This window comes from Capra hircus, chromosome 3 (assembly GCF_001704415.2).
Source record: "Capra hircus breed San Clemente chromosome 3, ASM170441v1, whole genome shotgun sequence".
Taxonomy (NCBI): Eukaryota; Metazoa; Chordata; class Mammalia; order Artiodactyla; family Bovidae; genus Capra; species Capra hircus.
The window spans coordinates 80,708,362-80,780,450 of NC_030810.1; the positions used below are offsets into that span (position 1 = coordinate 80,708,362).

The 72,089-nt window shown below is 37.2% G+C and overlaps 1 protein-coding gene across 1 annotated transcript; it reads left to right on the forward strand.

The window, feature by feature from the left end:
* LOC102169641 (alpha-amylase 2B) lies at positions 24,051–49,576 on the forward strand. Its single transcript, XM_005678020.3, has 11 exons — positions 24,051–24,442; positions 38,301–38,514; positions 38,848–38,994; positions 40,057–40,254; positions 40,644–40,874; positions 41,705–41,838; positions 44,638–44,760; positions 44,854–44,953; positions 47,674–47,792; positions 47,899–48,024; positions 49,320–49,576. The coding sequence occupies exons 2-11, from the start codon at positions 38,347–38,349 to the stop codon at positions 49,507–49,509; spliced, it is 1,536 nt and encodes a 511-aa protein (XP_005678077.1). The 5' UTR covers positions 24,051–24,442; positions 38,301–38,346; the 3' UTR covers positions 49,510–49,576.

The following is a 72,089-nucleotide window of genomic DNA, read 5'->3' on the forward strand; positions in this document are numbered from 1 at the left end:
ACACCACCCTTATGGCAGAAAGTGAAGAGGAACGAAAAAGCCTCTTGATGAAAGTGAAAGAGGAGAGCGAAAAAGTTGTCTTAAAGCTCAACATTCAGAAAACGAAGATCATGGCATCCAGTCCCATCACTTCATGGGAAATAGGTGGGGAAACAGTGGAAACAGTGTCAGACTTTATTTTTTGGGGCTCCCAAATCACTGCATGGTGATTACAGCCATGAAATTAAAAGACACTTACTCCTTGGAAGAAATGTTATGAGCAACCTAGATAACATATTCAAAAGCAGAGACATTACTTTGCCGACTGAGGTCCGTCTAGTCAAGACTATAGTTTTTCCAGTAGTCATGTATGGATGTGAGAGTTGGACTGTGAAGAAGGCTGAGCGCCGAAGAATTGATGCTTTTGAACTATGGTGTTGGAGGAGACTCTTGAGAGTCCCTTGGACTGCAAGGAGATCCAACCAGTCCATTCTGAAGGAGATCAGCCCTGGGATTTCTTTGGAAGGAATGATGCTAAAGCTGAAGCTCCAGTACTTTGCCCACTTCATGAGAAGAGTTGACTCACTGGAAAAGACTCTGATGCTGGGAGGGATTGGGGGCAAGAGGAGAAGGGGACAACAGAGGATGAGATGGCTGGATGGCATCACCAACTCTATGGACGTGAGTCTGAGTGAACTCTGGGAGTTGGTGATGGACAGGGAGGCCTAGCGTGCTGCGATTCATGGGTTTGTAAAGAGTCAGACACGACTGAGAGACTGAAATGAACAGAACTGAACTGAACTGAAGCAGATGTGATTAATAAGAGATGGCAAAAATACACAGAAGAACTATACCAAAAAAGGTCTTAATGATCTGGAAAACCACAATGGTGTGGTCACTCACCTAGACATCCTGTAATGTGAAGTCAAGTGAACCTTAAGAATCATTACTAAAAACAAAGATAGTGAAGGTGACAAAACTCCAGCTGAGCTATTTCAAATCCTAAAAGATGATGCTGTTAAAGTACTGCACTCAGTTCAGTTCAGTTCATTCGCTCAGTCGTGTCCAACTCTTTGCAACCCCATGAATCGCAGCATGCCAGTCCTCCCTGCCCATCATCAACTCCTGGAGTTCACCCAAACTCATGTGCATCCAGTCGGTGATGCCATCCAGCCTTCTCATTCTCTGTCATCCCCTTTTCCTCCTGCCCCTAATCGCTCCCAGCATCAGAGTCTTTTCCAATGAGTCAACTCTTCGCATGAGGTGGCCAAAGTATTGGAGTTTCAGTCTCAGCATCAGTCCTTCCAATGAACACCCAGGACTGGTCTCCTTTAGGATGGACTGGTTGGATCTCCTTGCAGTCCAAGGGACTCACAAGAGTCTTTTCCAACACCACAGTTTGAAAGCATCAATTCTGTGGCACTCAATATGCCAGCAAATTTTGAAAACTCAGCCATAGTCACAGGACTGGAAGAGGGCGGTTTTTATCCCAGTCCCTAAGAAGGGAAATGCCAAAGAATGTTCAAACAACCGTACAGTTGTGCTCATTTCACATGCTTTCCCATTATAGCAAGGTTATAGACTTCCTTGGTGACTAAGTAGTAAAGAATCTGCCTACAGTGCAGGAGATATGGGTTCAATCCCTAGGTCAAGAAAATCACCTGGAAAAGTAAATGGCAGCCTAATGCAGTATTCTTGCTTTGAAAATCCCATGGGCAGAGGAGCCTCCCAGGCTACAGTCCTTTGGGTCACAAGAGTCAGACATGATTTAGCAAGTAAACCACCAACCACAACCTCAGCACAGTTATGCTCAAAATCCTTCAAGCTAGGCTTTGACAGTGCATGAACTGGGAACTTCCAGATGAACAAGGCAGGGTGCGAAGAGGTAAAGGAACCAGAGAGCAAATTGCCAACATTCTTTGGATCATGGAGAAAGCAAGGGAGTTAACAGAAAAATATCTATTTCAGTTTCATTGACTACCCTAAAGCCTTTGACTGTGTGGATTGCAACAAATTGGGAAAATTCTTCAAGAGATGGGAGTAGCAGACCACCTTACCTGTTTCCTGAAAAATCTGTATGTGGGTCAAGAAAAAACAGAACCCAACATGGAACAACTGACTGGTTCAAAATTAGGAAAGAATTATAAGACTGTATAATGTCACCATGCTTATTTAACTTGTATGTGCAGTAAATCATGCAAAATGCTGGGCTGGATGAATCACAAGCTGGAATCAAGATTGCCAGGAGAAATGGCAATAACCTCAGATATGCAGATGATATCATTCTAATGGTAGACAGTGAAGATGAACTAAAGGCCTTCTTGATGAAGATGAAAGTGAAGAGTGAAAAAGTTTGCTTGAAACTCAATAGTTAAAAAAATAATAATAAGAAAATGGCATCTGGCCACATCAGTTCATGGAAAGTAGAAGGGGGAAAAGTGGAAGCAGTGACAGATTTTATATTCTTGGTTTCCAAAATCACTGTGGACTATGACTGCAGCTATGAAATAAAAAGTCACTTCTTCCTTGGAAGGAAAGCTATGACAGAGTATAGAAAAGCAGAGGCATCACTTTGCCAACAAGAGTCCATATAGTCATAACTATAGTTTTTTCCAATTATCATGTCCAGATGTGAAATTAGTCCATAAAGAAGGCTGAGAGCTGAAGAATTTATGCTTTTTAATTGTGGTATTGGAGAAGACTCTTAAGAGTCCCTTTGACTGCAAGGAGAGCAAACCAGTCAATCCTAAAGGAAATCACCCCGAGTACTTATTGGAAGGATTATTGCTGAAGCTGAAGTCCCAATACTTTGGCTACCTGATGCAAAGAGCTGACTCATTGAAAAGTACTCTGATGCTGGGAAAGACTGTAGACTAAAGGAGAAGGTGACTGTAGAGTATGTGATGGTTAGATAGCATCACCAACTCACTGGACATGAATCTGAGCAAACTCCAGGAGACAGTGGAGGTGAGGAGCCTGACATGCTGCAGTCCATGGGGTCACAAAGAGCTGGACACAAGGATGGAGGAATGGGGAGTTGAATTGGTACAGAATTTCAATTTTACAAGATAAAAAGAGTTATGTAAATCAGTGGTGGCAATGGTTGTACAACGTTATGTTTGAATTTAATACCAATGAACTATGCTTAAAAATTAATGGTAAATTTTTATGTATGTGCTTATAACAATTAAAAAAACCTGCCTATAAATAAATAGCCTGCTTTATTCATCATCCTCCAAATTGGAAACAACCTGAAAGTTTTTCAATTGTTTTTCTACATCTATATAAAATATTGACAACTGATCATGGAATTGTATGGATTTATCTCAAGTTCATCATGTTTGGTAAAGTAAACCAGACTCAGAAAATCACATACTACGTGGCTACATCTTTATATAATAATATAAAATTAAAATTATAGAACAGCTAATGAATTGGATAACCTGGTGAATGGTTGCCAAGGGGCCAGGTCTGGGTAGATGAGTTGACTATGAAGAGAATTATGAGGTGTGATAGAAATATCTATTGTAATCTTTTCAAAAGTTCCATAAATCTTTATTGAGCTCCCATGGGTTGCAACATAGAGATATAATTTTATTGTTCTCTGTGTGTTTATCCAGTTTTCCAATACCAGATGTTGCAGAGACTATCCTTCCTCCTTGGGTGTTCTTTGTTCTCCTCTGAAATAATAGTCTACTGTATATTTAGAGGTTTAAATTTTGGGCTTTCTGATCCGCTCCACTAGTCTATTTTTGTGCCATTCTCTACTTTTTTTTGTTTTTATTACTATAGATTTATAGCTAATTTAAAATCAGGAAATGTGATACCTTCAGTTTTGTTCTTTTTCCTCAGTACTGTTTTTGTTATTTAGGGTTTCTTGGGGATCCATACCGGAGAAGGCAATGGCACCCCACTCCAGTACTCTTGGCTGGAAAATCCCATGGACGGAGGAGCCTCGTAGGCTGCAGTCCATGGGGTCGAGAAGAGTCGGACACGACTGGGCGACTTCACTTTGACTTTTCACTTTCATGCATTGGAGAAGGAAATGGCAACCCACTCCAGTGTTCTTGCCTGGAGAATCCCAGGGACGGGAGGGCCTGGTGGGCTGCCGTCTATGGGGTCGCACAGAGTCGGATACGACTGAAGCGACTTAGCAGCAGCAGGGGATCCATACAGATTTTAAGATTGCTTTCTTCTGTTTCTATACAGAAAGTCATTGACATTTGATGGGAATTGTGTTGAATCTATAGGTGGATTTGGGTAGTATGGGTATTTTAGTAACATTAATTCTTCCGATCCATGAACACAGGATATTTTTTCATGTGTTTGTGTCTTCTTAGGTTTCTTTCAGTAAACTGATGATTTTTATTGTACCGATGTTTCACTTTTTTGGTTAAAATTATTCCTAAATATTTTGTTATTTTGAATGAGATAGATTTCTTTATTTTTTAGATGTTACATGATTAAATCAGTGTATAGAAATATGATTGATTTCTGTATGTTGATTTTATATCTTGCAACTTTACTGAAATTGCTGACTAGTTACAATACTTTCTTTGGCTGAGTCTTTGAGCTTTTCAATGTACAAGCCTATATTATTTGCAAAAAACTACAGTTTTACTTATTCTTTTTGGATGTGAATACCTTTTGTTTCTTTGTCTCACCAAATTGCTCCAGTTAGAACTTCTGCTGTATTAAATAAGAGTGATAAAAGAGGACCTCTTTGTCTTGTTACTGATCTTAGATGAAAAGCTTTCAATTTTTTTCCTTTGAGTATAATGTTAGTTGTGTGTTTCTTGTATAGGGCCTTTATTATGTTGAGGTATATTCCTTCTACGCCTAATCTGTGGAGTATTTTTATCATGAAAGGATGTTGTCTTTTGTCAAATGATTCTTCTATATCCAGTGAGATGATTGAGATATTTGTCTTTAATTTTCTTAAAAAGTTACATTTATTGTATATGTTGAACCATTCTTGCATCCCAGGGATAAATCTTACTTGATCATGATGTATATGCATTTTAACATATTCTTTAATTGAATTTGCTAATATTTTGTTGAGAATTTTCACATCTATATACACCAGAGATACTGTCCTCTAGTTTTCGTTTCTTGTGGTGTTCTTGGGTGACTTTGATATCAGGATAAAGTGGGCCTCGTGGGATAAGTTGAAGGTATTCCTTCTCAATTTTCTGGAAGAGTTTCAAGAAGGGATGGTGTTAATTCTTCTAAAAATGTTAAGTAGAATTTGCCAGTGAACTTGTCTGGTCCTGGGGTTTGGGTTTTAGAAGGGCTTTGATTACTGATTCACTTTCTTTACTTGCTATTAGTCTGTTCAGATTTTCTATTTCTTCCTGATTCAGTCTTAATAGGTTGTGTGTTTCTAGAAATGTTTCTACTTCTTCTACATGATTTAATTCGTTAGTATCTAACTGTTTTTAATATTTTCTTATGACTTTCTGTGGACTTCCCTGGTGGCTCAGACGGTTAAGCGTCTGTCTACAATGCAGGAGACCTGGGTTCGATCCCTGCATTGGGAAGATCCCCTGGAGAAGGAAATGGCAATCCACTCCAGGACTATTGCCTGGAAAATCCCATGGACAGAAGAGCCTGGTAGACTACAGTCCATGGAGTCTCAAAGAGTTGGACACGACTGAGAAACTTCACTTCACTTCAGTTATGACTTTCTGTATTTCTTCAGCACTGTCATCTTCTTTTTTTCTTTCTAGTTTTATTTTTCTTTTCTTCATAGTTAGTCCAGCTAAAGATTTGTAATTTTAAAAAATCTTTATAAAGAACCAGCTTAATTTTGTTGAACCTTTCTATTTTTCTGATCTATATTCATATATTTTCTCTCTAATCCTTACTATTTTCTTCCTTATGCTAACGTTGGGCTTACTTTGTTCTTTTTTTCTAGTTCCTTGAGATATAAAATAAGACTTTTTTGGTCATTTTTCTAATTTCTTAATATCTACATTTAACACAATGAACATATCTCTCAAAATTGTTTTTGCTTTATAACACGCATTTGGGTATGTTGTGTTTTGATTTTCATTCAAGATAGTTTTTTTTTTTTAATTTACCTTTTTTTATTGATTTACACAATTTTACATTTTCTGTCAAACCTCAACATGAATTAACCATAGGTACATATATCCCCTCCCTTTCGAACCTCCCTCCTATCTCCCACCCCAGCCCACCCCTCTAGATTGATACAAAGCTCCTGTTTGACTTTCCTGAGCAACACAGCAGATTCCCATTGGCTATCTATTTTACATATGGTAATAAAGAAATGCAAAAAAGCCAAATGGCTGTCTGAGGAGTCCTTACAAATAGCTGTGAAAAGAAGAGAAGTGAAAAACAAAGGAGAAAAAGAAAGATATAAGCATCTGAATGCAGAGTTCCAAAGAATAGCAAGAAGAGATAAGAAAGCCTTCCTCAGCGATCCATGCAAAGAAATAGAGGAAAACAACAGAATGGGAAAGACTAGAGATCTCTTCAAGAAAATTAGAGATACCAAGGGGACATTTCCTGCAAAGATGGGCTCAATAAAGGACAGAAATGGTATGGACCTAACAGAAGCAGAAGATATTAAGAAAAGGTGGCAAGAATACACAGAAGAACTGTACAGAAAAGATCTTCACGACCCGGATAATCATGATGGTGTGATCACTCACCTAGATACAGACATCCTGGAATGTGAAGTCAAGTGGGCCTTAGAAAGCATCACTACAAACAAGGCTAGTGGAGGTGATGGAATTCCAGTGGAGCTATTTCAAATCCTGAAAGATGATGCTGGGAAAGTGCTACACTCAATATGCCAGCAAATTTGGAAAACTCAGCAGTGGCCACAGGACTGGAAAAGGTCAGTTTTCATTCCAATCCCAAAGAAAGGCAATGCCAAAGAATGCTCAAACTACCACACAATTGCACTCATCTCACATGCTAGTAAAGTAATGCTCAAAATTCTCAAAGCCAGGCTTAAGCAATACATGAACCGTGAACTCCCTGATATTCAAGCTGGTTTTAGAAAAGGCAGAGGAACCAGAGATCAAATTGCTAACATCCACTGGATCATGGAAAAAGAGAGAGAGTTCCAGGAAAACATCTATTTCTGCCTATTTATTGACTGTGTCAAAGCATTTGACTGTGTGGATCACAATAAGCTGTGGAAAATTCTGAAAGAGATGGGAATACCAGACCATCTGACCTGCCTCTTGAGAAACCCATATGCAGAAACAGTTAGAACTGAACATGGAACAGCAGACTGGTTCCAAATAGGAAAATGAGTACATCAAGGCATATATTGTCACCCTGCTTATTTGACTTCTATGCAGAGTACATCATGAGAAATGCTGGGCTGGAAGAAACACAAGCTGGAATCAAGATTGCCAAGAAATATCAATCACCTCAGATATGTAGATGATACCACCCTTAAGGCAGAAAGTGAAGAACTAAAAAGCCTCTTGATGAAAGTGAAAAAGGAGAGTGAAATAGTTGGCTTAAAGCTCAACATTCAGAAAACAAACATCATGGCATCTGGCCCCATCATTTCATGGTAAATAGATGGGGAAACAATGTCAGACTTTATTTTTGAGGGGGCTCCAAAATCACTGCAGGTGGTGATTCCAGCCATGAAATTGAAAGACACTTACTACTTGGAAGGAAAGTTATGACCTACCTAGAGAGCATATTAAAAAGCAGAGACATTACTCTGCCAACAAAGTTCCGTCTAGTCAAGACTTTGGTTTTTCCAGTGGTCATGTATGGATGTGAGAGTTGGACCGTGAAGATAGCTGAGCGCCGAAGAATTGATGCTTTTGAACTGTGGTGTTGGAGAAGACTCTTGAGAGTCCCTTGGACCTCAAGGAGATCCAACCAGTCCATTCTAAAGAAGATCAGTCCTGGGTGTTCTTTGGAAGGACTGAGGCTAAAGCTGAAACTCCAGTACTTTGGCCACCTCATGCGAAGAGTTGACTCATTGGAAAAGACTAATGCTGGGAGAGAATGGGGGCAGGAGCAGAAGGGGACGACAGAGGATGATATGGCTGGATGGCATCACTGACTCGATAGACGTGAGTCTGAGTGAACTCTGGGAGTTGGTGATAGAGAGGGAGGTCTGGCGTGCTTCGATTCATGGAGTCACAAAGAGTCGGACACGACTGAGCGACTAAACTGAACTGAACTAATTGTAAGTTTCCATGTTACTTTTTCCATACATTTCCCCTTTCCTCCCCTCTCCCCATGTCCATAAGCCTAATCTCTATGTCTGTTTCTCCATTACTGCCCTGGAAATAAATTCTTCACTACTGAATTTCTAGATTCCTTATATATGCATTAAAATATGATATTTCTCTTTCTCTTTTTTGACTCACTTACTCTGTATAATAGGTTCTAGGTTCATCCACCTCATCAGAACTGACTCAAATGTGTTCATTTTTATGGCTGAGAAATATTCCATTGTGTATATGTACCACAATTTCTTTATCCATTTATCTGTCAATGAACATCTATTTTGCTTCCATGTTCTAGCTATTGTAAATAGTGCTGCAGTGAACAATGGGATACATGTGTCTTTTTCAATTTGGTTTCCTCAGGGTATATGCTTAGCAGTGGGATTGCTGGGTCTATGGTGGTTTTATTCCTACTTTTTTAAAGAAATATCCTTACCATTTTCCATAGTGGCTGTATCAATTTACATTCCCACCAACAGTGAAAGAGCATTCCCTTTTCTCCACATCCTCTCCAGCATTCATTTTTTATAGACTTTTTGATGATGTCCATTCTGACTGGTGTGAGCTGATATATCACTGTAGTTTTAATTTGCCTTTCTCTAATAATGAGCAGTGTTGAGCATCTTTTCATGTGTTTGTTAGCCATCTGTGTGTCTTCTTTGGAGAAATGTCTTTTTAAGTCTTTTTCCCACTTTTTGATTGAGTTGTTTGTTTTTCTGGCATTGAGTTGTGTGAGCTGCTTGTATATTTTGGAAATTGATCCTTTGTCAATTGTTTAATTTGCTATTATTTTCTCCCATTCTGAGGGTTGTCTTTTCACCTTGCTTATAGTTTCCTTTGCTGTGCAAAAGCTTTTAAGTTTAATCAGGTCCCACCTGTTTACTTTTGTTTTTATGTCCATTACTTTAGGAGGTGGGTCATAGAGCATCTTGCTTTGATTTATTCATTGAGTGTTCGGCATATGTTTTCCTCTAGAGTTTTATATTTTCTGGTATTACATTTAGGTCTTTAATCCATTTCAAGTTTATCTTTGTGTGTGGTGTTAGGAAGTGTTCTACTTTCATTCTTTTACATGTAGCTGTCTGGTTTTCCCAGCACTATTTACTGAAAAGGCTGTCTTTTCCCCATTGTATAGTCTTGCCTTCTTTGTCAAAAATAACGTACCCATAGGTGCATGGGTTTATTTCTGGACTTTCTATCTTGTTCCATTGGTCTATATTTCTGTTTTTGTGCCAGTACCATACTGTCTTGATGACTGTAGCTTTGTAGTATAATCTAAAGTCAGGAGGGTTGATTCCTCTGGCTCCATTCTTCTTTCTCAGGACTGCTTTGGCTATTCAGGGTCTTTTGTGTTTGCATATGAATTGTGAGATTTTTTGGTTCTAGTTCTGTAAAAAATACCATCGGTAATTCGATAGGGATTGCCTTGCATCTGTGGATTGCATTTGCTAGTGTACTCATTTTCAGAATATTGATTCTTCCTACCCAGGAATATGGAATATCTCTCCATCTGTTTATGTCATCGTTGATTTCTTTCACTAGTGTCTTATAATTTTCTGTATACAGTTCTTTTGTCTCCTTCAGTTCAGTTCAGTCACTCAGTCGTGTCCGACTGTTTGCGACCACATGAACCGCAGCGCAACAGGCCTCCCTGTCCATCACCAACTCCCGGAGTTCACCCAGACTCATGTCCATCGAGTCAGTGATGCCATCCAGCCATCTCATCCTCTGTCATCCCCTTCTCTTCCTGCCCCTAATCCCTCCAAACATCAAGTCTTTTCCAATGAGTCAACTCTTCACATGAGGTGGCCAAAGTACTGGAGCTTCAGCTTTAGCATCATTCCTTCCAAAGAAATCCCAGGGTTGATCTCCTTCAGAATGGACTGGTTGGATCTCCTCGTAGTCCAAGGGACTCTCAAGAGTCTTCTCCAGTACCATAGTTCAAAAGCATCAATTCGTGGGTGCTCTGCCTTCTTCACAGTCCAACTCACACATCCACACATGACCACAGAAATAACCATTGCCTTGACTAGCCGGACCTTAGTCGGGAAAGTAATGTCTCTGCTTTTGTATATACTATTCAGTTTGGTCATAGCTTTTCTTCCAAGAGGTAAGCATCTTTTAATTTCATGGCTACAATCATCATCTGCAGTGATTTTGGAGCCCCCAAAAATAAAGTCTGACACTGTTTCCACTGTTTCCCCATCTATTTCCCATGAAGTGATGGGACTGGATGCCATGATCTTCGTTTTCTGCATGTTGAGCTTAATGCCAACTTTCTCACTTTCCTCTTTCACCTTGATCAGGAGGCTTTTTAGTTCCTCTTCACTTTCTGCCATAAGGGTAGTGTCATCTGCATATCTGAGGTTATTGATGTTCTCCTGGCAATCTTGATTCCAGCTTGTGTTTCTTCCAGCCCAGCATTTCTCATGATGTACTCTGCATAGAAGTTAAATAAGCAGGGTGACAATATACAGCCTTGACGTATGCCTTTTCCTATTTGGAGCCAGTCTGTTGTTCCATGTTCAGTTCTAACTGTTGCTTCCTGACCTGCATACAGACTTCTCAAGAGGCAGGTCAGATGGTCTGGTATTCCCATCTCTTTCAGAATTTTCCACAGCTTATTGTGATCCACACAGTGAAAGGCTTTGACACAGTCAATAAGTAGGCAGAAATAGATGTTTTCCTAGAACTCTCTTGCTTTTTCCATGATCCAGCAGATGTTGGCAATTTGATCTCTGGTTCCTCTGCCTTTTCTAAAACCAGCTTAAACATCAGGGAGTTCATGGTTTACATATTGCTGAAGCCTGGCTTGGAGAATTATGAGCATTACTTTACTAGCATGTGAGATGAGTGCAATTGTGTGGTAGTTTAAGCATTCTTTGGCATTGCCTTTCTTTGGGATTGGAATGAAAACTGACCTTTTCCAGTCCTGTGGCCACTGCTGAGTTTTCCAAATTTGCTGGCATATTGAGTGTAGCGCTTTCACAGCATCATCTTTCAGGATTTGAAATAGCTCCACTGGAATTCCATCACCTCCATAAGCTTTGTTCATAGTGATGCTTTCTAAGGCCCATCTGACTTCACATTCCAGGATGTCTGGCTCTAGATTAGTTATCACACCATCATGATTATCCAGGTCATGAAAATCTTTTTTGTACAGTTCTTCTGTGTATTTGCCACCTCTTCTTAGTATCTTCTGCTTCTGTTAGGCCCAGACCATTTCTGTCCTTTATCGAGCCCATCTTTGCATGAAATGTTCCCTTGGTATCTCTAATTTTCTTGAAGAGATCTCTAGTCTTTCCCATTCTGTTCTTTTCCTCTATTTCTTTGCATTGATCTCTAAAGAAGGCTTTCTTATCTCTTCTTGCTATTCTCTGGAACTCTGCATTCAGATGGTTATATCTTTCCTTTTCTCCTTTGCTTTTTGCCTCTCTTCTTTTCACAGCTATTTATAAGGCCTCCCCAGACAGCCATTTTGCTTTTTTGCATTTCTTTTCCATGGGGATCGTCTTGATCCCTGTCTCCTGTACAATGTCACGAACCTCATTCCATAGTTCATCAGGCACTCTATCTATTAGATCTAGACCCTTAAATCTATTTCTCACTTCCACTGTATAATCATAAGGGATTTGATTTAGGTCATACCTGAATGGTCTAGCAGTTTTCCCTACTTTCTTCAATTTGAGTCTGAATTTGGCAGTAAGGAGTTCATAATCTGAGCCTCAGTCTGCTCCTGGTCTTGTTTTTGTTGACTGTATAGAGCTTCTCCATTTTGGCTGCACAGAATATAATCAGTCTGATTTCAGTGTTGGCCATCTGGTGATGTCCATGTGTAGAGTCTTCTCTTGTGTTGTTTGAAGAGGGTGTTTGCTATGACCAGTGCATTTTCTTGGCAAACTCTATTAGTCTTTGCCCTGTTTCATTCCACATTCCAAGGCCAAATTTGCCTGTTACTCCAGGTGTTTCTTGACTTCCTACTTTTGCATTCCAGTCCCCTATAATGAAAAGGACATATTTTTTGGGTGTTAGTTCTAAAAGGTCTTGTAGGTCTTCATAAAACCATTCAACTTCAGCTTCACAGCATTACTGGTTGGGGCATAGACTTGGATAACTGTGATATTGAATGGTTTGCCTTGGAGACAAACAGAGATCATTCTGTCGTTTTTGAGATTGCATCCAAGTACTGCATTTCGGACTCTTTTGTTGACCATGATGGCTACTCCATTTCTTCTGAGGGATACCTGCCCACAGCAGTAGATATAACGGTCATCTGAGTTAAATTCACCCATTCTAGTCCATTTTAGTTCACTGATTCCTAGAATGTGGACGTTTACTCTTGCCATCTCTTGTTTGACCACTTCCAATTTGCCTTGATTCATGGACCTGACGTTCCAGGTTCCTATGCAATATTGCTCTTACAGCGTCACACCTTGCTTCTATCACCAGTCACATCCACAGCTGGGTATTGTTTTTGCTTTGGCTCCATCCCTTCATTCTTTTTGGAGTTATTTCTCCACTGATCTCCAGTAGCATATTGGGCACCTACTGACCTGGGGAGTTCCTCTTTTAGTATCCTATCATTTTGCCTTTTCATACTGTTCATGTCTCCTTAGGTAAGTTTATTCCTGAATATTTAATTCTTTTTATTGCATTGGTGAGTGGGATTGACTCCTTAGTTTCTGTTTCTTATTTTTTATTATTAGTGAAAATGCAAGTGATTTCTGGGTATTGATTTTGTATCCTGCAACCTTGCCAAATTCACTGATTAGCTCTAGTAATTTTCTAATACTATCTTTTACTGTTTTCTATGTACAGTATCATGTCATCTGCACACAGTGAGAGATTTACTTCTTCTTTTCTGATCTGAATTCCTTTTATTTCTTTTCCTTCCACGATTGATATAGCTAGGACTTTCAGAACTGTGTTGAATAATAGTGGTGAGAGTGGACACCCTTGTTTTGTTCCTGATTTTAGGGGGAATGCTTTCAGGTTTTCACCATTGAGAACAATTTTTGGTGTAGGCTTATCATATATGACCTTTACTATGTTGAGGTAGGTTCCTTCTATGCCCATTTTGTGAAGGTTTTAATCACAAATGGGTGCCTACTTTTGTCAAAAGCTTTTTCTGCATCTATTGAGATGATCATATGGTTTTTATCTTTCAATTTGTTAATATGGTGTATCATATTGATTGATTTGCATATATTGAAGAATCCTTGCATTCTTGAAATAAACCCAACTTGATCATGATGTATGAGCTTTTTGATGTGTTGCTGAATTTTATTGCTAAAATTTTGTTGAGGATTTTTGTACCTATGTTCATCAGTGATATTGGCCTGTAGTTTTCTTTTTTGTGTTATCTCTGTCTGGTTTTCGTATCAGGGTGATGGTGGCCTCATAGAATGAGTTTGGAAGTATCACTTCTCTGCAATTTTTTGAGTTTTAGAAGGATAGGCATTAACTTTTCTCTAAATGTTTGATAGAATTCTCCTGTGAAGCTATCTGCCTGGGCTTTTGTTTTCTGGGAGATTTTTGATCATAGCTTCAATTTCAGTGCTTGTAATTGTGTTGTTCATAATTTCTATTTCTTCTTGGTTCAGTCTTAGAAGATTGAACTTTTCTAAGAATCTGTCCATTTCTTCCAGGTTATCCATTTATTGCCATATAGTTGTTCATAATAGTCTCTTATAATCCATTGTATTTCTGCATTGTCATTGTAACCTCTCCTTTCTTCATTTCTAATTTTGTTGATTTGATTCTTCTTTTTTTCTTGATGAGTCTGGCTAAAGGTTTGTCAATTTTGTTTATCTTCTTGAAGAACCAGCTTTTAGTTTTATTAATCTTTGCTATTGTTTCTTTCATTTCTTTTTCATTTATTTCTGCTCCAATCTTTATGATTTCTTTCCTTCTAATAATTTTGGAGTATTGTTGTTCTTCATTTTCTAGTTGTTTTAGGTGTGAAGTTAGGTTGTCTGTTTGATGTTTTTCTTATTTCTTGAGGTAGGATTGTATTGCTATAAACTTCCCCATTAGAACTGCTTTTGCTGCATCCCATAGGTTTTGAGTTGCTGTGTTTTCATTGTCATTTGTTTCTAGAAATTTTCTGATTTCTCTTTTGATTTCTTCAGTAACCTTTTGGTTATTTAGAAATGTGTTGTTTAGTCTCCATGTCTTTCTGCTTTTTGCAGTTTTTTCCTTGTAATTGATATTTAGTCTCATAGCATTCTTGTCAGAGAAGATTCTTGATATAATTTCAGTTTTCTTAAATTTACTGAGGTTTGATTTGTGACCTAAGATGTGGTCTATCCTGGAGAATATTTCTTGTGCACTTGAGAAGAAGATGTATTCTTCTGCATTTGGATGGAATTTCCTGAAAATATCAATGAGATCCATCTCATCTAATGTATCATTTTAGACTTGTGTTTCCTTATTAATTTTCTGTTTTGATGATCTGTCCATTGGTGTGAGTGGGATGTTAAAGTCTCCTATTATTATTCTGTTACTGTCAATTTTTCGTTTTTATGTCTGTTATGTATTGAGTGCTCCTCTGTTGGGTGCATAGATATTTACAATTGTTATGTTTTCCTCTTGGATTGATCCCTTGATCATTATGCAGTGTCTTTCCTTATTTCTTGTAATATTCTTTATTGTAAGGTCTATTTTGTCTAATATGAGGATTGCTACTCCAGCTTTCTTTTGCTTCCCATTTTCATAGAAAATATTTTTCCATACTCACTTTCAGTCTATATGTGTCTTTAGGTCTGAAGAGGGTTTCCTGTAGACAGAATATATATGGGTCTTGTTTTTGTATCCATTCAGCCAGTCTGTGTCTTTTGGCTGGAGCATTTAATCCATTTATATTCATAGTAATTATTGATATATATGTTCCTACTGCCATTTTCTTAATTGTTTTGGGTTCATTATGTAGATCTTTTTTCTTCACTTGTATTTCTTAGCTATATAAGTCCCTTTTACATTTTTTGTAAAGCTGGTTTGGTGGTATTGATTTCTCTTTATTTTCGCTTGTCTGAAAAGCTTCTTATTTCTCCATCAATTTTGAATTGAGATCCTTGCTGGGTACAATAATCATGGTTATATATATATTTTCCCTTTCAATATTTTAAATATATCCTCCCATTCCCTTCTGGCCTGCAGAGTTTCTGCTGAAAATCAGCTGTTAAGCGTATGAGTTTTCCTTTTACATTACTTGTTGCTTCTTCTTGCTGCTTTTAATATTCTTTCTTTGTGTTTAGTCTTTGTTAGTTTCATTAGTATGTGTCTTGGCATGTTTCTCCTTGGGTTTATCCTGTATGGGATGCTTTGTGCCTCTTGGACTTGATTGGCTATTTCCTTTTCCATGTTGGGGACATTTTAAACTATAATCTCATCAAAAATTGTCTCATAACCTTTCTTTTTCTCTTCTTCTGAGACCCCTGTAGTTCAAATGTTGGTGTGTTTGATATGGTCCAAGAGATCGCTGAGACTGTCCTCAGCTCTTTTCATTCTTTTTACTTTATTCTGCCCTTCAGAAATTATTTCCACCATTTTATCTTCCAGCTCACTGATTCATTCTTCTGCTTCAGATATTCTGTTATTGATTCCTTATAGAGTATTGTAAATTTCAGTAATTGTTTTGTTCGATTCTATAAATTTATTCTTTAATTCTTCTAGGTCTTTGTTACTTGATTCTTGCATATTCTCCATTTTGTTTTCAAGGTTTTTGATCATAATAACTCATTATTTTGAATTATTTTTTAGGTAGTTTGCCTATTTCCTCTTCATTTATTTGGACTTCTGCATTTCTAATTTGTTGCTTCATTTATGTAGTATTTCTCTGCCTTTTCATTATTTTTTTTAACCTATTGTTTGAGGTCCCCTTTTTACAGGCTTCAAGGTTAAATTCTTTCTTCCTTTTGCTTTTTGCATGTGTAAGGTTGTCCCAGTGGTTTGTGTAAGCTTCCTATCGGGTGACATTTGTGCTGAGTTTTTGTTTGTTTGCTCGTTTTTCCTCTGATGAGCATGCCTGAGTGAGGTGGTGATCCTGTCTGCTAATGATTGGGTTTGTATTTTTGTTTTGTTTGTTGTTTAGATGAGGCATTCTTCACAGGGTGCTACTGGTGGTTGGGTGATGCCAGGTCTTGTATTCAAGTGGTTTCCTTTGTGTGAGTTCTCACTATTTGGTACTCCCTAGGGTTAGTTCTCTGGCAGTCTTGGGTCTTGGAGTCAGTGCTCCCACTCCAAAAGCAGGGCTTGATCTTGGTCAGGAACAAAGATTCCACAAGTGGTTTGTTATGGCATTAAGTGAGATTAAAACAAATATCCAAAAATGAGAAATCAAAGATGAACCCCAGACAAATGGCAGTTACAAAATCAGGAAAATAATAATTAAAATAATGGAATATACACATATACACCCTTGAGCAAAGTGAATACAATCCACCAAAAATAAAGTACAGTAGATTTGTTGGTGAACAAATTAAATCAAAAATTATATTTTCTACTTAAGAACAAAATTAACTAAAGCACAAAAATTATATTTACTACTTAAGAACAAAGTTAACTAAAGCACAAAAACGGAAAACAAAACTAAACAAGGTGCCAAGTGAGGAATAAAGCAATCAAAACAAAACTAACAAATACATTGAGAAGAGAGGAAAGAAAGAAAAGAAAGGAAGAACAGATATGCAAATTAAATAGAGGTAGATGAAGAAGATTTATATATATTAAAGATTAACTGTAAGGGGAAAAGAACAGTAGGAAAGGCAAATGAAGGAATAAATGTAGAAAAAATATAATAGGTTTTTTTAAAAAAATATACAAAAGAGAAAAGAAAAAAAATGGAAGAAGAAAGAAAAAAGGGGGAAAAAAGGAAAACTCCATAGAACTGCAAAAGCTCAGTGTAGACACAGAGGTTTATAACAACCATAAAATGTGTGACTGCATATTCACATATACATATACACCCATAAGCAAAATCAAAACTGTCCAACAAAAATAAAGTACAATATATCAACCCAGTGAACAAAGGAAGCCAAAAATTATACCTACCAGAACAAAACTAACTAAAACGCAAACTGGAAAACAAAACTACAGCAAGGTGCCAATTGGGGAATAAAGCAATGGAATAAAACTGACAAAATGTTGAGAGGAAAGGAAAGAAAGAACAGATATGCAAAGCTAAATAGAAGTAGAGGAAGATTTACATACATTAAAGATTAACTGCAAGGGGCAAAAACAGTAGGAAAAGCAAACAAAGGAATAAATGTAGAAAAAATAATAATAGGTTTAAATAATTAAAAAAGAGAAAGAAATAAGGAAAACTCCACAGAACTACAAAACCCCAACATAGATGCAGAGGTTTATAACAACAATAAAAAAAGTGTGATTGAGGGAAAAAAAAAAAAAAGCTCAAAAGCTTAATTATATTTCATAATGCCAATAAAATCAACAACTACAACGTGGGGTGGGGGGAGAAAAAAAATACAAAAGAATCTATCAAGCAAGTCAAAACATAAGAATAATACATGTTTTTCTTGAGTCACTGCTGTCAGCTCAGATTCTAATCTGGCCCTACACCTATGTGATCTTGCCTCCAATGTCCACAGCTATCAGAACTAGTGCATTTTCTTTTGTGGGCACTGTCAATGATCTTTAATATATTCCATAGACACAGAGTCTGCCTAGTTGATCGTGTGGATTTAATCTGCAGTTTGTACAGCTGGTGTGAAGGTTTGGGGTCTTATTCCTTAGCCACACTGCCCCTGGGTTTCAATTATGGTTTTATTTCCACCTCTGCATGTGGGTTGTCCACTGGGGTTTGCTCCTGAGGCTGCCCTGGAGGACTTGGGCTTGCCCCTGTGAGGGCCAGATGTGGAGGTGGTACAGCTGCTTAAGTTGCAGGGGTTCTGGCATCACCATGTACTCAAGGGAGTTGGTGGCTAGGGCAGCAGGAAATATACTGCTCTAGAAGGGTATGGCTACCGGTATTGGCCAATATGCTCCAGTGTGCTTGCCTGGAGAACCCCCCTCCCTGATAGAGAAGCCTGGCAGGCCACAGTCTATAGGGTGGCAAAGAGTCGGACATGACTGAAGTAACCCTTCGTGCATAGATTCAAGACTGTTTTTTTGCCTATGGCAGCTCTGCCCCAGTAAGAGTTGAGCATGAAGGTGGCACAGCTGCTTGGGTTGCAGAGACCTAGCAGCACCAAGTGTGCAGGAACACGGACTGCCTCCACTGCAGGAGTTATGGCCCTGTCAGAGTCTTTTTCTGAGCCCCTTGTAGCTGGCGATCAGAAGGCCTCTTTGGCCAGTCTTTCTCCATAGCTCTGCCTGTTCAGGCATTTAGAGGGCTCCCTTGCCTGGGGTCCTTCTCTGTTGTTTGGAGCATCAGGCACATAGAGGGGGCCCACCTGACTGGGCTTCTACTCTATAGATCAGCACATCAGGCACTTAAAGCAGCTCCCTGGGTGGGATCCTACTTTGTAGTTTGGCACATCAATCACTTAAAGGATGGAGTCCTACTTTGTAGTTCAGTGCATCAGGTGTTTGATGGGCCAGATTCTCTATTGTTCAGCTGCTAACGCTGGTGTGTGGAGAGAGAGAGGCTATGGTAATGGCTCCACTCCCTATGCATGACTCAGCAGTATTGCCTTGCTTTCATGGCTGCCTGGCTTTCTTCCACAGGCATTTCCCACCATGATCTCCTCTCTCCCATCTCCTCAGTCAAGAGCAGCCTCACCCTGGGATTGCTCTACACTCCCCAAACTCCAACTCCCAGCCACTGCACCTTCCAGGGCCCCCTCATCCTTCTTTGTGGTATGTATGGCTGTGGCAAGAACTGTCTGATTGTCATTCCATTTAGGCTGCCACAGATCAGCTGTTTCACTCTCAGCCTTAAATGTTTCTCCTCTGACTCAGACAGCTGCCCTGACGTGGGGATCAGACCTCTGCTTTAGTTCCCCCACCCACCAAGGACAGGTCCAGTGCTACTAACACTCCTGTTTTTCCCCCTAGTTCCTTTGTCCTACAGAGTTTTGGATGGTTCTGCATATTATTTTCCTCTGCCCAGGTACTACTGTCCACTTTCAGCTGGTGTTCTCCATGCACTTCTGTGTCTGAGGGTGTATTCCTGATATATCCTTGGAGAGAGATGTACTCCAGGTCTACCTACTCTTCTGCCCTCTTGTTCTTCTCCCAATATAATTTTTAATTTTCCTTTTGATTTCTTCTTCTGCTCATTGGTTATTCAGAAATGTGTTGTTCAGCTTCCACATATTTGTAGACTTTAAAGCTTTTCTCTTGTAGATTTCAACTTCATACCACTCTGCTCATACAAGACAGTTGGTATGATATTTGCTAAAGTTTGTTTTACATCCTATCATATGATCTATCCTGGAGATTCTGTGTTAACCTGAGAAGAATGTATTCTGCTGCTATTGGGTGGAATGTTATATAAATGTCTGTTTGGTCCATTTGTTCTAAAGTTTGGTTCAATCCATTGTTTTCCTTTTGATTTTCTGTCTGTATGACCTCTCCATTGCTTACAGTAGCATCTTAAAATACCCTACTATTGTACTGTTGTCATTTTCCATTTGCTTAATATATTTTAGTGCTCTGATGTTGGTTGCATGTATATTTACAATTGTTATATCTTCTTGAAGTATTGACTCCTTTGTCATTATATTATAAGCTTCTTTGTCGCTTGTTCCTGTTTTTTTCTCTAAGTCTATTTTGTCTTATATAAATATGGATAACTTACTTGGAATATTTTCTTCTGTCCCTTCACTTTGAGCCTATGTATGTCTTTAGACCTGAAATAAGTCTCCTATAGGCAGCATATAGTTAGGTCTTGTTTTCCCACTCTGCCTTTTGATCCATGAATCCAACATCTTCACATTTAGAGTGATTATTACTTTGAAAGGACTTACTACAGTCATCTTATTATTTGCCATCTGCTTGTATTTCATCTCTTGTTTCTTTTCCATCTGTTTCTACCTACTTTTGTAAATTGGTGGTTTTCCCTAGTGATTTTCTCAGTCCCCCTGTTTATGTTTTGTGTCTCTATTGTAGATTTTTCCTTTTTGGTTATCATGAAGCTTATATAAAACATCTCATGGGAATAAAACAGTCCTTTTTTTTTATCTTGATAGGAACTTTTCTTTTCTCATATATAAATATTCCACCCATTTATCCCTTTTATATTTTTGATGTCACAATTTTCCAATTTTCTTCTGTGCATTCGTTACCAAATTATACTAGCTATAGTTATTTTTAATGCTTTTTCATTCAACCTTTATACTATAATTAAATGGTTAACACGCCCATATAATATAGTTTTCTGATTGTGATCTTCCATTTTTCATTTTTACTAAAGTATTGCATATTTTCAGATGTCTTTGTGTCACTAGTTGCATCTTTCCATCTCAGCTTGAAGAGCTTTTTTAGCATTTCTTGTAAGTCAGGTATAGTGACTTCAGCTTTTGTTTGTATAGGAAAGCCTTCAGTTCAGTTCAGTCACTCAGTTGTATCCAATGCTTTGTGACCCCATGGACTGAAGCACACCAGGCTTCCCTGTCCATCACCAACTCCCGGAGCTTGCTCAAACTCAGATCCATTGAGTTGGTGATTTATTTCTCCTTTATATCTGAAGGATAACTTTGCCTGATAAAGTATTATAGTGTCAATTTTTAATCTTTCAACATATTTAATGTAGCATGCCATTCCTTCCTGGCCTGTAGAGTTTCTTGTGGGAAATCCACTGATAGTCTAATAGAGTTCCTTTGTAGATCATGTTCCTTTTTTCTCTGGCTGAAGTTAGGATTCTTTCTTTATCACTGATTTTTTTAAAAACAGTTTTCATTGAAATGTGTATTGGAAAGATTTTGGTATTGAGATAATAGGCTGTTCTATTAGCTTCATGAATTTCTATGTCTAATTCCTTTCCCCAGTTTGAAAAGTTCTCAGCTATTATTTTTCAAATAAATTCCCTGCCCCCTTTTACCTTTCTCCTCCATCTGGTACACCAATTATTCTTATATTTGTTCCTCTGATTAAATCCTTAGGGTTCATAGTATTTCTTTATTTAAAAAATGATCATAGTTCTTCTAACTAGATCATTTCTAAATTCTTATCTTCCCAGTCACTTATTCTTTCTTTCATCTAATCTGTTCTGTTACTTTTGCTAATGACTTCTTTATTTTACTTATGGATTTATTCAGCTTAGAATTTCTGTTTGGTTCCTAAAAATTCAACTTCTTTGGTAAACAATTCCTTCTAGTCATTAATTTTGTTCCTGAGTTCATTGACTTTCCTTTCTGAGTTTTCTTATAGCTTATTGAATTTATTCATAATAGCTACTTTGAATTCTTTACCAGATCTCAGTATTCTATGCCTTTGAGTTCAGTTCCTGGAGAATTATCATTTCCTCCTTGTGATACCACATTTCCTTGATTTTTTATGTTTGACAATATGTGCCCCTGCTTTCACAGTTGAAGCAGCAAATACTTTTCTCAGCTAAGAATTGTTTACTTGGGCTGTTACAGCTCAATAGGCTGACAATTAGAAAGCTTTCTTTTGTTTTCCAGAAGGAGGCACTGTAGCTCAAGTTTTGGATTTCTCCTGTAGACAATGGCTCTTGGGACTGAGCTCGGGAGTTTAAAAAGAGTTGGCATCAAAATGGTGGTAGGCTTGCTTAGGCTTAGCAACTGAGATTTTGGGGGTGCCAATGCTTGATAGGGGAATCCTAGAGTTAGGGAATCCAAGGATCCTGAAGCAGATAGTAGGAAACATGTTCCTTCAGTGCCTTTATCTTATCTGCCCCCTTTCCTTTCCTCCCCTCCTTCACATCATAGAAGTAACTCCACAGAACTCCAGATCTACTAGGGAAAAATGAGACCTTGCATGTGGTCAATTTGTCACTCACCACTTTTGTTTTCCTCCTCCTCCTCTAACACAGAGGTAGCTACTTCCACTGCCAAAAGCCCAATGTCATTTAAGGGTCACCTTGGAAAGGAGACCTGCCTCAGCAAGTTCTTCCTTCTCCTCTACCTCCAACCGTGTCTCAGTCCTGCTCCAGTGGCATGCTGTGTTCCCTCATCAAGCTGGCTGGACCTCCGCAAATTCTGTCTCTTGTGAGTGTCCACCCAATTGTGTGTTCTCCAGGTTATACTTCTCCCAATTGGAGCAAGTGAGAGTGGGGCAGACTCATCCATTCCCTTGGATCTGTAGCCCTCTTTGAGGCCCTATCTACCTATAGGAGGGTAGAAATCTTCTAAGTGTCCTGTATAAAAAATGCAGAGGACTTTTCTTTGGTAATGGATGTCCAATTATTTATAAGTCAAATGGGAGAGGAAAAAAAGGAACAATTCATACCACCATGATGCTGATGTCATGTCAGTTTTGCTCCTTTTTAGAGTGGTTATTTGTCTAGTGTAAATGCTGCTTGTCTTGCTCTTAGGTCTTATTTTCTACATCAATAAAATTATTAGATAAGTATTTTCAAATGACCAAAAATTAGGACAAGAGCAATATATTAATGGCATAGTTTTTATAAAGCTATAATTTGATGATTTTATATTAAATATATATATGTTTGAAATTTTGGTTATTACTGAAAATCTAGAAACCACTGGACTAGTTTTTTCCAATAGTCTCTCTCAATGTTAACATTCTCTGATCTTATGGTTTATCCTTCCCTTGACTTCTTACATTCCAAGAGAAAGAAAATGTCATTTAAGAATATTTTATAAATCAAAGATCTTAAGGGAACTTAGTGGTTGTATCACTCAGGAGAGAATAGGTTATGCTGTAGTAACAAAGAACTAAAAATTCTCAGTGACTTACAGTAACAAAGTTTATATCTCATGTTCATCTCAGATTAACAAGGGGATTCTTCATATTAGTCACTTTATAATCTATCACAGAAAATCATCTTGACACATGTTTTACAATCATAGAAGCCTCAAAGTAAAACATTACTTCTGTTTGCATTTCATTGCCAAAGCAAATTTCATGAGCACACCTGAATTCAATAGGACAGGGGTGTATATTTCACCTGCAGGGAGGAGCACTTAATATTTATAAGCAACATATGATACCAGAAATAAAAACTAACAGAAGTATTAATTTTATTTAGAATGAAAGAAAAAATAGGAAATTTTGGAATAACTCTTACTATTTCTATAATCTTCTGAACATATTAATATTAACTAAACAGAAATTTCCATATTTTAAGATATTGTCACATATAATTTTCTGTTTGATTTTTTAGAACCACCCAATGAGGGAGATTAAAAAGACTGAATTGTGATAAAAACCCACTGCAGTGTTATTAATAGATCACTTGGTTTTGAATTTCAGTGTCAACATTTACTAAAATATGTTCATGGACAAACAACATTATTCCATTTCTTAGTGTCTCAGGTTCCTTCTTTAAAGACAGTATAATCATAATTCTATCCTGAATTTATATATCTGTCAGGAGTCAAAGTGATAATACATGAAAAAGGCACATAGTAACACTTGATGCACATCAGTAGTTGTAATTTTTTGAAATTTTATCATATTTATCAACAGTACTAGTATTCTCATTTTTCAGATGAAGACCTAAATGCAATCTACAGATTTTAATATTTTCTCTTTCACATAGTAAATGCCAAAGCTTGAATTCAAAATTAGATTTCCAGTTTAGAGATTTTGTTTGCAGTCTACTTACAATTAACTAGTTGGACACAATTATACTCTAATCTGTGTCTTTAAGGTTATTTTAACCAAAAGTACCCACCCCCATAGACTGATATAAATGGATCAGGGAAAAAAAGACTGATTGAGATTGGGAGAGGATATTGAGATTGAGAAAGAAAAACAAATAGAAAGTAAGCAACTGAAAAGGTGTGATGTCATTAGAAGAGGAGGCAGGGGAGAAAACTGAGCTGGGGGAGGAAAGTCAGCAGTTTGCTCAGGAAGCAGGAGGGAGAGTGGCCAAATCTGGTGTCATGTGGAGCTCAGAGTATACTTTTTGTACAAATTAGATTTGGAGAGTTTGAGCAGGATTGGAAGAGCACCTCTTGAAAAGAAGAGTATTTATAGGAAATTATAAAATCCTGAATTCAGGGTTTTTTTTCCAAGTGAAAAGAAAACTAAACCAGAACTGTGTGATTTTGTTGTTTTATAATTGGAAAGACTGAACTGTGGATTTGGGAGACCACTGACTTAGGGAAGTTGACATGGTAAGTTATTAAAATGGTTTTGAGGTTATATAGTTTGTTCTTCCATTTTTTTCTCAAAATGAGTGATTTCTGTCATATGCTTTGATATGTTCAGAGTTCACAATCTATTTTAAACTTGTTGACAACTCAAGTTTCAGTATCCAGCGGCACAAAATGTACTCTGTGTTGAAATGCATCTGGGCCGTGGCTCAAAATGTTTTTCTCATTTCATAAGTATGGTATGTAAACTTGATTGTCTTCACCTTCATTTCTCTAATCTTTACATGTGACTTATTATCCTGAGAATAAACCTTGTAGATAAGTCTAAGTAAGCAGAACTTTTTTTCTTCTTAACATTAGATATGTTTTATTGAAACTTCAAATATAAATGCTCCCTAAAGAATATTGCTTTGTTAAAATATTATCAAACATCCTATTTAATGTTTTTAGGAATTCCTAAGACATCTCATTTGGTAAATTATAGTAACCTTTAGAGTTTTAAGATAAAAATAAATTTCCACATTATAAAACAATCCAGAAAATATGAGGTGTGGGCAACAGAGCACTGATACTAGTATTACTGTGAATAGCTTCTCTGAGTAGAACCACTTTAGAAAGGCTATAATAGCAAGTGGACTATAATAACTAGAAGTAGATATAAAAACTATTTCAAGTTCTTATTTTTCTGTTTTATTATTAATGCCAAAGATGTCAAGAACTTGCAGTATTTACCTTTCAAGATATAAATATCTGTTTTAATGTCTGTGCTCTGAAGTTTATAACTCTTTAGATTAACTTAGATGAAAATTAAGATTACATGAGAAAACATATGACAATGGCTGATCCTTGGTAAAAGTTATTATATGTTTTCATATCTCCACCTATGCTCTGATACTAATAAAATCCCCCAAATTGTGTCTGCAGGTTATCTTTTATTCTAATAATATTTTTATATGTTTTGTGAAAAACACTCGTTATTTAAAGGACAGTTCAGAATAACTGATGAGGCAATGATGAGAAGTTTTTACAAAACTAATATGTAGTCTGCCAGAACCTCTAAAGAAGTTTTAAAAAGAGAGAGCTGGAAAGAAAGAAAAAGAAAAGAAAATGGGGAAAAATTACAAGTGAAAGACATTCCTGGTTTCTTCTTATCACCATCTGTTCCTCTGGGGGGATATGAAAATACTTTGAGATGTAGGAAATATTTGAGAATTTGGGAAGAGTGGAATGGAAAGACAATATTTAAGATGAAAAGTGAAAGTGGGATGAGAGCATGAGTTTCTAGCAGTTGAATAGCATCAGAGGTAAAAATAACAATATAAGAATAACATTACAGCAATGAAACATTGATACATTGAGCTTTTACTGTATCCATGCACTGGTATAACAGCTTTACATGTGTTAATCAATTTAATCATCATAACAGCTCTATGCAGTATATATTGCTTTTTTCTAGTTTATAGATAAATTTTTCTAGTTTATAAATCACACAGCTGATAAATGTCAAGGTCAGGATTTAAACTATATTTTGTGTAACTCCTAAAGTCTCATTCTTAACTATTACATTTTAATATTTGAAACCTTAAGTTAAGTGTGAAGTTCAAATGATGCTTTTCTTCTCTCTCAACGCTTTATCACCATCAGTGCTATGTCATCCACTCTCTATTCAGTCTTTGCTATTCTGTTTCTAATATTCATCTATATTCAATTAGTTTCTGTCCTCTTTGCAAATTTTCCTTCCTGTCTTCTTATTGAAAACATTTATTTGGTAATTAAACTCTTCTCTCTACTTTGAAGGCAACTTTATATGTTCCCTCCTAGCTGCTCCATCATATAGACTGCAAAGCTGTAACATTGGATTCAACATCTGTATTGGTCTCTTGTCAACTTTCAAGAGTCCAGCTCTCCAGGTCTGATAATCCCACCAGACTGCATTGACCTATACATGCTAGTTGCTTATAATGGCATTTGTTTTGATTGGTTGGTGTCTGTGCTAACTCAGTTGTTAAACATTTTGTGCGTCATTTTGGAAACTATCATTTCTTTGTTGAAAAATGCCAAATCTCTCTTTTTTCTTCATATCTAGTATTTTTTAATACAGTAAACTCAATATAACCCATATTCACTCTTCAGGGTCCTTAAACCAAGTTTGCCTCTAGATTACACTATGAATAATAATAGTATTGTCATTGTTCTACTCACTAACTTTTAAATCATAGAGTCACTAACATTTAAGTCATAGAGTCCTCTTTGATTCTTCCTTTTCTTTATTCCCCTACATTTGATTAGCTACCATTTTTGTAGAATTATCTCCACCCAATGTATTGTTGGGCTTCCCTGGTGGCCCCGACAGTAAAGAATCTCCCTGCAATGTGGGAGACCCAGGTTTGATCCCTGGGTTAGAAGATCCCCCAGAGAAGGAAATGCCAACCCACTCCAGTATTTTGCCTGGAAAATTCTATGGTCAGAAGAGCCTAGCAGGCTATAGTCCATGAGGTCAAAGAGTCAACACGACTGGGCAACTAACGCACACAAATCTATTGCCTCTCTCCCCTTTATATCAATTCATTATTACTGAACAACAATAATAACTTACTATGTCTCAGATATCTCTTTGTCGACTAAGTAGATCTTCTACAGATTTAGCTATGGAACAATAGTTCAACTACAGTTAGCTGGTAGGTCAGCTCACATGATTGGAAAGGCTCAGGCCACTTAAATCTCTCCACATGGTCTTCTATCCCATCACATGGTCTTCTAACACCACAATAGTCTCAGATTTTCAAGAGATGTGCAGATGACAATCAAACTTCTGACTGTGTCTGTATCTGGTTTGCTGATATCCCTCTGGACAAAACAAGTTATAAGCCAACTCCATAATCTATGTAGGAAGAGATTCCACAAAAATATGGATATTGCCAAATGTCATTCATTGGGTGGCACTTATTGGTACATAGTTTCTAATTTTTATTTTTACTGCTAAAATCCTAGTTCAGGTTTTTCATCACTAGTCTGTTTTACTACTGCATAAGTTTCTATCTTTGCCTGCCAATCCATCTGCTATACTCCAGAAACTCTAATCATGTTACTTTCCATTTTAAAAACAAGCAAAACCTTCTGTAGCTTCTCATAATTTTCAGAAAAGTCTGCTTACTTCTCCCTGACTTTGCAAGACCCTCAATATAATTTTACTAAGTCCTATTGCTCCAACACTTCTAATTCAGTGTTCTATAAAACTATATTAATTTCTTGCTATTCTCCTTGCCAATTCCTACAATTGATACACATTTTTTTTTCTTATTTAAAAACCATTTCACTTTATCTCTTTTCATTAAAAACTGATTCTTCAGGGCAGTTTTCAGTCAGTTCAGTTCAGTCGCTCAGTTGTGTCTGACTCTTTGTGACGCCATGGACTGCAGCACACCAGGCCTCCCCTCCCACCAGCTTCTGGAGCTTGCTCAAACTCATGTCCATTAAGTCGGTTTTGTCATCCAACCATCTCATCCTCTGTCATCCCCTTCTCTACTGCCTTCAATCTTGCCTAGCCTCAGGGTCTTTTCCAAAGAGTCAGTTTTTTGCATCAAGTGGCCAAGTATTGGAGTTTCAGCTTCAGTATCAGTCCTTCCAATGAATATTCACAACTGACTTCTTTCAGGATTGAGTGGTTTGATCTCCTTGCAACCCAAGGGACTTCAGGAGCCTTCTACAACAACACAGTTCAAAAGCATCAATTCTTAGGGCAAACCACTTCAGCATTCTTGTGTTAAGAACTCCATGAACAGTATGATAAGGCAAGGCAATATTACATTCCTCTATTCCTGTCAGTCACAAAGGATTTTCCTATAAATAGAATCCCAGAACACTTTACTCACATGTCTCTTAAAATAATGATTATATCTTTCACTTTATTATTGTTATTTGTATTTGTGCATGGACTTGTCTTTTCTCAGGCTTAATATGATAAAGGTGCTACAACAGTGCTGTCCAATAGAAATATAATAAAAACCACATATGTAATGTAAAAATTTTAGTAGCCATATTAAAAGAGGTAAAAAGAAACTAGGGGATTTAATGTTAATGATAAATTTTGTCTAGCCTTATTGGGCTTCTCTGGTGGCTCAGAGGGTAAAGAATCCTGTAATAGGGGGGACCTGGGTATGATCCCTGGGTTGGGAAGATCCTCTGGAGGAGGGCACGGCAACCCACTCCAATATTCTTGCCTGGAGAGTCCTCATGGACAGAGGAGCCTGGCGGGCTATAGTCCATGAGGTCATGAAGAGTCAGGCACAACTGAGTGACTAAGCACAGCATAGCACAAGGTATCACAAAGTATCTCAACATACAAATCAATTTTTTACATTCTTTTTCATACTAACTCTTCAAAATCTGAAATATATTTTCCATATATAACATGTTTCTGTCTCAGTTCAGTTCCATCACTCAGTCATGTCCAATTCTTTGTTACCCCATTAACTGCAGCACACCGGGCCTCCCTATCCAACACCAACTCCCGGAGTTTACTCAAACTCATGTCCATTGAGTCAGTGATGGCATCCAACCCTCTCATCCTCTGTTGTCCCCTTCTCCTCTTGCCTTCAATCTTTCCCAGCATCAGGGTCTTATCAAATGAGTCAGCTCCTTGCATCAGGTGGCCAAAATGTTGGAGTTTCAGCTTTGGCATCAGTCCTTCAAATGAACATTCAGGGCTGATTACCTTTAGGATGGATGGGTTGGATCTCCTTGCAGTTCAAGGGACTCTCAAGGGTCTTCTCCAACACCATAGATCAAAAGCATCAATTCTTCAGTGCTCAGCTCTTTTTGTAGTCTAACTCTCACATCCATACATGATTACTGGAAAAACAATAGCTTTGACTAAATGGAGCTTTGTTGGCAAAGTAATGTCTCTGCTTATTAATATGCTGTCTAGGTTGATCATAACTTTCCTTCCAAGAGGTAAGTGCCCTTTAATTTCATGGCTTCAGTCACCATATGCAGTGTTTTTGGTAAAGTTGAGTTCAGCCGCTCAGTCGTGTCTGACTCTTTGCAACCCCATGAATCAGAGTGCCAGGCCTCCCTGTTCATCACCATCTCCCAGAGTTCACTCAGACTCACGTCCATTGAGTCCGTGATGCCATCAGCCATCTCATCCTCGGTCGTCCCCTTCTCCTCCTGCCCCCAGTCCCTCCCAGCATCAGAGTTTTTTACAATGAGTCAACTCTTCTCATGAGGTGGCCAGAGTACTGGAGTTTCAGCTTTAGCATCACTCCTTCCAAAGACATCCCAGGGCTCATCTCCTTCAGAATGGACTGGTTGCAGTCCAAGGGACTCTCAAGAGTCTTCTCCAGCACCACAGTTCAAAAGCATCAATTCTTCAGTGCTCAGCCTTCTTCACAGTCCAACTCTCACATCCATACATGACCACAGGAAAAACCATAGCCTTGACTAGCCGGACCTTAGTCGGCAAAGTAATGTCTCTGTTTTTGAATATGCTATCTAGGTTGGTCATAGCTTTTCTTCCAAGGGGTAAGCATCTTTTAATTTCATGGCTGCAGTCACCATCTGCAGTGATTTTGGAACCCAAAAAAATAAAGTCTGGCACCGTTGCCACTGTTTCCCCATCTATTTCCCATGAAGTGATGGGACCGGATGCCATGATCTTCGTTTGTGAATGTTGAGCTTTAGGGCAACTGTTTTGCTCTCCTCTTTCACTTTCATCAAGAGGCTTTTTAGCTTCTCTTCACTTTCTGCCATAAGGGTGGTGTCATCTGCATATCTGAGGTTATTGATATTTCTCCAGGCAAACTTGATTCCAGCTTGTGTTTCTTCCAACCCAGCGTTTCTCATGATGTACTCTGCATAGAAGTTAAGTAAGCAGGGCGACAATATACAGACTTGACACACTCCTTTTCCTATTTGGAACCAATCTGTTGTCCCATGTCCAGTTCTAACTGTTGCTTCGTGAACTGCATACAGATTTCTCAAGAGGCAGGTCAGGAGGTCTGGTATTCCTATCTCTTTCAGAATTTTCCACAGTTTATTGTGATCCACACAGTCAAAGGCTTTGACATAGTCAATAAAGCAGAAATAGATGTTTTTCTGGAACTCTCTTGCTTTTTCCATGATCCAGCAGATGTTGGCAATTTGATCTCTGGTTCTTCTGCCTTTTCTAAAACCAGCTTGAACATCAGGGAGTTCACGGTTCACGTATTGCTGAAGTCTGGCTTGGAGAATTTTGAGCAATACTTTACTAGCATGTGAGATGAGTGCAATTGTGCGGTAGTTTGAGCATTCTTTGGCATTGCCTTTCTTTGGAATTGGAATGAAAACTGACCTTTTCCAGTCCTGTGGCCACTGCTGAGTTTTCCAAATTTGCTGGCATATTGAGTGCAGCACTTTCACAGCATCATCTTTCAGGATTTGAAATAGCTCAACTGGAATTCCATCACCTCCACTAGCTTTGTTCATAGTGATGCTTTGTAAGGCCCACTTGACTTCACATTCCAAGATGTCTGGCTATAGATTAGTGATCACATCATCATGATTATCTAGGTCGTGAAGATCTTTTTTGTACAGTTCTTCCGTGTATTCTTGCCACCTCTTCTTAATAGCTTTTGCTTCTGTTAGGTCCATACCATTTCTGTCCTTTATCAAGCCCATCTTTGCATGAAATGTTCCCTTGGTGTCTCTAATTTTCTTGAAGAGATCTCTAGTCTTTCCCATTCTGTTCTTTTCATCTATTTTTTTGCATTGATCGCTAAAAAAGGCTTTCTTATCTCTTCTTGCTATTGTCTGGAACTCCGCATTCAGATGGTTATATCTTTCCTTTTGTCCTTTGCTTTTCGCCTCTCTTCTTTTCAGAACTGTTTGTAAGGCCTCCCCAGGTAGCCATTTTGCTTTTTTGCATTTCTTTTCCAGGGGGATCGTCTTGATCCCTGTCTCCTGTACAATGTCACGAACCTCATTCCATAGTTCATCAGGCACTCTATCTATCAGATCTAGACCCTTAAATCTATTTCTCACTCCCACTGTATAATCATAAGGGATTTGATTTAGGTCATACCTGAATGGTCTATCAGTTTTCCCTACTTTCTTCAATTTGAGTCTGAATTTGTCAATAAGAAGTTCATGATCTGAGCCTCAGTCTGCTCCTGGTCTTGTTTTGGTTGACTGTATAGAGCTTCTCCATTTTGGCTGCACAGAATATAATCAATCTGATTTCAGTGTTGACCATATGGTGATGTCCATGTGTAGAGTCTTCTCTTGTGTTGTTGGAAGAGGGTGTTTGCTTTGACTAGTGCATTTTCTTGGCAAACTCTATTAGTCTTTGCCCTGTTTCATTCCACATTCCAAGGCCAAATTTGCCTGTTACTCCAGGTGTTTCTTGACTTCCTACTTTTGCATTCCAGTCCCCTATAATGAAAAGGACATCTTTTTGGGGTGTTAGTTCTAAAAGATCTTGTAGGTCTTCATAAAACTGTTCAACTTCAGTTTCTTCAGCGTTACTGGTTGGGGCATAGACTTGGATAACTGTGACGCTGGGTTGGAAGAAACACAAGCTAAAATCCAGATTGCTGGGAAAAATATCAATAACCTCAGATATGCAGATGACACCACCCTTATGGCAGAAAGTGAAGAGTAGCTAAAAAGCCTCTTGATGAAAGTGAAAGAGGAGAGTGAAAAAGTTGGCTTAAAGCTCAACATTCAGAAAACGAAGATCATGGCATCTGGTCCCATCACTTCATGGGAAATAGATGGGGAAACAGTAGAAACAGTGTCAGACTTTATTTTTTTGGGCTCCAAATTCACTGCAGATGGTGAATTCAGCCATGAAATTAAAAGACGCTTACTCCTTGGAAGAAAAGTTATGACCAACCTAGATAGCATATTCAAAAGCAGAGACATTACTTTGCTGACTAAGTTCCATCTAGTCAAGGCTATGGTTTTTCCTGTGGTCATGTATGGATGTGAGAGTTGAACTGTGAAGAAGGCTGAGCGCCGAAGAATTAATGCTTTTGAACTGTGGTGCTGGAGAAGACTCTTGAGAGTCCCTTGGACTGCAAGGAGATCCAACCAGTCCATTCTGAAGGAGATCAACTCTGGGATTTCTTTGGAAGGAATGATGCTAAAGCTGAAGCTCCAGTACTTTGGCCACCTCATGCGAAGAGCTGACTCATTGTAAAAGACTCTGATGCTGGGAGGGATTGGGGGCAGGGGGAGAAGGGGACGACCGAGGATGAGACGGGTGGATGGCAACACAGACTCTGAGTGAACTCCGGGAGATGGTGATGAACAGGGAGGCCTGGCGTGCTGTGATTCATGGGGTCGCAAATAGTCAGACACGGCTGAGTGACTGAACTGAACTGTACTGACCTGAAGAGGCTCTTTAGTTCTTCTTCCCTTTCTGCCATAAGGGTGGTTTCACCCGCATACCTGAGTTTATTGATACTTCTATGAGCAATCTTGATTTCAGCTTGTGCTTTTCCAGCCCAGCGTTTCTCATGATGTACTCTGCATATAAGTTAAATAAACAGGGTGACAATATACAGCCTTGAACTACTCCTTTTCCTATTTGGAACCAGTCTGTTGTTCCATGTCCAATTCTAACCTGACCTGCCTACAGATTTCTCAAGAGGCAGGTCAAGTGGTCTGGTATTCCCATCTCTTTCAGAATTTTCCACAGTTTGTTTTGATTCACACAGTGAAAGGCTTTGCCATAGTCAGTAAAGCAGAAATAAAATTTTTCTGGAACTATCTTGCTTTCTCGTTGATCCAGCAGATGTTGTCAATTTGGTCTCCGGTTCTTCTGCCTTTTCTAAATCCAGCTTGAACATCTGGAAGTTCACGGTTCACCTATTGCTGAAACCAGGATTAGAGAAATTTGAGCATTATTTTGCTAGCGTGTGAGATGAGTGCAACTATGCGGTAGTTTGAGCATTCTTTGGCATTGTCTTTCTTAGGGATTGGAATGAAACTGACGTTTTCCAGTCTTGTGACCACTGCTGAATTTTCAAATTTGCTGGCATATTGAGTGCAGCACTTTCACAGCATCATCTTTTAGCAGTTGAAATAGCTCAACTGGAATTCCATCACCTCCACTAGCTTTGTTTGCACTGACACTTTCTAAGGCCCATCTGACTTCACATTCCAGGATGTCTGGCTCTAGGTGAGTGATTACACCATCCTGATTATCTGGGTTGTGAACATCTTTTTTGTACAGTTTCTTCTGTATATTCTTGCCGCCTCTTCTTATATCTTCTGCTTCTGTTAGGTCCATACCATTTCTGTCCTTTATTGAGGCCATCTTCGCATGAAATGTTGCCTTGGTATCTCTTATATTCTTGAAAATATCTCTGGTCTTTCCCTTTCTATTGTTTTCCTCTATTCCTTTGAATTGATTGCTGAGAAAGCTTTCTTATCTCTCTGCATTGATTGCTGAAGAAGGCTTTCTTATCTCTCCTTGCTATTCTTTTGAACTCTGCATTCAAATGGGTATATCTTTCCTTTTCTCCTTTGCTTTTCACTTCTCTTTTCACAGCTATTTGTAAGGCCTCCTCAGACATCCACTGTGCTTTTTTGCATTTCTTTTTCTTGGAGATAGTCTTGATCCCTGTCTCCTGTACAATGTCATGAGACTTTGTCCACAGTTCATCAGGCACTCTGTCTATCAGGTCTAGTCCCTTAAATCTATTTCTCACTTCCACTGTATAATCATAAGGGATTTGATTTAGGTCATACCTGAATGGTCTAGTGGTTTTCCCTGCTTTCTTCAATTTAAGTCTGAATTTGGCAATAAGGAATTCATGATCTGAGCCACAGTCAGCTCCCAGTCTTGTTTTTGTTGACTGTATAGAGCTTCTCTGTCTTTGGCTGCAAAGAATATAATCAATCTGATATCTGTGTTGACCATTTGGTGCTGTCCTTGTGTAGAGTCTTGTTTTGTGTTGTTGGAAGTGGGTGTTTGCTATGACCAGTGCGTTCTCTTGGCAAAACTCTATTAGCCTTTGTCCAGCTTTATTCTGTACTCCAAGGCCAAATTTGCCTGTTACTCCAGGTGTTCTTGACTTCCTACTTTTGCATTCCAGTCCCCTATAATGAAAAGGACATATTTTTGGGGCTGTTAATTCTAGAAGGTGTTGTAGGTCATCATAGAACCTTTCAAATTCAGCTTCTTCATCATTACTGGTCGGGGCATAGACTTGGATTACCGTTATATTGAATGGTTTGCCTTGGAAATGAACAGAGATCATTCTGTCATTTTTGAGACTGCATCAAGTACTGCATTTTGGACTCTTTTGTTGGCTATGAGGGCTGCTCCATTTCTTCTAAGGGATTCTTGTCCACAGTAGTAGATATAATGGTTATCTGAGTTGAATTTACCCATTCCACTCCATTTTAGTTTGCTGATTCCTAAAATGTTGACATTCACTCTTACCATCTCCTGATTGTTCGCTTCCAATTTGCCTTCATTCGTGGACCTCACATTCCAGGTTCCTATGCAATATTGCTCTTTATAGCATGGGACTTTACTTCCATCACCAGTCACATCCACAACTGGATGTTGTTTTTGCTTTGGCTCTGTCTCTTCATTCTTTCTGGAGTTATATCTCCACTGATCTCCAGTAGCATATTGGGCACCTACCTACCTGGGGATTTTGTCTTTCAGTGTCCTATCTTTTTGCACTTTCATACTGTTCACGGGGTTCTCAAGGCAAGAATATTGAAGCAGTTTGCCATTCTCTTCTCCAGTGGACCACATTTTGTCAGAACTCTCCACCATGACCTCTCTGTCTTGGGTGGCCCTACACAGCATGGCTGTGTAGTTTCACAGCATGGCTCATAATTTCATTGAGTTAGACAAGGCTGTGCTCCTTGTGACTAGATTGGTTAGTTTTCTGTGATTTTGATTTTCAGTCTGTCTGCCCTCTGATGGAGAAGGTTAAGAGGCTTATGAAATCTTCCTGATGGGATAGACTGACTGACAGGGATCGTATTTCAAGGGTTTAATAGTGAACTGTTCCTTGTGGCTACCATATTGGACATTACAACTCAAAAATTCTATGAGAAACTTTGTTGTAGTACATAAAATGTTGACCTGTGCTAGGGTGATTATCAAATTTCAACTTTGTAACTTATTATGTGAGCCTGAACAATTTATTCAGACTCTCTAAGCCTTAGTTCCTTTATGTGTACAAAATTTCTGCAATGATTACAGTAGACTATATTATACAATTTCTGACATAATGTTCATTTGTTTAAAAAAAAAAATCAGTGTGGACACAACCAAAGCTACACCAATGTCTTACACAGTACCTGAATTTTAGAGTCTGTATGTTGCAACCATTTATTGATCACATAAGCCATTATGCTAGTTGTTTTGCAAGGACCATTAACAATGAAGTCTACCCTTAAGAAAATTTGTTCCAGAATGATGGCCATATAAATACTTACTTTTTACAGAATTAATCAAATATCACTTATTACTATCATATAAGTTAAAAAACTATCATAGAGAATAGTCCTACCTTACTATCAAGATAAACTTCATAAAGATGCTTTATGCATCTGAAAGGAAGAATAATTACTAGTTATTCAAGGGTGATAGAAGGGAACTTGAAAATTCTTGAAAGTCATGAAGGAATAAAGTTGCTTGTAAAATATAAAGGATTTTTAGTTTTGCAATGGATGGGTGTTAGGGACTGTGTTTGTGCTTCACTCCACAACAAAATTCAGATGTTGATACGCTACCTCTCAGTGGTATGATATTAGGAAGTGACACCTTTGGGAACTAATTTTGTTAAGGTAAAGTCATGAGAGTAAAGCTCCCCTGATAGAATTAGTGTCCTTGTAAGAAGCAAAAAAGTGTAAAATTCTCAATGGTATACACCATGTAAGGATACAAGAAGAAAATGTCCATCTGTGATCATGGAAGGGAGCTTTCACCGACACTGGATTTCTGATATTTTGATCTTGGGTTTCCCAGACTCCACGAATGTGAGAAATAAATGTTTACTTATAAGCCATCCAGTCTATGGTATTCTTGTTACAGCAGCTTGAACTAAATAATATTTTTTTTTAATTTGAACATAGAGATTATTTACAAAGTGGGTTGAAGAAAGGACTGAAGCAAAGCATTAGGATTCATAGAGTGCTCTTGGTATTTCCTCCACGAAGATAGTACTTCATTTTTCCTCATCTTAGTAAATGGCGTCACCAAATACCCACTTCTTTAGTTTTTCTCTTTCCCTTATTCTTGAGCTCTAATATATCTATAAACCTATTGCCTTTTTACCTGTGAAATGTGTTCTGTTATTGCCCCAGTCCAAAACATTTACTTCTTTCCTAGACCACTGAAAAAGCCTACTGATCTGTTTGCCTCTATTATTGTCTTCCTATAAGCTACTTTCTTCACAGCAGAGCACGAATTATTTTTAAAAGTTAATCAGAATATTTTAGGTCCCTTTTTTTGACCATCAATGGCCTTCTCTTTCATTATATTCCATAGGGCCCTACATGATCTGGCCTGTTTCTCTTGACCTCATCTTGTTTTCCTCCCCACTTTGCCATCTGCCTTAGTTGTACTGACTTTTATTTATTTTATTTTATCTTTTTAGTGTCATTTGAGTATTCTTAGCTTTTTCCTACTTTGGGCTTTTACTATTGCACTTTCTTCTAACTAGATTACTCTTTTTCTGATCTTAAAATAACTGCCTTCTTCTAATCTTTCAAATTCTACTTGAAAATCACTTTGTCAAATGTACTTTCCCTGACTATTTAGTCTAAAATACACTGATGGTGAAGTCATTTTCTATTTTATTACACTGTTACGTAATACTAGTTCTTATTGCCATCTTACATTGTTTACTATTATTATTATCTACTCATGTATTTTCTTTCTTTTCCCCTATAATGTAAGTTGCTCGAGAACAGTATCTTATCTGTCTTGTTAATGCGTGTTGAATGATTAACTGTTTTCCACCTGTACTATATTCTCTCTAGTAGAATTTCATGTATATTAATATGGAAAATGGATGTAAATTTATTAACAGTGTTTTATCAGGTATAAGAGATACTTGGTTATAAGAAATAAAAGGGGGAAAAAAGCCATACTCTACTGCCACAGCCAATGCATTAAGCACAGGATTTGATGAAGAGGAGAGGGAGGAAGGTCTGTTTCCTCAATTCATGGTCATTCATCTTCCAAGTAGTTTCTTAAATCTTGGTGCAGAAAATTAAATGATTAAAAATTTTGGTTGGGGGTAAAACCAGAATGGAATTGAATAGTCTGTTTTTGTTTTGTTTTGTTGAAACTGAAATGTTACAAATATTTTCAATATTTTGACTGTGAATTCAGTTGACTCCAATTGTTTTTCCTTCTATTAATAAAGGACTTCAAAAATAAGGTCTAATCCTAGCTAAGTAATGCATGATTATGAACTTTATATATATTTTAATATTCTCTCAATAAGGAAAACATTGTTATAAAAGGTCATTTAGATCACGACTCTCCAAACTTCCGGCCATGGACCAGTACTGGTCCATGGCCTATTAAGAATTGGGTCTCATAGCAGGAGTTGTGTGCAGTTTATGAGCCAACAAGGCTTCATCTGCCACTCCCCATTGCTCCCAACACTCGAATTGCCACCTGTACCATCCCCCACCCCTGGGTAGCCATGGAAAAAATTATCTTCCATGAAACAAGACCCTGGTACCAAAAATGTTGGTGACCGCTGATTTAGGTGGTATTCCTAGGAGATTTTATGGATGTTCTTCATCTGTTTAATGTTATTATTAATAGTTCTCTTCAGATTATGAATAAAGAGTTTGTGGTCCAAGTGTTTATTCATGTTAACATTTGCTTTGTAAAATATGCTTCTTACAGGAATATAGATAGTTGCTGGAAAGAACACTGACAACCTCAATGCAAAATGAAGTTCTTTCTGTTGCTTTCAGTAATTGGGTTCTGCTGGGCTCAGTATGCCCCACACACCAAAACTGGACGGACATCTATTGTCCATCTGTTTGAGTGGCGCTGGTTTGATATTGCTCTTGAATGTGAGAGATACTTAGCCCCCAAAGGATTTGGAGGGGTTCAGGTGAGTATTGTTCATTGTATAAGTTGCAGACTTTGCTGTGCTGTGAGTAAGTGGTAGTATCCTCTGTGTCTGAAAGCTGGGACAAAATTTTACTTCACAATTAAAGTACTCTAAGTAAAACAGTTTTGTGAGGGAAAAAAAGTATGAAATTGTTGGTGACTTTGTTTTATTTCTAAGATAATTTTTTTCACCAGAATATTCAATAGTTGCAAAGAAATGTATCTTCAAATACAAAGATTCAGAAGTAATTTTAGACTATTGATTAGTTTCTAAAATATTCAATGATATAAAGTAAGCCATAATTTGATACTTATTAAGCTTCTTTTTTTCTAGATCTCCCCACCCAATGAAAATGTTGTGATTACTGACCCTTCAAGACCTTGGTGGGAAAGATACCAACCAGTTAGCTACAAGTTATGTACAAGATCAGGAAATGAAAGTGAATTCAAAGACATGGTGACTAGATGTAACAATGTTGGTGTAAGTGAATTAAAGTTTTCTTTAAACATATTATATAGAAAAATAATTTATCTCTCTTGCCTCTTGTTCCTTTTAAGCAGAATAATTTTGATATATTTTGAAATTTTACTTCATACTTTAGCTATAAATACATTTTATATTTTTTTAATTTTATATTTTAAAAATATAAAGTTTAGTTGTTACCTAATATTCAGCTTTTTAATTATTTGTATATATGCCATTTGTCCACTAAAGAAGATGAAGGAAAAGTTTAAGACCACAAGGTTAAAGCAAAATAGCAACTTTTAACCCTTTTTCCTGTACACATTCCTGGGAAATAGTTTTCCAGTTTTGAATAGGAAATTCTACTTATAATATTTGCTGATAGGTTCATGTGACTTGTTTCTCCACCCATAATCCCAGGTCTTCCTTCCCACAGGTTTTATGATGATATGTAATTATTTTCTCTTTGATAAGGAGGATAATGAAAGGCAATACCTAATTTTATTTCTTCTGATCCTAAATAGATAGTAGAGGGTGGCTTCTTTTTTTTAGGATGACCCATGTAATTTCAAAAATCAATAATCTCTCCTGCCTCAATTGATTCTGATCTCCTGCCAATAATAGTGTCTTTGCATTTTTTTTATAGTTTTGATAGTTTGGAGTTCATTTAATTTATCATACTCAGAGCTTACTCAGTCATGTCTGACCCATTGCAAGCCTATGGACTATACCCCACCAGTCTCCTTGGTCCACGGAATTTTCCAGGCAAGAATACTGGAGTGGGTTACCATTTCCTTCTCCAGGGGATTTTCTCTGACCCAGGGATCGATCTCATGTCTGCTGCATCTCTTGCATTTCAGGCAGGTTCTTTACTTCTTGAGCCATTTGACCAAGTGGCTGGAATGCATGTAGGGCTTCAGTTCACAATGCTTTCTTTTTTACTTGACTGTTGCTCTTCTAAGATGGTAAGTTATAAAATAACAAATATTTTGGAGTGTCATCAACATGCTATAAACTCTAAATAATAGTATAAATTTCTACCTCTCTGTAAGCCAAACTGAATAGAAATTTTTCTTTCAGGTCCGCATTTATGTGGATGCTGTAATTAATCATATGACTGGAAGTGGTGTGAGTGCAGGAACGAGCAGTACTTGTGGAAGTTACTTCAACCCTGGAACTAGGGATTTCCCAGCAGTCCCATACTCTGGATGGGATTTTAATGATGGAAAATGTAAAACTGGAAATGGAGAATTTAAGAGCTATAATGTTGCTTATCAGGTACTTAACAAAAATTAGCTATCTATGCTTTTTATTATCCATATGTAGCTTACTGATCTCCATTTTAAATGTTAGTTTAGATTGTTTATAAAACAAGATTCCAAGTCTGTGAAAAATAATAATTTCAAATCAATATTTAAAACATTTCCTCAAATCTAATTTTTCACAATGAAAAAGGTCATACACTGTATTTTCTACATTCTCCACTTTTATAATGAAAAATATTTCAAAGGTATGTCTATACTAGGATCTCAGTAACCTAAGAGACCAGTGCAAAGAAGGCACTACAGAAATATCTATTAATATTAATGAATAAATGAAAATAATTAAAGGGATTCTTAGGTGGAAGTGATGTTCCAAGGATCAATCACAAAGTTTTACCTCTGTAGGTCAGAGATTGTCGTCTGCTTGGTCTTCTTGATCTTGCATTGGAGAAAGATTATGTGCGCTCCACAATTGCTGAATATCTAAACCGACTCATTGACATTGGTGTAGCAGGGTTCCGAATTGATGCTTGTAAGCACATGTGGCCTGGAGACATAAAGGCAATTTTGGATAAACTGCATAATCTAAACACAAGCTGGTTCCCTGAAGGAAGTAGACCTTTCATTTACCAAGAGGTATGTCAATACATGCGTATGCTAGGTCACTTCAGTCATATCTGACTCTTTGCAAATCTATGGATCATGTCCATATAAAATAATATCATTTATTTATTCATCAGAATATAATTCATCATCAGTATTCATCAATAATTTATCAGAAAATAAATGGCAGATTTCATTAAAAACACAGTTTCTGTAGATTAATGGATGAATCATTTATATAGAAGAGTGTTCCTTAACCTCCTTTTATTCAGAGACTGTATATTTATCATAAGAGGTTTTTTATGCAAGTTCTGAGAATTTGTATAGGTTGCAAAAATCTCTATGTCATATAATGTCCCCAGAGTTCATTATAGAAGACAGATAATAATATAGTAATTGTCTTAAGACAGGTTATCTACTTTAAATCTTGGCTAGAGCACTGTTTAGATGTATAGTAAATTGATCAACCTGAGAAACAATTTTTTCAAAATTTATCAAAAAGAATAATGATAATGGTTATATCTTTATATACTTTGGAGAATTAAAAAGGTAATATTTATCAAACACTGAGAAATATTGTCAGCCAGACATTAAGTGCTATGTAAATATGAGCTACTTTTATCATTTATGAATAAGACTAATTTGGACAGCATTCTGACAGGACAACAGGTTACTTTGTCATGCTCCTTTTAATATTGTAGTATATATTTTAGCAAAGAAAAATAAGAATTTTAATATAAGGAAAACTATTGGGGGCATTTCATATAAATAGTATAAAGCTATTTTCTATATAATTTTAACTTATTAGTTAAAATTCTTGAAAATTCTTTCTTAAAATGATATTTTTTCTTCATTTCTATGAGGTAATTGATCTGGGTGGTGAGACAATTACAAGCAGTGAGTACTTTGGAAATGGCCTTGTGACAGAATTTAAGTATGGTGCAAAACTAGGCACAGTTCTACGCAAGTGGAGTGGAGAGAAGATGGCTTACTTAAAGTAAATGAAATATGATTTATCCTTTGAATTTTTTCACAGATTTATTTGTGATATTACCCCAGCATGAATTTTCTTCTTAATGCATTTTATTTATACAACTTTGAAGGATTCATTTACTAATAAAAAGTGTTACACTTCCCTAACTGCTAAGGGATCATCATTATTATTTAGAATGTCAATCACAAGGAGGTGCTTTTTGAGATCCAAAGCATAATCTAGAGATTTTAATCTGTGATTTCGATCTAGAGATTTCAGTATGACTCTACTACACTTGACTAATGTTTGCATATAATTTTAAAGCCCAGGTTATTGTTAAAATGATTCTATAATTTATGAATGGCTTCCTACAATGAAACCGTGCCATAGAATTACATATATTAATCAACAAATTAATTTCAAATATTAACATTATAATAATATAATATTGAAGGCTTACTTAAACCCAGTTTCTCATTCTGTATAGTATGATAGTGGATGTTGGTCCTTCTGAAGCCCATCTAAATTATAATATACTGAAAATTCTAAAATCCTTTTTATAACAAAAATCTTATATGTGCAACATGAATGTAATTTAAGTAACTCCTACATATATACATGCATGGAATATATTCCTAGATAAAATTGAGGTGGCCAAAAAGTTCTTTCAGTTTTTAAATATCAATAAAAGGCACATTTTCATTTTTACCAAGAATTTTATTGAACAACATATTCATCATTTAGTTCCACTATCTTCTACCATTTGCCAGGCAACTTCATAATTCTATCTATTATACAGTATCCACTTTTCATTCTTTGTTGCACTTTTGTTTTTAAAATGAAATGTTTTCTTTATGTTTAATGAGAGAATTGCATGCAGAAATATAGTCAAGAAGTTTTTTTTTTCCCACTTAACTATGTGGAACCCAAATATCAAAGCAATTAACCTAACCACACTGGTGCAAATGATTTTCAATTCTTGATTTGGGTATCTTGAATGTGTTGGCTATACATGTGTGGTATCACATTGATTGTTCTCAAAAGTGTCTCACTTTAATTACTATCAACTTTAACTGGTCTACTAGACCATGGAACATTATCTAGTGTAGAATCTCAAACATGAAACTTTGTAAAACTTCACAAAAATTTCCACTTTTGACACATTCAATCAGTAACAATACCTTCTCCATACCCTGCTCAAATCATTTTTTGCATTTCAGTTCAGTTCAGTCGCTCAGTCTTGTCCGACTCTTTGTGACCCCATGAATCACAGCACGCCAGGCCTCCCTGTCCATCCCCAACTCCCAGAGTTCACTCAGACTCACGTCCATTGAGTCAGTGATGCCATCCAGCCATATCATCCTCTGTCGTCCCCTTCTCCTCCTGCCCCCAATCCCTCCCAGCATCAGAGTCTTTTCCAATGAGTCAGCTCTTCGCATGAGGTGGTCAAAGTACTGGAGTTTCAGCTTCAGCATCATTCCCTCCAAAGAAATGCCAGGGCTGATCTCCTTGAGAATGGACTGGTTGGATCTCCTTGCAGTCCAAGGGACTCTCAAGAGTCTTCTCCAGCACCACAGTTCAAAAGCATCAATTCTTTGCGCTCAGCTTTCTTCACAGTCCAACTGTCACATCCATACATGACCACAGGAAAAACCATAGCCTTGATTAGATGGACCTTTGTTGGCAAAGTAATGTTTCTGCTTTTGAATATACTATCTAGGTTGGTCATAACTTTTTTTCCAAGGAGTAAGAGTCTTTTAATTTCATGGCTGCAGTCACCATCTGCAGTGATTTTGGAGCCCCAAAAAATAAAGTCTGACACTGTTTCCACTGTTTCCCCATCTATTTCCCATGAAGTGATGGAACCGGATGCCATGATCTTCGTTTTCTGAATGTTGAGCTTTAAGCCAACTTTTTCAATCTTCACTTTCACTTTCATCAAGAGGCTTTTTAGTTCCTCTTCACTTTCTGCCATAAGGGTGGTGTCATCTGCATATCTGAGGTTATTGATATTTCTCCTGGAAATCTTGATTACAGCTTGTGCTTCTTCCAGCCCAGCATTTCTCATGATGTACTCTGCATATAAGTTAAATAAGCAGGGTGACAATATATTTCAGTTGCATTTAAATGTTTCTTGAAATAGTGGGCTTCCCTGATAGCTCAGTTGATAAAGGATCCACCTTCAATGCAGGAGACCTGTTTGATTTCTGGATTGGGAAGATCTGCTGGAGAAGGGATAAGCTACCCACTCCAGTATTCTTGGGCTTCCCTTGTGACTCAGCTGGTTAAAAATCTACCTGCAATGCAGGAGACCTGGGTTTGATTCCTGTGTTGGGAAGATCCCCTGGAAAAGGGAATGGCTACCCACTCCAATATTCTGGCCTAGAGAATTCCCTGGACCGTATAGTCCATGGGGTCTCTAAGAGTTGCATATGACTGTAATGAAGCATGGTATGCCAAAAATGCTGCTTTTTCTCTTCCATCATTAATATTGAAATGGCTAACAAAAATTCACCAATTTTGATAATTTTTTTAAATGCATACTGCTATGACAGCTGTCACAACACAATCTAACTAAGTTGTTTCAATTGGAAGATAATTAAGCACTACTAGAGTCATCTAATGGCAAAAACCAAATGCAACTTTTAGCCAACCCAATATATCTATATATATTATATTTTTTAAAGCCCTGAGGATAATCATTTACTTAGAGAGAGCATTTCACTACAGGGTGCTATAGTGAAAGGAATACACATTTAGGTTACTCTAAAGTCATTGTAAAAGAATACATATATGTGTTTTTAAGATTTTTTTTTTTAATAGGAACTGGGGAGAAGGCTGGGGTTTCATGCCTTCTGACAGGGCACTTGTCTTTGTTGATAACCATGACAATCAGCGAGGGCATGGAGCTGGGGGAGCATCTATTCTTACATTCTGGGATGCTAGGTAAGAAACAAAGTTCTCCATTTTTAAACCTACATTTTAATGATGTTAAAAATATTATTTTCTTCTATAATGTTATAATTTTATGCCTTTTAGACTGTACAAAATGGGAGTTGGATTTATGCTCGCTCATCCCTATGGATTTACACGAGTAATGTCAAGCTACCATTGGCCAAGATATTTTGAGAATGGAAAAGTGAGTTTTGGTGCTGTCCAAAATATCTTTTTTCTCAAAAAAAAAAAAAAAAAAAAAAGGAGAGTTAATTTTGGTTTAATTTCTCAGGATGCTATTACATTCACTAGTTTATCAAATACTTATTAAGTGTAAGTCTGATGCAGTGCTCTTTTAACAATCCAGTGGATATTTAAAAATGAAAAATGAATGATCTCTGTTGACAGAGTATATAGGCTGTTTCAAATTATAACAAATATACACTCTCAGCCAACCCCCCTATAAAAAAATACCACTTAAAAATAAGGATACAGTGAGTAAAATGTATATTAAGGTATTTGGAAATTTAGTGAAAAGTTTTCTTTTCAAACTGGAGATTTCAAATGTAGCATCATACAGCAACTTCATACCTCTAGGGGAAAATTCTCTTCAGATAGATATTTCTCTAATTTCTAGTAGGTTCTTTTCAAGTTGAAAAGTCCACTACTACTTTTAACAGCATCTCTTTCTATTCTTAGATAGCCTTAATATTTAGGTCTTCCTTTATATTGACCCAACTTATAATTTCCACTATAGTCTTTTTTTATTTCTGATGTCAGGAGTCATGGCATATGTTCATTTCCCCTTTTCCATAACATTTGCAAGGCTTTTCCAAGATTTCTGCATGCTAACAACTCTTAGTTTTGTCCATCATTTATCATGCCATATGATTTAATACAGATATTGATAACCTTCCTTGACATAATCTGTCTTTTCCTATGATTATCTTTGAAAGTACCAGTCAGAAATTTGGTCAGTTTAGTAAAGGATACTGTTATATTCTGATTAATATATTTATTGAAAAAAGGAGAATGAAATAAAATAATATGTATTTAGCAATTATCATCTGTAAAGCATTTCTACTTATCTTATTAAATTTTTATAGAAACTAAGTCATATCTTCATTTTATAGAAGAGGAAAGTGAGACACAGAAGTTATGTGTATTAACTAAGTTTTCCTTGTTAGTAGTAACAGAACCTGTTACTTATTCTAACTAATAGAACCTAAGACTAAGTCTTTTAGTCTTGCTGTTTCTAACAATAAAGTCCTTGCCATTTCAATGACATTATACTCCCAATAGTGATATTGAAAAGTCATTGTAATTCCTTGGAAAGATAATGAGAGGGTTAAAAAAAAAATCATTTCCTTGTTTGAAATACAGCACTAGAGAATGAGAAGTTAGGGATAAGAGAAATTCAGTAAAAATACTGACCAAGTTGGATAGTAAATGAAGGCACTACAAAGACACAAATAGGACAGATTGGGTTTGGTGTACTAAATGAGTGGCTCAGATGGTAAAAATAAGGACACATGTAATGTTAAAAATGTAAGCTTTTATCAATAAATGGTGCTGGGAAAACTGGATAACTACTTGTAAAAGAATGAAATTAGACCACTTCCTAACACCATACAAAAATAAACTCAAAATGGATTAAAGACCTAAATGTAAGGCCAGAAACTGTAAAACTCTTGGAGGAAAACATAGGCAGAACACTCTGACATAAATCACAGCGAGATCCTCTTTGACCCACCTCCTAGAGTAATGGAAATAAAAATTAAAAAATGGCTCCTAATCAAACTTAAAAGCTTTTCAACAGCAAAGGAAACTATAAACAAGATGAAAAGACAGCCCTCAGAATGGGAGAAAATAATAGCAAATGAAGCAACTGACAAAGGATTAATCCTAAAATACACAAGCAGCTCATGAAGCTCAATATCAGAAGAACAAATAACTCAATAAAAAAAAGGTGGGGGGGGACAGAAGACCTAAACAGACATTTCTCTAGAGAACACATACAGATGGCCAGTAAACACATGAAAATATGCTCAACATCACGCATTATTAAAGAAATGCAAATCAAAACTACAATGAGATATCACCTCACATCAGTCAGAATGGCCATCACCAAAAGATCTATAATTGAATGCAGGAGAGGATGTGGAGAAAAGGGAACCTGCTTGCACTGTTGGTAGCAATGTAAATTGATACAGTAACTATGAGAATAATATAGAGATTTCTTTAAAAATTAGGAATAAAATTATCATATGACCCAGCAATCCCACTACTGGGCATATACCCTGAGAAAACCATATGTACCCCAATGTTCATAGCAGCCCTATTTACAATAGCCAGGAGATGGGAGCAACCTAGATGTCCAGTAACAGAGGAATAGATAAAAGTTGTGGTACATATACCCCAATAGAATATTGCTCAGACATAAAAAGGAATGAATGTGAGTGAGTTAAACTGAGATGGATGAACCTAAAGCCTGTTATATACAGTGAAGTAAGTCAGAGAAAAATAGATATATTAATGCATATATGTGGAATCTAGAAAAATTATATGTTTGAACCTATTTGCAGGGTAGGAAGAGACTTAGACATAGAGAAGAGACTTGTGGACACAGAAGGGGAAGGAGGCAGGAAAAATTGAGAGTAACATCGAAACATACATCACCATATGTAAAATAGATAGCTAGTGGGAATTTGCTGTATTACTCAGGGAGCTCAACCTACTGCTCTGTGACAATGTCGAAGGGTGGTATTGGAGGGTAGGGCATTCAGGAGGAGGAGGCATGTGTATACTTGTGGCTGATTCACATTTTTATGCAGCAGAAGCCAACACAACATTGTAAAGCAGTTTTCCTCCAATTAAAAAAAATTTGAGATTTTAAAATTGATTTTTTTTTTTTTGCTAATTGAGGATGTTAATGATTGGATTGGGCCACCAAATAATAATGGAGTAATTAAAGAAGTTACTATTAATCCAGATACTACTTGTGGCAATGGCTGGGTCTGTGAACATCGATGGCGTCAAATAAGGTAGGAATATTTATTTAGACATATCCTCTAATAATAAACTTTCTTACCATTTTGTTTTAAACTATTGAAGCATTCATCATTATTTCACATGCTTTTTTGTTTTTAGGAACATGGTTATATTCCGTAATGTGGTTAATGGACAGCCTTTTACAAACTGGTGGGATAATGGTAGTAACCAAGTAGCTTTTGGAAGAGGAAACAAAGGATTCATTGTTTTCAACAATGATGACTGGTAAGTAAATATCAGTTAAAAATGATATTTTATGCTAATATTCTTGGTTTATTCTTTTCCTGCTCATTTACTTTTTTCATCTCTGAAAAATTCTTTAGATGGCAGATTAAGAAAACATAATGATCAGAAAAGGCCAGAAGAAAAATGATGATGATGACTCTTATTCTTTTGACCTCTGTTTATAAGTACTTTCTTTTCTAAGTGGAGTTATTTTTTGTGCACTCTTGCATATCTTTGGTAGATATGATGCACATATATATGCCCCTCATATAAAATACACAGCATAGTTAATAAAAACTTTGTGAAATTTCTAGAAGAATGTCTTATAGGAATTTTAAATCAATAATGGAAAAATGTTCCCTCTAGTCTGAAATATCTTTTTCTATAATTTTTTTTCACCTACTCTACTATCTTCTTTTTCACTTTCCTGTCTCTTTGTGACAAATACTTTTTAAGCATATATATAATGAATACATATAATACATATAAAGGTCATTTAATCACCTCAGGAGATTTTTGGGTTTTAGTTCTGAGACATCTCATACTGATTTTCATTTATGATACTTATAATTCTCTACCTCCAGTATACTGTTTCCCTTATATATAGAACTATAGCTCAGAAGACCTCTTTGCAAGCAGTTTCAATGTCTTAATCCAAGGCCAACTTCCACTCTTCTTAGCCCACTGTAGGCCAACATATATTTCACTGACAAAAAAATAAATAAAGTATATACTTATCTTCCCCAAGAATTCATTGCTAGTCCTTTGATGTCCGTCTTTTGTAGATGGGAGAAATAAGTTTATGAGACATCTTTATGTTTTGAAACTGTATACTTCTTCATAGAAATGTGAGATTATTTTTATCTGCAACCTCAATTTATTTTAACTTCTTGAAAAAATTTTTGAAGAAATAATCAAATTTAAATTCTTGGAAGTAATAAGTATCTTAAGTTCAGACAAAGGCAAATTAAAAATATTTGTGTTTACCAAAGGTAGTAATTTTCTCTAAGGGACACAAGTCACTCAAATCTTCATTGATATTCTTCAACCTTATTTTTTTTTCTGTAAAATTTATTATTGACTAGGAAACTCTGAAGTCCTCTATAAGAATTTTGTTGGCTCTGATAAAACTAGTTACATCCACTGAAGAAATAAACACTTTGTATTTGAATTGTATTTTAATTGAGATCTTGACAGCTTAGAGTTCTATAGCACACAGTTAAACTATTTTAGAGTCTCTAATCTTGATGTTACTTGTGGAGAATTCAAGTTAAATCTTAAATTTCATTTTACAGGGCATTATCTGCAACTTTGCAAACTGGTCTTCCTGCTGGTACATATTGTGATGTTATTTCTGGAGATAAAATTGGTGCCAATTGTACAGGAATTGAAATCAATGTTTCTTGTGATGGTAATGCTTATTTTTCAATTAGTAACTCTGCTGAGGATCCATTTATTGCAATTCATACTGAATCTAAATTATAAAATTTAAATTAAATATATATATATATACACACACACAGAAATAAAGTTTCTTTTATTATATATGTAATATATAACTTTTCATGATTCATTAATTTTGGTAAAAGCTATAATAAATAATCAACTTGAACAACTCAGAAAAGCATAAAAAATGATAATTATAAGTACAATCAACATTTTGTTTCATTTTAGAAGATTCTCATTATTTGTCAAAAGAATTTCTAAGAACTCAGAAAGGCATGTTGAAAAATATGTTTGTTTCCATTAACACCATCTGCCCAGCTATGTATCTTTAATCCACATCTGTATTTCTTACATAAAATGTTTCTAACAGCAGCACAGCATAGCTGACTTAATGATGATTCCCATACAGTCATACAGGTATAACACTTGGGTATTTTTCACAATATAAAGACCCTTTAATGGTTAAGAAAATAAAAAATAAAATAAACAATTTATGTGGTCTATAATTCTTAATTCTCTTGAGCTCATAGATATCTTCTCCTACTTTATATTCTTTCTTCTTTTTCTTTCCCTTTCATGTTAATAGCTTTAACATGATGATGTTGTATGGCTTTTGTTCCATCTCTTAATCCCTAATATAGATGTATGTTTAGATAGGGCTTTCATGGCACCCTATACTCAGATTTTCTTCCTGATCTTTCAGCTATTTATTCTCCTTCACTTTGATTGTGAATTTGGAACTTGTTAAGTCTCTCATCTAGGTATTCTTATAACTCTCAGTTGTTTTATTTTCATAATTGAATAAGAAAATAGAAGCCATACCTCGGAAACCTTTTTTCACCCATAAATCTTGTATCTATACTTGTCCCTATCATTTTCTTCTTTCATCCTATCATAATGAGCATAGAGCACTTCATTTTACAAAAGTCCATTTTCAACTTTTTGAGGACTTTATTTCTTAGATTATCCCTTTTCTTATGACTTAACAATCTTTCTTTTTTTCTAACAGATCAGTCCCCTTTCTCAGCTATATAAAATCCATGACTCTCAATTTTTCTCTTCCTTGTCAAACTCCTAAGTTTTCATGACACAGTCTCAATGTCCTCAACAACAGTCGTTTTTCATCTCCTTACTCTGTTATGCCCAGTGTCCGAGTCCCCAAAACTGAGAGAATAAGACGTCCACAGCAATGCGAAAGCATAAAGGGGTTTATTGCTAGCTCGAGCTAGGGCTCAAGTCTCATCCAGCACAGTGGAGTCTTGATGAGAGCCCCGAGCTCTGAATCACAGCTGCTTATATACAGGCAGTCTTTTGTCTCAGTAATAGTATAGTTGGCGTGTGGTGATTGACTCAACCTTGGGTCATCGTGGTGATAGACTTAACCTTGGCGTCATCAGGGACCTTGGTGTCATCGGGGACCTTGGTGGGGCTTCCTAGAATTATGACTCATGCTTACAAGAACCTGAGGCTTAGGCCTAGTGTGGCCTGTTGAGCCTGTCATGGCTCAGGTCAGGTCCCAACAACTCCAGTTTCCATCATTACTTCATTTAATCTGCTGTTGTCAACATAATCAAAAATATTTCTATTAGTAATACCATGTACTCCTTTATCCTCATCTTGCTCTGTTTCACTACAGTATTCAATATATAGAGACACTCTCACTTCCTCTCTTCCTTTGGTTTCTATGATTCTACTCTTTCTTTATTTTCCTTCTCTCTTGCTGATTGCTCTTTTTCAGATTTTTTTTTAATTGGATTAGCTTCTGTTTCACCTAAGAACTCAGTTGGATCTAATTTTCTGTCTCTCTTAACCTCTCTCTAAGTGATTGCAATCATTTCCATGAATTTATAACACATGCTTTGGCATAGAGACCTGAATCTGCCAACCAGAACTCTTCTTCACATTCACATTTATAACAAATGCTTCACATCTCTACTTCAGTATTTCACAGACATCTCATATGTGACATATCCAAAATGTGACCTTCAATTTTTGTCTTCAGCAAACCTTTTGATACTCTCTGCTGCTCTGTTTCACCACTACTTAGATACCTGTGATATTTCCTTGATTTTCTTCCCATTCTCTTAACTTGCCCTATTCCCCCACATAAACCTTAAATCTACTAATTTTTATTCAAAATATTTCTTAACTCCTTGCACTTCCTTTCTTGTATCCTCTTCATTTTTCTTACCTGTGTTTTAAAACAACTTGTATCCTATTTGTACTGTTTTACTTCCTGATCTGATTTACTGGATTCCCTGATCGCTCAGTTGGTAAAGGATCCCCCTGCAATTCAGGAGACCCTGGTTCAATTTCTGGATTGGAAAGATCCACTGGAGAAGGGATAGGCTGCCCACTCCAGGATTCTTGGGCTTCCGTTGTGGCTAAGCTGGTAAAGAATCCACCTGCATTGCGGGAGATCCGGGTTCAATCCCTGGGTTGGGAAGATCATCTGGAGAAGGGAAAGGCTACCCACTCCAGTATTCTGGCCTGGAGAATTCCATGGACTGTGTAGTTGGGGGTTGCAAAGAATTGCACAGGACTAAGAGACTTTCACTTTCAGATTGAGTTCTTAAACAATATGTACCAGACTCTGTTCTGAGACTAAAGAATCAATAAAGACCAAAATAGAATACTATCTCATAGTATTATGGTGAGTGGTAAGAAGGAAAGTATAGAAAGTCATGACAATAAGAGGGAAATTTGACCTAATCTTTGATAAATATCTTTGTAGAAGTGGCCTTTGAACAGAGATTTGAATGATAAATTTGAGTTAGTCAGGGAAAGAGGTGAGAAAAGAACACTCCAAGTAGAAGAGACAGAATTTCCTAGCTGGGTGAAGGAGCTGGGTGAGTTTGAGTAACTAAAGATTAGTATGTCTAGAGGAAAATAAAGTTAAAGAGGAGAGTCTGGGAGATGAGGCTTTAGATGCAGACAGGTGTAACTGTCCTGTAAAGAATTTTTGCCTTTTATCCTAAGGTAAGTGGTAATTCACTGCTGGATTTTGGAAAGGTGGTGGTGCTGGTGGTGGTTTTCTAATTTGAAAACATCATTCTGGATGCGTATAGAGAATATAATGATTAGAGAAAGGGCTAAAGTAGATGCTGATATTGCAATGATCCCCTCCGTAATCAAAAGAATAGGCAGTTCTGTTAGTCAGGTATTCTAATAGTAACAATTTCAGTAGATATCCCTCATGTTTTATTTTCCTGGACAAGATCTTTAAACTCTAGACAAATATCTTTCCTGTCAAATACTGTTATCCAATAACAGAATGCTTTTCAAATATCCTTTTTGAAGTTTGCAACCTTAAGTTCATAATATTCATCTTCCTTTCCCTTCTCTGGGTGGGCATAGACCTTATTATCATGGTTACTCGACTCCTCTCTTGAAAGGGTCCCTTGGATACAATTTTATATAAAATAAAGCAGGTGGTTCTGATATATTACAAAACTGCTGTGAGTTGTTCCCAGGCCCTGGCTTGTGATTAGTTTCCTTGCATCCATTCTGCAATGCATTTGTTATAAACAATAAAGTCTGACTTTAAATTGTGAGTCTGTGGTGTTTTGTATATAATAACATTAGTAAAATAACAGACTTTGGTCATTTAAGAAAAGGATGGCTAGATAGTGGCAGTGGAGAGAAAAGAACACAGTCAAGAAATATTTAGATGGTAAATTAAGAATGTGATGCTGAATTAGACCCGAGTGACATAAAAGAACAGGGCTTCAATAGATGAAACCAGATTTCTGGTTTGCAGAACTGAATGACTGGTGATGCCAGTCACTGAGTTATGGTACTGCTTATAAAGAACAGGGCTTCCCTTGCGGCTCAGCTGGTAAAGAATTTGCCTGCAATGTGGGAGACCTGGGTTCAATCTCTGGGTTGGGTAGATCCCATGGAGAAGGGAAAGGGTACCCACTCCAATATTCTTGCCTGGAGAATTCCATGGACTATACAGACTCCAGTATTCTGGCCTAAAGAATTCCCTGGAGTGAACAGTCCATGGGTCACCAAGAGTTGGACACGACTGAGTGACTTTCACTTCACTTCACTTCATAAAGAACAGGAGCCACCTGAGCTAAAACCTGGGTTAAGAGCATTTGAAGACAAGTGGGAGCAAACATTCAAAAATGTCTCCAAAGTGAAAAATAACATGTCGTATTCAAGAAAATGAAGAAAAGCCAGCATGACTGAAGGTGTGGTATTGGCAAAGAAAGAGTAAAACTGAGGCTGGAGAGCTGGGTTCATACTAGCTAACGTATAGTTCTATAGGTTATCATAATGGGTTGGGAAATTATACAAAATGTTTTAAAATTTTAGTAGTTTTAAGCCTGGAAGTTTGTAGTTTGACTTAAATGCTATGACTAGTATTCTGTGAAAGTGAAAGTCCCTCAGTCATGTCCAGATCTTTGCAACCCAAGGAATTCTCCAGGCCAGAATACTGGAGTCTTTGTCTTCTCCAGGGGATCTTCCCAACCTAGGGATCGGACCCAGGTCTCCCACATTGCAAGCGGATTCTTTACCAGCTGACCCACAAAGGAAGCCCAAGAATCCTGGAGTGGGAAGCCTATCCCTTCTCCAGCAGATCTTCCCAACCCAGAAATCAAACTGGGGTCTCCTGCATTGCAGGCGGATTCTTTACCAACTGAGCTAAGAGGGTAACTCTTTGTAAAATAAATTGAGATAATGAAAGAGGAAAGAAAAATATGTCAATTTTTGAAAAGTAAAAATTTCTTAAGGATAAGGCCTTGGAATAGACATGTACCTCTCAACCTCTTTATGACTTTTCCCAAATTTAATTAATTTCCAATTACCCTGATTTCTCAGGTCATAAATGTCACAGGATCTCAATAAAAATATTATACGCTCAGTACCAGATCACCATAATGATGTGAATATCTTAAAGCAATTCATATAAATTCTTTGGTTTCCCTGTACTTATAAAAGTTATCTTTATACTGTAGTCTGTTAGGTATGCAATAGAATTATACCTTTAAAAGTATACTTACCTTAATTAAAAATATTAAAACCTTATTACTAAAAGAGGCTCTCATCTGAGCCATCAGTGAATTATAATCTTTTTGAAGTAATATCACCAAAGATCACTGATCACAGATCATTATGATAAATATAATGAAAAAGTTTGAAATATGGTGAGAATTGCCAAAATGTATCAGAGAGACACAAAATGAGCACATGGTGTTGAAAAATTGATACTTATAAACTTGCTCATAGACGTTTAATTTTTAAGAATTGCAGTATTTGCAAAAGAGCAAGGAATGAGACATGTGTGTATTTGACAAAATTCAATATCCTCTTAAGAAATGAAGCATAGAAGGGATGTAACTCAACATAGGGCTTCCTTGATGGCTTTTTGGTAAAGTATCCACCTACCAATGCTGGAGAAGAAGGTTCAATCAATAGTATCCCTTCCAGAAGGAAATGGCAACCCACTCCAAAGTTTTGCTGACAATGCTCATGGACAGAAGTGCCTGGTGGGCTACAGTCCAGGGTCATGAAAGAGTTGAACACGACAACTAAACAACAAGCTCAACACAGTAAAAATCATACATGACAAGCCCACAGATAACATCATACTCAAATGTGAAAGTCTGAGAGTTTTTTCTTTAAAATCAGGAACCTCACAAGGATGTCCATTCTCACCATTTCTATTCAAAGCAGTATAGGAACACATTAGGCAAGACAGAGACATAAAAGGCATTCAAATTGGAAAGGAAGAAGTAAAATTGTCTCTGTTTGTAGATGATAAGATATTATATATGGAAATTCTTAAATACTCCAGAAAGATATCTGTTAGAATTAATCAATGAATTCAGTAAATTTGCAGGATACCAGATCAACATGAAAAAAATCATTATAATAACAACAAGCCATCAGAGAAATTAAGAAAGCAATCTCGTTTTCAACAGCACCAAAAATAATAAAATACTAAAAAATAATTAGTCAAGGGAGTGAAAGATCTGTTGGCTGAAAACAGTAAAACATTGAGGAAAGACCCTGAAGAAGACATAAACAAGTAGAAAGATATCCTATGCTCTTGGGTTGGAAAGATTAACATTATTAAAATGTACATATCACCAAAAGTGATCTACAGGTTCAATGCAATCCCTGTCAAAATTCCAATGGCATTTTTTCACATAAATAAAAAGCAATCTTAAAACTCATATGATATCACCATATACCTTGAATATCTGAGGAAAATCTTGAGAAAGACAAAAAAAAAAAATCTGAGGCATCACTCTTCCTTATTTCAGACTAGATTTCAAAACTATAGTAATCAAAATAATACAATATTGGCACAAAAATAAGGCACATAGGCTAATGGAACAGAGCCTAGATATAAACCCTCACACATATAGTCAAACGATCTTTGACAAGGGTGCCAACACCAGTCAGTATGGAAAGGATAGTCGCTTCAATAAATGACGCTGGAAAAATGATTTTCTACATGCAAAAGGATGAAAATAGACTCCTGTCTTACAGCACTGGAAAAAAAAATTATTTGAAATGACTTTAAAGACAAATGGCGGCTCAGATAGTAAAGAATCTGACTGCAGTGTGGGATACCTGAGTTCGATCCTTGGGTAAGGAAGACCCCTTGGAAAAGGGAATGGCAACCCACTCCAGTATTCTTGCCTGGAGAATTCCATGGACAGAGGGGCCTGTCGGACTATATAGTCTATGGAGTTGCAAAGAAATGGAAATGATTGAGCAACTAACTCTTTCACTTTTCACATGCAAAAGAATGAAACTCAAATAGAGTGCGTCTAGATGCGGGACCAATATATGATAAAGGCTTCATAAAGACACTTATGTTCAATACCAAAGAGATTATACATTCTGTGGTATCAAGCAATGTCATAAGGCTTTTTTCAAAAATAGAAAAATCTTTATTTAAACCAAATTTTTTAGAACATTTGCCTTTTGTTCTTATGACTGTATCAAAACAAATTCCTTTGTTCCAATTTGAAAGTAACTGGAAAAAATTCAGGGCCTTTATTTAGGGCTGGTTTAATTGATTTAATCTTTCTCTTCTTTTGTTTCCCTGTGCAAGCCTCTTTTTAAAAATCTAGAGATAAAGAGAAAACAAATCTAGATTTATCTAATGCAGCTTACAGTTTGTTGCAGAAAATTATAAAATTTTAGAAGAAATTATTGAGTGCCAATAAAAATAATACTTTAAAAAACAGAAGGGAAAGTGATATATTAAAAAAAAAAAAAAAAACAGAAACCTTCAAAGGTGTTTCACAAGAAATTGAACAGATGGGCAAATATGCAGCCTGTTTGCTCTTTTTGTCCTTGAACATGAACTCTGGGGAAAAAGTGAAGTATGGCTAAGAGCCACTCACATAGTTTGTTTTTAGTGTGTTGGAAGAGTTTAGGTACAAAAAGCACCATTTACACTAGAATCAAAGGTAATATTTATTATTTCTCTGTAATTGCAAAATGCAACCCATTGGGTGGGATATTTTTAAAGGACTTTTTTTTTTTGTCATGAAATGCTTATATTTTCTTCAATTCAATTAATGGACATTTTGGAAACACTTTTTTGAACCTGTCTCCTCACCTCAGTTTAATTTTAATAAAATTAAAATAATATCTACTTTTTTAGCCTGGTGTATTAAATGAGAAATTGTATAATACACTGAAGCTGAAGCTCCAATACTTTGGCCACCTGATGTGAAAAACTGACTTCTTAGAAAAAAACCCTGATGCTGTGCCGGGGTCCAGCTCCAGTGGATCCAGGGTAATTCGAAGGTGGAGACGGAGTCGGCATCCTGGAAAAAACTTATTTAATTACAGATATAGAGGAAGATTAGAAACAGTATAGTAGGAGAATTAGTGGAGAAAAGAGGCTGAATAACTGGTTTACATGGAATACCAATCACCACCTATGTAGGCCACAGGCGTCTTTCCATTCTCCCAAAGGAGAGGAGGCACTGAGGCCTCCCCGGTCTGATCTCAGAAGCCCAGGCAGAATTAGCAGGCTTGGTGAATACCTACATTTCAGATGGTAATTCAGCCAGGAAAGTGGGGAGCAAGAAAGAAACGACACGGGGTAATCAGTCTTTCCAGAAACTGATCCGATTTCTTTATTTTTCAGGTTTGTTTATATACCTTTTTGTTATACATAGGGATGAATACAGAGTCACACGGAGGTCAGCAGACCTGACCCTTGTCACAATCAGGTGCTTCATATAAAATTATACAAAGGTCTTATGAGTTTCATTATCTTTTGGCAATGAGGTCTGCTGACATTTTATGGCCCTTTCTGATACCGGTCAGTTAACCAGAAAACTTATTTTTCCAGGGATGATTTTTTCTTAAATCAGGCGCCACCCTCCAAATAAAGTTGCATTCCTATAGGGTGAGGGTGTAGTGAGTTACAATCAAGAAAGGAGTTTGCTTAACCTAAGGTTTAACATGATTAATCTTAAAGGTTAATACATATTTTTCCTATATGCTAGTTATATTCATTATAAGGGCAGGAATATGAAGTTTCAGCAGCAAATATTGGCTCAACAAATGTAAACCCTTCACCAATGTTCCCCTTAAGATCTATTTTGTTTTAAGATAGTGATAAAGTTACATAGCATAGTGATTAATAGTGATTTATAACAAAGTACAGTGATCTATAACAAAAGAGAAGATTCATAAACTCAAAAGTCTAGTATTGTTAACATCAAAAACTACTATATTTCCTTTTCTATATTCCAAATACATTGATTAATATATTCCCAGGTGCCTAAGGATATGGAGGCCTGATGACAATCATTGACTCATCAATGAAAAAGCCCTATGCTAATACTCCAAACTCTCTGTGCTGTTTATGGTTGAGAGGTTGTCACACAAGCTAGTCTGTCAGCAGAGAGGTTTGACCTGAGACATCCTTGTCACACCCAGGGCAGGGAATTAGCAGTAATTATTGGCAGGACAAATGAAGAAACCCTTCACCAATATAATTCCTAATCAACCTACTAATACTATACTAATGATCTTCTAACTTCTTAAAAGAGTCTGTATTTAGAAAGCTTTAAAACATCCCGTGCCTCCCACAGTTGGGAGGCTGTAAACAATCACATGCGGCCGGATGAGCCTGATCAGGCAGGTCAGAGAACCTCCAGAGTTCATAAGTTGAAACACTCTTGTCATGTCCAGAAATTTTTATTAACAGGAGCTGCAAGTTAACTCCTTCTCTGAGAGAAATGGTTATGGGGGAGAGCTCCCCGTAAAGTACTTTGGTTTGGGGGTAGATGCTCAGGAACAGGGGGTTTCCTGAGGCTTGATCACGCCTTTGTGTATGCCAAGCTTCCTTCCTCATGACCTTTGCCATGGGTGGAGCTCCTCACGCTGGCTCCCAACAATGCTGGGAAAGATTGAAGGCAGGAGGAGAAGGGGATGACAGAGGATGAGATGGTTGGATGGCATCACCATCTTGATGGACATGAATTTGAGCAAGCTCTGGGTGTTCGTGATAGACAGTGAAGCCTGGCATGCTGCAGTCCATGGGGTCTCAAAGAGTTGGACACAACTGAGTGAACTGAACTGAACTGAATTGATATAATATACTAACCATTATTCCTGGATAACTGCGTATTTCTTCAACTTCTCACCAAATATGTGGTTTTTATTCTTTTTAAAAATTGTTGTTATTTTGTGCTAAGGTATAGCTGATTAATAAACAATGTTGTGATAGTTTCAGGTGAGCAGCAAAGGGACTCAGTCATACATAAACATGTATCCATTCTCCCTGAACTCCCCGCCACTAGGCTACCAGATAACATTGAGCAGAGTTCATGTGTTATACAGTAGGTCCTTTTTGGTTATCCATTTTAAATATAGCAGTGTCTGTATGTCCATTCCAAACTCCCTAACTATCTCTTCCCCCATTCTTTCCCCCAGCAACTACAAATTCATTCTCGAAGTCTGTGAGTCTGTTTTTAAATCCACTTGTATCATCTCATTTTAGATTCCACATGTATGGTATGTCACAATATTTCTCCTTCTCTGTCTGACTTAACTTCACTCAATATGACACTCTGTGTGTGTGTGTGCATGCTCAGTCGCTTCAGTCATGTCTGACTCTTTGTGACCCTATAAACTGTAGCCCACCAGGCTCTTCTGTCCCTGGGATTCTCCAGGCAAGAATACTGGAGTGGGTTGCCATGCACTCCTTCAGGGGACCTTGCCAATCCAGGGATCAAACCCACATCTCCTGCAGCTCCTGCATTACAGGCAGATTCTTTACCACTGAGCCACCAGGAAAACCCATGACACTCTCTAGGTTTATCCATATTGCTGCAAGTGGCATCATTTCATTCTTTTTAATGGCTAAGAAGCTGTTATTTATTGTTAATGCTGATGTCAGGCAACATGAACTCTCCTAAAATTTAACTCAAATAAGAAAATCACAAAGCACTGAAATTGGAGCAGAAAGTAAAATGCAACTCTAATTTGAAATCTTGCCAGAGTCAGTCTGTGTCATTAACTAAATGTTCATTGACAGAAAATCTCTGTCTTCATTTTAGTATTTCTAATTCAGTTCTAGATCATAGGTTGTGTAGGAATGCCACTATCAGAAATGTCAGACTTAGCTTTGTATATTTTCTTACATGTGCTGTAGGGCCAGAAGTAAAGATTAAGTAAACTCTGTATGTTTTAATCCAAGTGCATATCAATCAATCCAATGTATATTTATTAAGTGCATAGAACACTTTAGGTACTTTAAAACTTGTTATCCATGTTTATGTACCAGTGTAGTTGGGAGAACAAAATAGAACTGCATCACACATTTATAAAAATAGAGGGAAATACTTAACATTGCACAGTAAAATTTAGGTAATGTGTTGTTTGCTGCTCCATGGAACATACACAACCTTGTCATGGTGAGAGACTTGCCTAACTCAATGAAGCTATGAGCCATGCCATGCAGGGCCACCCAAGATGAATGAGTCATCGTGAAGAATTCTGATAAAAGCTGGTCCACTGGCAGAGGGAATGACAAACCATTCCAGTATTCTTGTCTGGAGAACCCCATGAATGGTATGGAGAGGCAAAAGATACAAAACAGGAAATTAAGGCTCCCAGGTTGGAAGGTGTCCAACATGCTACTGGGGAAGAGTGGAGGGCAATTACTAATTGCTCTGGAAAGAATGAAGTGGCTGAGACAAAGAAGAAATGGCATTCTTTGTGGATGTGTCTCCAGTGAAAGTAAATCCAATGCTATAAAGAACAATATTTCATAGGAACCTGGAATGTTAGGTTGATGAACCAGGATAAATTGGATGTGGTCAAGAAGGAGATGTCATGATTCAACATCAACATCAGGAATCAATGAACTGAAACGGACAGAAATAGAAGCATTTAATTCATATGGCCATTATATCTACTACTGTGGGCAGGAATCTCAGAAGCAATGGAGTAGCCCTCATAGGCAGCAAAAGAGTCCAAAATGTAGTGCAACCTCAAAAATGACAGAATGATCTCATTTTATTTCCAAGGCAAACAATTCAACATCACAGTAATCCAAGTTTATACCCCAATTACTAATGCTGAAGAAGCTGAAGTTGACTGGTTCTACAAAGACATACCAGACCTTCTAGAACCAACACCAAAAATAAAAGATGTCCTTTTCAATATAGGGGATTAGAATGCAAAAGTAGGAAGTCAAGAGATACCTGGAATAACAAGCAAGTTTGGCCTTGAAGTACAAAATGAAACTGGGCAAAAGCTAACAGAATTTTGTCAAGAGAATACTGTGGTCATACCAAACAACCCTTTCCAACAACCCCAGAGATGATATGAATGTCAACAAATGATCAATACCAAAATCAAATTGATTGCATTCTTTGCATCCAAAGATGGAGAAGCTCTACAAATTCAGGAAAAACCAGACCTAACTCAAATTTGTTGTGATTATACAAAGTAGGTAATGAACAAACTCAAGGGATTAGATCTGCTAGACAGAGTGCCTGAAGAATTATAGATGACGGTTCATAATGTTGCACTTCCTGGTGGCTCAGATGATAAAGCATCTGTTAACAATGCGGGAGACCCAGGTTCGATCCCCGGGTTGGGAAGATCCCCTGGAGAAGGAAATGGCAATCCACTCCAGGACTATTGCCTGGAAAATCCCATGGACAGAGGAGCCTGGTCATCTACAGTCCATGGGGTCATAAAGAGTCGGACACCACTGAGCGACTTCACTACAGTCTATAAGGATAACAGTATAAAGTTGAACAGGAGACAATGACCAAAACGATCCTAAAAAAAAAAAAAAAATTGCAAGAAGGCAAAGTGGTTGTCTGAGAAGGCTTTACAAATAGCTAAGGAAAGAAGAGAAGTGAAAGGCAAGGGAGAAAGGGAAAGATCAACTGAATGCAGAGTTCCAGAGAATAGCAAGGAGAGATAAGAAGTCCTTCTTAAAATAAACAATGCAAAAAAATAGAGGAAAACAATAGAATGTGAAAAATTAGATATCTCTTCAAGAAAACTGGAGTTATCAAGGGAGGATTTCATGCAAGTATGGGCATGTTAAAGGGCAGAAATGGTAAGGATGTAAAAGAAGCAGAAGAGATTAAGAAGAGGTGGAAAGAATACACAGATGAATTATACAAAATCATTTTATTGAGCCACTCACATAATTTGTTTTTTAGGTAGAATAGTGACTCAGATAAGCAAGATGGTGTGGTCACTCACCTAGAGTCAGACATCCTAGAGAGTGAAGTTAAGTGTGTCTTGGGAAGTGTTACTATGAACAAAACTAGTGGAGGGGATACAATTCCAGCTAAGCTATTTAAAATCCTCAAAGATGATGCTGTTAAAGTGCTGCATTCAATATGTCAGCAAATTTGGAAAACCCAGCAGTGGCTACAGTACTGGAAAAAGTCAGTTTTCATTCCAATCCCAGATGCAAAGCTAAAGCATGTTCAAATTATCATACAATTGCACTCACGTCATCTGCTTGAAAGGTTAGGCTAAAATCCTTCAAGATAGGCTTCAGCAGTATGCGAACTGAGAACTTCCAGATGTACAGGCTTGATTTAGAAGAGACAGAGGAACCTGAGATCAAATTGACAACATTTGTTGGATCATAGAAAAAGCAATGGAATTCTAGGAAAACTGCTTCATTGCCTACAGTAAACCTTTGACTGTGCTGATCACAACCAACTGGAAAATTCTTAAAGAGATGGGAACACCAGACCACCTTACAGGTTTTGTGAGAAACCTGGGTGTGGGTCATGAAGCAATAGTTAGAATGAAACATGGAACAACTAAATGGTTAAAAACTAGGAAAGGAGTATGAAAGGCTGTATATTGTCACCCTGTTTATTTATCCTATATGCAGAGTGCCATTCAGTTCAATCATTCAGTCTTGTCCAGCTCTTTGTGACCCCATGGACTGCAGCACAGCAGGCTTCCCTGTTCATCACCTACTCCTGGAGCTTACTCAAACTCATGTCCATCGAGCTCATGGTTCCACACCATGAGAAATGCCAGGTGGATGAATCAGAAGCTAGAATCAAGATTGCTGAGAGAAATATCAACAACCTCAGATATGTAGATGATACCATTCTAGTGACAGAAAGTAAAGAAGAACTAAAGAGCCTCTTGATGAGGGTGAGTGAGGAGAGTGAAAAAAGTTGTTTTAAAATTCAAAATTCAAAAAACTAAGATCACGGCATCTGGTCTAATCACTTCCTGATGAAAAGAAGAGGAAAAAGTCAGAGTTAAGGCAGTGATAAATTTTTTCCTTGGGCTCCAAAAATCACTGCTTACTATGTCTGCTACCCTGAGATTAAACATGCTTCCTCCTTGGAAGGAAAGCTGTCAAATCTAGACAGTGAGACATCACTTTGTTGACAAAGCTCTGTATAGTCAAAGCTATGGGTTTTCCAATATGGATGAGAAAGTTGGACCATAAAGAAGGCTGAGTCCTGAAGAACTGATGCTTTCAAAATGTGGTGCTGGAGAAGGTTCTTGAGAGTCCCTTGGACAGCAAGGAGATCAAGCCAGTCAATCCTAAAGGAAATCAACCTTGAATACTCACTGGTAGGACTAACACTGAAGCTGAAGCTCCGATAATTTGGCCACCAGATGCGAAGAGCCAACTCACTGCAAAAGACTCTGATGCTTGAAAAGATTGAAGGCAAAAGCAGAAGGGGCTGGCAGAGGATAGATGGTTAGATAGCATCACTGACTCAATGGATATGAATTTGAGTCAACTCTGGGACATAGTGAAGGACAGGGGAGCCTGGAGTGCTGCAGTCCTTAAGGTGGTAAAGAGTTAGGACTGAACACAACAAATAGGCTGTTTGACTTCAAAGGAGGGAAATGATGCATGTTCTGAGATGGTCTGAGAAAGCTTTGTGGAGAAGGAAGGTCTTGATAATTAGATAAGGAGGTTTTAAAAGGAGGATAAAAGAGGAAGGAGTATTCCAAGAAGAAAGGTGTGAAAGAGGCACAAAGGAATGAAAGAGACTGTGTGGTGATAAATAGATCGGTTGATCACTGAGGCATTAGAGGGAGATTTATAAGATACTATTGGAAAATATTTTGGATAAGTAGAAAGAGACTAGTACATTTCCCCTCAAGTCTTTCCTATTAAGTTCGATGTATTAATACCAACAATAGCATTTCCAAATATATGGAATATCTCTACCTATGCAAGATAATTATATGTTACCATGAGGAAATTCTAGGAACTATCAGTCCTTAATTGATATAATCAACTTAGTTTATTAAGTTTTAGTTTACCTTACTTCTATGGTTTGCATACTCCTCCTATCAGCCCCCAGCTGTGCAGTTTAAATGAAATTAAATTATACTGTAGTTAACTAGCATATAGGTCTGCCAATATATGAACGTTTCAAGTTTGTGTAAATCTGTATTTGTCAGTCCTCACTTCAAGTTTCTATTGCCATGTGTTAAAATATTTTATTTTGTATGACATACTACTTCCTACTTGCTATTTTTGTATCACTGGGAATGGAAATAATAAGACTATCCCTTGATTTAACTGTCAGCCAAGGGACACTTCAAGCTTAATATAAAATTTTGAAAAGCCCCTCAATCTGCCAGAAACTAATGGTTTTTGGAATATTCCTGGCTTTGTAGGAGAGAGCTCAATTATAAAATGTTTTCCTGTATCATAATGAGTATTAATAAATTTTATCCAACAAAATCCTTCTTAACTGAAAATAAATTTTTTTTTCACTTGAGAAGGAAAAGCATTATTTGTTACAGGGCATTTTCTGCCTTATATATTCTAAAGTTACCAAATCAATGAAGAAATTGGTATCCATTTTTCTTAAAAAAAAAAAAAAAAAGAAACAGCCAAGAAATGGAAGGAAAATAAAAATGACTAATATTTAAATAGAAATTTTTCTGAGAAAAGCATATTTTGGTAAATATAGTTTCATTTCATAGAGGTTTAGTTTTCAATTTACCAAATGGTCCCAGTTTCTGGGGTTAAATTTATTGAAAAACCAAAGAAAAGTGTAAGGAAGATAGAAACCAAAACATTGCCTTTATTTAAAAGCTAATAATATAAGAGAGAGCTTCCCTGGTGACTAGACAGTAAAGAATCTACCTGCAATGCAGGAGACCCTGAATTGGGAAGATCCCCTGGAGAAAGAAAGGGCTACCCACTCCAGTATTCTTGCCTGAAGAATTTCATGGACAGAGGACAGTTTTGTTTTGTTTTTTTCTTTTTAAAATTTATTTATTTTTTATTTTAATTGGAGGCTAATTACTTTACAATATTGTGGTGGTTTTTGCCACACATTCACATGAATCAGCCATGGGTGTACCTGTGTTCCCCATTCTGACCCTCCCTCCCACCTCCCTCCCCATCCCGTCCCTCACGGTCATCCCAGTGCACCAGCCCTGAGCACCCTGCCTCATGCATAGAACCTGGACTGGCGATCTATTTCACATATGATAGTATACATGTTTCAATGCTATTCTCTCAAATCATCCCACCCTCACCTTCTCCCACAGAGTCCAATAGTCTGTTCTTTACATCTTTGCCTCTTTTGCTATCTCGCATATAGGGTCATCGTTATCATCTTTCTAAATTCCATATATATGCATTAATATACTGTATTGTTGTTTTTCTTTCTGACTTACTTCACTCTTTACTTTTTATTAGTGGGCAAATGACAGTCTTAATAGTGAACTTAAGAATTAAATAGACATTTATACTTAACAGGCTGAACTGGAGCAGGGCCCCTAGAAAGGCAGAGTGACTCCAGAAGAAAAATGCAGAATATCTTTATCAACATATAAAAATCATTGCCAAGAGAAAGAGAAGGAACTAGGCTATATGTGTCCAATATTACCTTCCAAACTAATCAAAAAACTACCCACTCCTCTAGTGAGTGAAGTGGCAGAAAGAAGCCAGAGCATTCTGTAAAGGTAGCTATTCCTTAAAAACTAAAAAATAATTCAGGAAGGAAAAATAAATCTCCTTCATGGTTCTTTGTGTTTTGAAGGTGTAATAAGCATTTTGTGTCAAAATAAATAATTTTAATAAAGAATATGAATAAAAAGGAACCTCAATTACGGTTTCTTTCTATACATTTTCTCTATTCTTTACTGCTGCTGCTGCTGTCTCTTCAGTTGTGTCCGACTCTGTGCAACCGGAGACGGCAGCCCACCAAGCTCCCCTGTCCCTGGGATTCTCCAGGCAAGAACACTGGAGTGGGTTGCCATATCCTTCTCCAATGCATGAAAGTGAAAAGTGAAAGTGAAGTCGCTCAGTCATTTCCGACTGCAGCCTACCAGGCTCCTCCGTCCATGGAATTTTCCAGGCAAGAGTACTGGAGTGGTGCTCCAATGACTTCTCCATCTATTATTTACTAGTGACATTTTAATAAATGTCAGCTCTAATAAATTAGAGCTCTCTCTAATACTTAATTTGCTTTGGAATTCCTGGAATTCTTATCTATGACCCATGATTGTCTTTGATTTTATTTCTCTTTTGAAACCTCCCTACCCTTATGCAATATTTGGTCATGCAGAACTCACAAGAATTAATTAGGTTCAGTCGCTCAGTCATGTCTGACTCTTTGCAACCCCATGGACTGTAGCATGGCAGGCTTCCCTGTCCATCACCAACTCCCAGAGCTTGCTCAAACTGTCCATCGAGTCGGTGATGCCATCAAACCATCTCATTCTTTGTCATCCGCTTCTCCTCCTGCCTTCAATCTTGCCCAGCATTAGGGGCTTTTCCAATGAGTCAGTTCTTTGCATCAGGTGGTCAAAATTTTGGAGTTTCAGCTTCAGCATCAGTCCTGCCAATGAATATTCAGGAATGATCTCCATTAGGATTGACTGGTTTGATCTCCTTGCTGTCCAAGGGACTCTCAAGAGTCTTCTCCAGCACCACAGTTCAAAAGCATCAATTCTTAGGTGCTCAGCTTTCTTTATAGTCCAACATGCACATCCATACATGACTACTGGAAAAGTATAGCTTTAAAGGCTTAATAATGTTTCTATTAACTGAATTCAATTTTAATAATTATTTTAAGAGTCTCCTGGAAATAATCTTAACTCAGAGGTGTGACTGCATTGGTAGTAGTATCATAATGGGGAAGATATGTAAGTAGACTCTGAGCAGTCTTCCAACCACTAAATATCAGTTTCTGCCTCCTCTATCATTTTTCACTTAAGACTGAAGAATGCTCTGAGTGACAAAACCTGTATTAATCATTTCTACTTACACATCAGCCAAAAAGTTGCTTGGAAGTATTTTTATTTTCTATTTAGTAGTAACATATTCCACAGATGGAGACTTATGAATCCAAATGATAGAATATCTCACTTGCTCTCTCAAGAGTACCCTTCAAATGTAGGTAGAATCTTTTATATTAACAATATTTAACATGGCACATATTCTAGTAAAGGCTTGGTTAAAGGGGTGATAGGGAAAATGCCTACTTTTTATAATGTGGTTATTTAGACTGCACAGGAAAGGAAAATTTCCTCTGTGATGAATCATTGGATCATCAAAAAAGCAAGAGAGTTCCAGAAAAACATCTATTTCTGCTTTATTGACTATGCCAAAGTCTCTGACTGTGTGGATCACAATAAACTGTGGAAAATTCTTCAAGAGATGGGAATACCAGACCATCTGACCTACCTCTTGAGAAACCTATATGGAGGTCAGGAAGCAACAGTTTGAACTGGACATGGAACAACAGACTGGTTCCAAATAGGAAAAGGAGTATGTCAAGGCTGTATATTGTTACCCTGCTTATTTAACTTATACGCAGAGTACATCATGAGAAACGCTGGGCTGGAAGAAGCACAAGACGGAATCAAAATTGCTGGGAGAAATATTAGCAACCTCAGATATGCAGATGACACCACCCTTATGGCAGAAAGTGAAGAGGAACTAAAAAAACCTCTTGATGAAAGTGAAAGAGGAGAGTGAAAAAGTTGGCATAAAGCTCAACATTCAGAAAACGAAGATCATGGCATCTTGTCCAATCACTTCATAGGAAATAGATGGGAAAAAAGTGGAAACAGTGTCAGACTTTATTTTTGGGGGGCTCTCAAATCACAGCAGATGGTGACTGCAGCCATGAAATTAAAAGACACTTACTCCTTGGAAGAAAAGTTATGACTGACCTAGATAGCATATTCAAAAGTAGAGACATTACTCTGACAACAAAGGTCCATCTAATAAGGCTATGGTTTTTCCTGCAGTCATGTATGGATGAGAGAGTTGGACCATGAAGAAAGCTGAGCGCTGAAGAATTGATGCTTTTGAACTGTGGTGTTGGAGAAGACTCTTGAGAGTCCGTTGGACTGCAAGGAGATCCAACCAGTCCATTCTGAAGGAGATCAGCCCTGGGTGTTCTTTGAAAGGACTGATACTAAAGTTGAAACTCCAGTACTTTGGCCACCTCATGCGAAGAGTTGACTCATTAGAAAAGACTCTGATGCTGGGAGAGATTAGGAGCAGGAGGAGAAGGGATGACAGAGGATGAGATGGCTGGATGGCATCACGGACTCAATGGACATGAGTTTGAGTGAACTCCGGGAAATGGTGATGGACAGGGAGGCCTGGCGTGCTGCGATTCATGGGGTCGCAAAGAGTCGGACACGACTGAACGACTGAACTGAAGTGAACTGAACTGATGAATCATTAGCATAGTTATTTTGTTATTTTTTAGCTATTTACATGTGGATTTAATTAGTGTACATATGAACAAATTACCTTTAGGAATAGGGGGAAAATTTGTAATTTTCTATTTAAGATGATTATGTAGTCAAGTAGGTTACAAATTTTTTTTTAACTTATCAGAAGAATCTCCTCCCTCTGCCCTTTTTAAAATTAAAACATCATGTGAAATACCAAAAGAAAAATATAGTAATGAGGCTACTCTGTATGGAGTCACAAAGGGATGTTTAGGGGCTGGATTGCCTGTCCTCACATTCTCCCTCCTTGTCCTAGGCAGCTTGAAAACATCTATAGGAGCATGATATGTTTATTTTAAACTTAAGTACAGGAAGAAACCTTTAAAATATTATATTTTAACATTTAATTTCAATACCTTACAAGGGAAATAGTTTTGAGAGGGTGTGTGTTAGTCACTCAGTCATGTCCAACTCTCTGTAACCCCATGGACTGTAACCTGCCAGGCTCCTCTGTCCATGAAATTCTCCAAGCAAGAATACTGGAGTGGATTGCCAATTCCTTCTACAGGGGATCTTCCTGACCCAGGGATCAAACCTGGGTCTCCTGCATGCAGGCAGATGCTTTACCATCTGAGCTAATAGGGAAGCACAAAGTGAAAGTGACTCAGTTGTGTCTGACTGTTTGCGACCCCATGGACTGCATAGTCCATGGAATTTTCCAGGCCAGAATCCTGGAGTGGGTAGCTGTTCCCTTCTCCAGGGGATCTTCCCAACCCAGGGATTGAACCCAGGTCTCCCGCATTGCAGACAGACTCTCTAACAACTGAGCCACAAGGGAAGACCATTTTTGAGAGTTTTAACAGTTAAATTGTTGTAAAGTCATTTATGAAATGTATGTATGTGTGCTCAGTCATGTCTAGGTCTTTGCAGCTCCATGGAGTCTGCCAGGCTCCTCTGTCCATGGGATTTCTCAAGCAAGAATATTGGAGCAGTTGCCATTTCCTACTCCTGGGGATCTTCCAGACCCAGGGATCTAACTCTTGTCTCTTGCATTTCAGTATTTGCATGTGGATTCTTTACCACTAGCGCCACCTGGGAAGCCTGTATTATAAAATAATCTGTAATATGTCAAAATCTTCTTACTATTTTTTACAGCACTATTTTTATACAGCAACATATAATGCTGAAAATAAGTAGAATGTAACTCACAAATAGTGTAAAAAGTTGAATAGTTTTCAGTTTTAATAATGCTGCATAATCAATAAACTCAAAATCTCAGGCAGTTAAACAACAAATGCTTATATTTCTTGCTCTGAGGTCTGCAGGTTGAGATATCTCTGCTTCATGCTGCAGTTTACCTGAACTTGACTTCAGGCTCTCAATTAAAGTCACATCTGATCCATTTTCTTCAGTCAGTGGCTACTCAAAGTATATTCTTTGTATGGTTCAAGGCAGAAGTACAGGGACCAAGTCTAATCAGGAAAGGACACATAAAGCCTTTGCTTGCTTCAGTGAGAAAATATTCCATTGATTAAAGGAAGACATGTGGATCAGCCTAAGAGCTATATTTAGTGGCTTTGAGGATAATGTCATTTGAGTAAGAAAATATACTCTATATACTTTAATCTCAAAGTCATATGGAAAAAAAAAAAACCTTCAGAATTTGGAATAATAATATAGGACAAAAATAACAAAGGCAAGTATATGTATGAAATATCAAACAAAAATCAAACTCAGCTTTTGTCATTGACACTTCATGACAAATATTGTATACAAAATCATCAATGTATTAGTATACTTATATGTGCATGATACTTTCCATTACCATAATTCTGATATATAGCTTCCATAGTTAGCAATGACTTTTAGTGATAATATCTTCTAGGATATTATCCACATGAACCAGAAGATTTCAACCTGTGCAATGTGATGTATATTTATCCCTGTCAAGCCTCTTCTCCTCCTTTATTGGTAACAGCACATAGCTTTCCTGTTAAGAAATCACACAGAGACCATATTTTACCCGTTCTGTTAAGAAGGCATGAAAGTGAAAGTGTTAGTCACTCAGTCGTGTCTGACTCTTTGAGACCCCTTAGACTGTAGCCCACCAGACTCCTCTGTCCATGGAATTCTCCAGGCAAGAATCCTGGAGTGGGTTGTCATTCCCTTCTCGACCCAGAAATAGAACCCAGGTCTCCTGCATCATAGGCAGATTCCTTATTGTCTGAGCCACCAGGGAAGCCCTATTGTTAATGCATAGTTAGCCTTATTTCTCACCTGCAGTGGTAGGTATGTGATCTAGGATAGGACAATCAAGACAATCCATTTCCTTGTCACAATATTCTGTTCAGGGATGGGTTTATAAACCAAGTCATAAACCAGTTAAGAATCCGTCTTGAGTCTTTGGCTTAAACTGTTGAGAAAGAAGTGCTTGTTTTTTTCTCTGAGTTTGCCAGACTGGTGGGAAGTAACTGCGTTTGAACAGTTTTGCCACTGTGCAGCAAAAGCTTGCCTGAGAATTAAGCCAAGACATAGGAATGCAGAGCCAAGAGATAGAGACAAAAAATGTCTTGAGGTTTTTTTGAGTTTTTAATTCTAGTCCAAAGCTATCGGTATCCCTTGCTTCCTAGTCACAAAACTAACATATTATACTTGATTTTTCTAATCACTTCAAATCCAAAGCATCCCTATGAATTCCTATGCTTCTTTTTGCTCTACAGTATCTCTCCAAAATTCTCTTTTCTGCACTCACTTGTCATATCACTTCGCTGCATACATACAATCCCTCATTTTAAGGGTGATCTAGTCCATGTGATCTTAATTTTTCACTATATCCTGGAGTCAAAATTAATTAATTTGTTATTTTCCCTGACAGTCCAAATTTGCTGAATAAAACAGATTCTTTAGCCAATATCTTTCTTTGCTCAGTTAATTATTCATATCAACACTCTGGTCTCAGTGAAGATGTGTCAGAAGATTCACATGTTTCATGATATGTCTCAAACTCTATTTACTGTGGCACTGACAGCTTGCCCTCAAAGCCTTCCAGATTCTCTACCTGGAAGATGTGATGCAACATCTCAAACATAATTGTTTTCTTCTGAACTATGTGGCAACCTGCCATTTTCCTTGTTTGCATTATGGCTTCCTTGATGCCTGTTAAGGTACCATGTGGAACTACCTCTTAACTGATATAGACCACCAGCCCCTTTCCTGCTGATGTTGTTTCCTTGTTAAAAGACTATGCTGTTGAAACTACACTTCCACACCAAAGCCAAAATAGGGCTTTTTAGTGCCAGTCTTGTTTAGTCTACTAGGAATCTCTTTCCTGCAACACTATATTGCCTAAGTATCCAATCATCACCTTTTAATTTGTTTATATTAGAAAGAATTTCACTTTACATGCATAGTTTCTTTCTCTAGACTTTACCACTCAATCTATGGGA

Bases quoted from the DNA above. Each gene is read 5' to 3' on its own strand.
- LOC102169641 (XM_005678020.3), top strand. From the start codon at position 38,347: ATGAAGTTCTTTCTGTTGCTTTCAGTAATTGGGTTCTGCTGGGCTCAG. The intron at 40,875-41,704 runs GTATGTCAATAC...CATTTCTATGAG, and splicing joins GACCTTTCATTTACCAAGAG to GTAATTGATCTGGGTGGTGA. The intron at 44,761-44,853 runs GTAAGAAACAAA...TATGCCTTTTAG, and splicing joins CTTACATTCTGGGATGCTAG to ACTGTACAAAATGGGAGTTG.